This window comes from Berghia stephanieae, chromosome 8 (genome assembly GCF_034508935.2).
Source record: "Berghia stephanieae isolate SIO BIC M18660-M18661 chromosome 8, UCSD_Bste_1.3, whole genome shotgun sequence".
Taxonomy (NCBI): Eukaryota; Metazoa; Mollusca; class Gastropoda; order Nudibranchia; family Aeolidiidae; genus Berghia; species Berghia stephanieae.
Window position 1 is genome coordinate 1,349,883 of NC_088367.1, and position 72,089 is coordinate 1,421,971.

A 72,089-nucleotide genomic window follows, 5' to 3' on the forward strand; every position below is an offset into this window, starting at 1 on the left:
AGTGAACTCCCAGGTCATCAAAGGGAAATCATCTTTGTTTTTCAGGGTTTTACAGCGCTTGCAACACATTAAGGTCATATCAGCGCCATTAGAAAGGAAGGAAATGGGATAGTAAAAAGGTTCTAGAATTACAATTAAAGCACCCAAGAAAAGGTAAGACATAGGGGAACTGGTTCAAATAGAGAACAGATGTAGATTCCAAGAGCACACTATTTCAGATTACCTAAGTCTCTTCCAGACACAAGCACAGGTCCCAAACAAAAGAGGGATACACTTAAATGTTTACAAATCATACATAAACAAAACAATACAGTGCGTAACAGAGAGATAATTTACAAGACAAAAATTATCTCCCAAAACATGGAACTATACATTAGACTGTTTCCCCTCTCAGCCAGGGCCAGGACAAAGCCAATTAATCTCATTCCAAGACAAAGACAGAAAGCATGTTGGAAAACATATAGGGGGATAGAAGACACAGTACGTACCTCCCTGCCAACAATGGACAGTCAGGAGCTCAATATAGATTGATAGATATTAACCATGGCAGGGAAAATCCAGGACAAGAATTGACAGCCACACGGAGGGAAAACAGTTAAAGTTAAAGCAGACCTACCTACTTGAAAATTTAAAAATTCGTAATGTTTAGGAGATTAAAGATTGTAGCCCCTATTAGTGAACTTTGGAAATCAACAGTTTATCCTCGTAAACCAAAGATTAAACAACACTAAAAATCCTTAATATTATGTAGTCTGGCATCAACTTTCATTTTCATTAAGTTTTAGTGACGTACAGATGTTCACAAAGGTCTGAAATTGGAGCCCAAATTTAGGAATTTAAAGAATTTTTCGTAATAGTAGGCAGAGGTCTGTTTAAGTACACGAAACAAACAATCAAACAAATTGAATAAAACTAAACTTGTAAAATCAATAACTTTTATTACAAAAGAAAAACGGGAACATAATCGTACTATTTACAGAGATAGCCACAGGAGTGCAATGCCGTACGGCCAGCTAGCGTCTATTTGTACAACAATCAGGGTGACGTGGTGGTGGAAACTATACATGATGGCATACGCGCTTCGTTTCGGACGAGGTAAAACTGTAAGATTTATTTTATATTATCCATCTTTTTAACAAATCAACCCTAACTAATTGAATAATTCACCAAATTTCATCTCCGAACACTTTTGAAAATTTTAATTCAAAAACAAATTTTTCTGAAAAAATATTTTAATAAAACTTCCTGCTGTAAATGCTAAACTATTACTTTTGAAATATTTGAAAGACAAACAATGCAAATGTTTATTTTATCTCTTTTATTTGTACCAAATAAACTTAATCAATGATATGTCTATTATAAGTCTTCATTTTATGTAAAGCGCCTTTGAGCACATTTTGATTTTGGATTGAACAGCTATATAATTTATTGTATTGTCTAGTATTAAATGGTGAGGTTTATTATGTAATCGTTTCACTCTCAGCAAGGTGATATTATCAAGATACATCCTATCCTAGAATGGTTGGTACGACTGGCTCATAGACACACAAAACTCCAGATGTTTTGTTGCCCATTTTTCAACATTAATGCTTAGTAGTTTTGATGGCAAGAATCAATCACAAAAATCTGGCATTTCAAATTGGAATGGTGAATCTTTTAGGTATAAATGCCTCTTTAACGCTAAAGACTTCCGGACCCAAGTTATTTGAACCAATACATTTTCTATCTGATAAAAATGCCTCCCTGATTGCTGCATGGTGCCAATAGACAAATGGTGCAATGCTGACCACAGCATGTGGCAGGCAGTTGAAAACTACGGTCATACTTTGTAGCAAACTGTAGGTACATACCGCAACATTCTGAAATAAAGAACAGAGACAAAAATTCTATTAAATATTAGCATTAACACTTTGAAATAGGATAGTGAACATTTCCCATAATGATTAGTTTCATTGGACTCAACTGTAAATTTGCAAACCAAAAAAAGATGGTTTAACAGATAATAATCCAAAAATCTAAATATTGTTATTGTTCCTGGGTTCCATGCACAAGAAAACGGGTGAATGAAAAAAAAAACAAATAATTTAACAAGTAAAACAAAAAGTAAAAAGGTGTCCCAAAATTGATGAATTAATTATATATCTGTTGTCCTGTGCATTAACTTGATAATCCACATATTCTACATCTTTACTCACAAGCTGACATGAAAGTTATTACCACCAGGGACACGTTAGTTCCTAACACTTCAAAATTCACCTTTGTATCACACGTCTCTCAAAAAATAATCTTAGAACTGTTCACAACTTCAACTAGATATTTCAAAATTCTCTTAAACAAAAAAAAGTTTCTGTAATGTACAAACTAACCATAGCATCCATACTTTATTTCTTGGCAAATGTAATCTTCATGGCATTGGTTGGGGTAATCTTGAAGCTCTGGAGGGCATCCTTAGCAGCACCAGCCTGGACATCTGTCTCAAACTCTACAAAGGCGATGTCGTGACGACCTGGTACCAATCGGACTTCCTTGAAACCGGGGAATCTGAAACAAATCAATTTCAATATTAATAAACAATGCTGATGGTGACAAAAAGTGGAAAAATGAGGAACGCTTTGAAAGATTACTCCGCTTTTAGAGCAATTGAGATAAATTATCATTGATACTCTAGATAAGTTCTGAAGAGTGGAAAAAAGCACAGGTATGTTCCACTACACATCAACTCTCTCTCACCACCAATACATTGATTGGGGAGGGGTTGAAGGGTGGATTTTTGTAAAAAGAAGGAAATTCCTGCTTTGACTCTAACATTGTGGATTTCCACGGATCCTAGAAAAACCACCACACACACATATAAACAAGAAAAAAAAAGAAAAAAAAAAAAAAAAAAGCTAATCTATCTTCTATAAATGACATTTGTATCTCAAAAATCACCATATCATCTCCCAACCCACTTGGCAAAAGTACCTAAGCACAGTGAAGGTACAGGGAGATAAATGAGATGACACAAATGGAAGTCTCCCTCACAGATTTAGAGGTCTCCCAACACAGACATACATATTCTAAACATCACAACGGTTATTTCCATAATGTACAAACTCAACACCTCAAAGGTTATTTTCTTTTTAACTCATAGAGAGACGTAAAATGGATACGGGTCCATTTATGTAAGAAGCGTTTTATTGGGACCCCCTGTTGTTGAGAAATATATAACCATTTTTTTATGGCCAACATTTAACAGTCAGCCAAAAATTTTAATTAAGTTGTAGTCAAACTGTCCAACTTGACAACAGCCTCAGCCCTATCATTTATCTCCACAGTAAAATCAGAGGATTGGCTCTGTATTATCATCATTGGCTGTTGTCAGTATTAACTCATTAGGATGTGAAACAAGATTTAACTCACTCAATCCTAGAGATTTTTGCTAATTTTCAAAATTGAGAAAAATGTATTTTATTCAACTATCATTAACACGCAAAAAACTAAAAACATTAGCTTTGATACTACGCCTATAATTTGTCTCAGAAAAATGTAATAAATAGGGTTGGTGTAAAAGTAAGTAACCCGGGTAAACTACGGATATAGTCTGTGTAAGGGTTGAGTGAGTTAAAAAAGGATATCCAATCCAATTACAAAACACATCTGTCTATGTCAAACCCAATCCAATTCCAATGTATACTATGTCAAAACCAGTCACAAATTAGGGGAAAATCCAAAACCATTTCACCAAACAGTATATATTATTTCTATTTTCATTTTTCTGAACTCCTTTTCCTCTGGATAATGATTATAATAAACGCTTTCACCGGTGCCAAATCTGCATCCAATGATGCATTGCACTTAAAAACAAAGTATAAGCTTTGGATGACAATACTGATTTTTGAGATTGACTATACACTGAAAGCAAACTTGTAAACTACTCAAAGATGTTTCTACACAAAAACAATATGAGGCACGGCAACTACATGGGTGCCAGCAGTTCAACCATTTAAAAAAATTTGCAGATTTCTGAGTAAACCTACACCTTATGTCAAAGCTATTTCATTGCCAAAAAAAACAACTATGTTTCAGATTACTAATCAGTCACTTCTCCCTATCAACTTGGAAAAAAAATATAATTCAAAAAGTAAAAAAAAAAACAATCCATTACTTCCATGTCAACAATTTTGTAACCCTGGAAAGAGCAATTTTCTATAATTACAATGGAAATCATAAAAGTAGGCAGGTTTCATGAATGGTAGCCACCTTTACGATCAAAATTATCACTACACAAAATGAGAACGCCAGTCAGTGCAGAAACCATGTCAAATATCACAACAGCCTCAGCCCTATCATTTATCTCCACAGTAAAATCAGAGGATTGGCTCTGTATTATCATCACTGGCTGTTGTCAGTATTAACTACCTATTGACATCATTATCTTCAGTGAAGAAAAGCTACTTTACGATGTCATCTCTAGTTTAGAAAAGCCAATAACAATTGAATATAAACCACCATGCCACCCATTAATCATTAAACTAAATTATTTTTTGTTTAAATCCCTGTCAAATATCAAAACAGCCTCAGCCCTATCATTTATCTCCATAGGAATATCAGAGGATTGGCTCTGTATTATCATCACTGACTGTTGTAACCACTGTATGACATTGTCTTCAGTTTAAAATAACTTAATGACCAATTGAATATAAATCACTTTCAGTCATCAATCATTAAAGTAAATTGAATGCTGAGGTCAAAACATGTAACAGCCTCAGCCTGATCAGTTATCTCCATAAGAAAATCAGAGGATTGGCTCTGTATTATCATCACTGGCTGTTGTCAATATCAAATACATTATGACATCTTCAACTTAGAATAACCAATAATAATTGAATATAAGTCATTAAACGGCCATTAATCTCTGAAAGCTATGGTCAAAACCCTGTCAAATGTCACAACAGCCTCAGCCCTATCATTTATCTCCATAGTAAAATCAGAGGATTGGCTCTGTATTATCATCACTGGCTGATTTATGACAAACAACCAACTTGCTATTAATAATACCGAATAATAGAATGTGAGACATAAAAAAGACCCCCCCCCCCCCCCCCCCCACCACACACAACAAAAAAAAAATCCAAACAAAATCAGATCTTAACATCAAAGCCTCAGTTTCAATATTAATCATAAGACAATCATAGGGAATGGTTCAGTATTATCATCACTGGCTATTTTTCTTACAAATCACAATAAATTAAAATCAAGAAAGACTAAAAAATGGAACGAAGCAGACTGAAAACAAAACCTCCAATAATATTTAATCCCATACATCCTAAGCCCTATCATTTATCTACAAAAGCCAAGTCAGGGGATTGGTTCTATTATATCATCCCTAATGATATTCATGACAAGAAATGCCCTCCAGTAAAAATAAAGAAACAACCAGAGATTTATAGAATGTGACACAAAAATGGTGCGGGGGAAAAAATAAAATCACAAATCTTACATAGCCTCAGTTCTATTATTAATCATAACGTAATCAGAGGGAATGGTTCAATATTATCATCACTGGCTATTTTCATTGCACATAACCTACGTACGCCATGCAAGAAATACTAAAAGGAAAAAGGGAGACCGAAAAAATAAATAAATAAATAAAAATGAATTAAAATAAAAATAAAATATAGATCTCGTATAGCCTCAGCCCTATCATTAATCTTCATAGGAAAATCAGAGGATTGGCTCTGTATTATCATCATGGGCTATTTTCATAAAACATAATCTTCTCCATGCAGAAAAGAGTTAAGAGAATGAGGAATAATAAGTAATTATATTTAAAAGACCCTCCATAAATCCATACATAGCCTCAGCCCTATCATTAATCTTCAAAGGAAAATCAGAGGATTGGCTCTGTATTATCATCATGGGCTATTTCCATAAAACATAATCTTCTCCATGCAGAAAAGAGTTAAGAGAATGAGGAATAATAAGTAATTATATTTAAAAGACCCTCCATAAATCCATACATAGCCTCAGCCCTATCATTAATCTTCAAAGGAAAATCAGAGGATTGGCTCTGAAATATCATCACAGGCTATTTCCAATATCATTCATCAAGGCAAATGCAGGGATGGAACTATCTTTTTAAAACAAAAACGGCTTACATTTTTCACTGATTTTAAAATGCGCCTAGTTTCCCAAATTAGCATTGAATGCTCAAAGTCATATGGCCATGATTTTTCAAGCAATTTTGTAATCCTTATATTGTCAGCATTGATGGGTGGATATGCAAAGAAGTTTAGAAATCGGGTTGAAGTGACCGAAAACATTTCCAAAAGAAAAAAAAAGAAAAAACCCTCAGATTTTAAAATAATGCCAAAATAAATTGAAATAATCATCTTAAATTTCAAAACTAAGTTCAATTTTTGCCCCATGTATCTGGTAAAAATCAAGAATCACAATGTAACACCATAAGGTACTGTTAATAATACAAATAATAACCAATGATAATACACTGTTAATGGGCACAGCTTATCCGCTCTGAAACATATGCTGTTAACTGCTGTTAAAAAGTTTGGGTGGAGGGAGAAATAGTCCCAATATAAATAGTTGGTAACATAAATACATAAATAAAGCAGTAGCCTCAGTCCTATCATTCATCCTCATGTTTTATTCAGAGGATTGGCTCTAGACATGTCATCACAGGCAACTAGCTTTAACCGGGAGGAGGGGTGCGAAAGAAACAAAGGACAGGGAATACTGTGTAATATATACACTTAATGTGCTCAAAGCGCTTTACAAGAGGACCTAAGCCAACAAGGGGGAAAATGACAACACTCCTAGTGGCCATGTCCTCATTTTACACCTAAGTATGGTTAGAGAAAATAGTAAAGACCCTTTTCCAAAGGCTCAACTTTGCAACCGCATAGAGAGCACCTACTGAACCTACTGATCCAAAGGAGTGAGTAAGATCACAAGACCATTCAACAAAGAAGAAAACAAGTTCAACCTGCCATTCCTGTCTAGGAAATACTACTTTTATCATTTGAAACACCTTAAAGCTTATATCTAGACATAGGTGCAAGTAGGTCAGGCCAAAAAAGCCTGAAATCCATTTTGAACGAATTCAAAAAGCCTGAAACTTATGGTATCATGTTGGTGATCTAAATGCAGAAAATAAATTCATTTCAAAAAGTTTTTGTTTGTTGGTTTGTTGCTTTAGGTCTCTTCCAACACAATTGAGGTTATATGAAAGACCGCTGAAACAAAAAAAACAAGCAATCTAACAAAAATAGTACAAATGTAAATCAAAATCATAACCTAAAGATATCATAAGCTAAATTATAAATAACCAAGAACAAACAGGCAGAAGATTTACAGAAAAAAATAAATATTCCCTGTCAAAAAAACAATCACAAAACAAAGAAGCAGGATAGGCTAGTAAAGAGAAGAAGAAACGACATCACTATTGGATCGTACACCCATGCAAACATCATAGGTATATGATTCAAGGGTGATGCTCCCATCCAACCACCCGCCATTTCAAAAAGCCGGAAACCCATGTCTAGGAGTGAGGAGAATTTGCTTGGCTTTACAGCTTTTGTATCACAAGAATAAAGACAAAGACACCCAAAACACCATTGTCAAGTAAACTAAAAAAAACAAAAAACTTACTGGTTGAATAACATAGACAACATCATCTCTGTGGTCTCCTCTGGAAGGTTGGTGATAAAAAGAATCTGGTTGGGTGGTTGTTCTGGCATAGCTGTGACGGCAGGAGCCGCCGGTGCTGGAGCTACAGGAGCTGATACTGCTGGGACATTGATTTGAGGAGGGGCTGTTGGAGGAAATAGAAGAAAAAAAGAAGAAGAAAAAACGTGAATGGAATTGAAAATTGGGATGTTAAGAAATTCATAACTGTCTGTCAGCCTGGTACATCACTTGAGAGGGAGTTTTGGGATAAAGATTAGGGAGATCGGCTAAAATGTAGGCGATTGCAAATGTTTTTCTTTGATGCAATATAATGGTTTTAAAATAGTAATAGAAGTTGTAGTAAGTTGAACCTCTAAACATTGGAGAATTTCTACCTTCATACTTTGACAAGATAAACACACCAAAAAAATGGAATATACTTATTTCTCTTGAACTAAACCGTTTTAAAAGCCTGCATGAAAATGTAAAAAAAATTTTTTTTTAAGAGATTGAAATTAATAAATTAACAAAGGGAAATAATCATTTTAATGTTTAATTTTTATAACCATTTCATTTTCTGATTACAATCATAGATTTTGATTTAATATTTTTAATTAATATAATATTTGTAACAAATAGTGAACGTATAATATGAGATAAACTAAAAGCATATTTGATACTAATCAATATGCATATTTTTATGCAAACCTCCAATACATTATGAATGGTTTTAGTGAAAAACATGCTGTTTGTTGAGAATCATTTATGATAGAGACATAGGAATGAAGAAAATGCTGGAGTGATTCAACTCCTCCCAATCAAGTTTCACAAATACAAATTTTTTTTGAAATAAGTCGACCAAGGAAAATTCGACCTCGCTGGACAACCCGAATAATAATAACAAAAACAAGAACAATAATAATGATAACAATAATAATAATAATAATTCATTAGGCTTACATGCCATGATTACTGCAAAAACAAAAATTACAAAATACGGATTTTAAACCAAGCCAAATAAGGACCAAATCCGTATTTTACGGAACAGGGGCAGCTATGTATTCCCATTGAATGGAATGTAACCTGAAAAACACACTAACACACGACACATAAACATAGATTCCATTACTTACGTCTATTTATCTGTGGAGGGGGTATGTGTGTTTCACGCTGTGGTGGGTGGGAATCTACAGCATTCTGGGCCCTGTTCAAAATAAAAATGAGGATGTGAAACAAGTAGAATGATGTTCAACAACAAAAATGAAAATACACAGAATTGTTTTCCCCCTTAGGATATCATAGCCTAAGTCTTATCATTGATCACCAATTGAACTATAATCAGAGGGTTGGCTCTACATTATCAGGTATCAACTTTGAACCCTGACTGATAAACATTTGTATTTCAGCAGCTTATAATTATATATTATTGTATCTAATGATGCAGGAGTCTTCAGATGCATTTCAAAAATTTCTTCAGATGAAGAATGTCGTAATTCTTTAGGAATCTGTTTCAGAAGGTTGGGACGTTTCTAGAAAAAGACCATCCTCCACATGACACATTATTTCAATGTAAGACGGAATGAGTCTGGGTTGAGATTTAACCCCCGATCGACCGTTGTAAAACGTAACACACCATTCCGACCTCAATACCGCGGCAGTGGTTTTAATGTAACACACCTTTTCCGAGTCACACGCGTGTCAGTTGTAAAAACGTAACACAGACCCGACCTTTATTCAGTAAAAATTCCATTGTGTTCTTTATGAAATAAAAGCTGAATTTGATTGGTTGATATTATTAGTTTCATCCAATCAGCAAACAGTTTATTTAAGCTTTTTGGGTTGAGTATGACGCTAGTTATTGACGTATAAAATGACACGATCAAACCCGAGTGACGCTATATCTTAGCTACGTCATTCAAACTTGCTAGGCAAGTACTGGGAACCAGTTGTTATTTCCGGTTGACCCCAATGCGGTAGAAGGATTAATGGGAATTTCCAATCTATTGTTATTAGACATTTGTATAATGATTTCATAAACTTACTTGGCTTTCTTCTTCTTCTTGCCACCCTCGTCATCATGATGCTTATCCCTACTACGTTTGGGATGTTCTACATAAGTTCCCTTCATCTTGGCGATGACATCAGAATCTTTTTTAGAAAATTGTATTCTCTGAAAGAAAGAAAAATTAATAATCCATTCAAGTTACAATTTAATACAAATATTTGCATAAAGCATTTCCAAGGATTCAATGCCTGGTATACTCCACAATACATTGTCTTTCTTCCCCCCACTGGGTACCAGAATCTACTAAATTTCCACTTTGAACTTAGATAGAATTAGTCACTGCCAACAACTTGGTACTTATAGTCAACGACAACACCTTAAGGTCATTTCAGTGCTAGTAAAGGGGTAAGGAAAGTCAAAATTTAAATCTTAAATTCATGTCTTTAAGTTTAATAAAGATAATGCACAGACACAGAATCTCTGCCAAGTACTCCCAATAGCTAAACTGGAAGATTAATTCTCCCTCGAAAGGACCGAGATCAATTCAGGTGAAGTTGAGATTTATTTTCTGAACCCCCCCCCCCTCATCAAAGATTGGGTAGTTGGGTTTGTTAGATCTAGCCTATCCTATCCAAAAGGTAGCACGCAATTGTTATCGACCATTTAACACTATAAAAACTTTGATAATCTCGGATTCTCGTAACTTTAAACCAACATAAGTTATGATAAATGGAAAAAAAATCTATGACAAGGAAAAAATATCTGCATTCTAAATAATAATTGATTATTGTTTTTGTTTTTAAGGGTTTTACGGCGCTTGCAACACATTTAGGTTATATCAGCGCCAGTAAAAAGGAAGAAAATGGGACAGTAAAGAGTTATAGAATTACAATTAAAGCACCCAAGAAAAAGTAAGACATAGGGAAACTGAGAACAAATAGGGATCAGATGTAGATTCCAAGAGCATACCACCAATGTACTTAGTTTGAGATCACCTAAAAGTCTCATCCAGACACAAGCACAGGTCCCAACTAAGAGGAATACACTCAAATGTTTACCAATTATATAATATAATATGTAAACTAAACATAATACAATGTATAACAGAGAGATGATTTACAAGGAAAAAAATATCATCTCCCAAAACTATAACTATACATTCGACTGTTTCCCTCCCAGCCAAGGAGCTCCGGCAAGGATCAAGACAAAACTAAGTAATCTCATTCCAAGACAATGACAGGAAACAATTGGGAAACGGGTATGGAGGGATAGAAGACAGCGTGTACCTCCCTGCCCACTATGGGAGGTCAGGATCCCCACCCAGTAATAATAATTGATTACTTTCTGCACCTAAAGCAAGGGCCAGGGCAAAACAAAAAAGTATCAGTCAATGACAGGGGTAGAATAAAAGTGAAATGGTGAAACAGAATATAGAAAGATGGCAAACTCGACTTCAAGGGCTTCCATACCTCATCCGTTAAGACAGTACATGAAAATCTAAATGAAAAAACAAAACCCAAAAAAAAACAGAGTCGGATGGCAGAGGAAAAGAAAGGGAGAGAGAAGGAGGGAAAGAGAGAGAGAGAGAGAAAGAGAGAGAGAGAGAGAGAGAGAGAGAGAGAGAGAGAAAGAGAGAGAGAGAGAGAGAGAGAGAGAGAGAGAGAGAGAGATGTATTCATTCAGAGAGACAGAGAGAGATGCATTCATTCAGAGGGAGAGACATAGTATATATAATCTTGAGTACAGTAGTAAGGAAGTCAAAAACGTTACCATGGGTTTATCATAAAAGGGGAATCCCTGCATGGATCGCAGGGCATTGGCAGAACTGTTGACCTCTTTGAAGATGACAAAGGCCTGTCCTCTCATTTTCAGAGTTTTCAGAGCAACAATGTCCAAAATCTGGCCAAACTGTGAGAAGATGGCATACAAAGACTTTTTCAGCTCTGAAAAATTAAAAACAAGAAGTATGTATAAGACATTTTACTTTAAAGATAAAAATTTGGAATGTCAAGTTAATCAGACATATGGAGTTCACAAGTCCCTCTAGAAAAAATGAAGCAAAATACAATTTTATTCCTTTTAGTTGCAATAGAATAAAAACAGAAAATAGTCTGCAATTCTAAATGAATCTTTCCGATGATAAATATGAGATGAAAGGCATGATTTAATTTTAACGATCAATATTTTAAATAAATACAATTAATCTTTTTCTTTAAAGATAAATAAAATAAAGACCTGCGGCACTCACCATCTTTCTTGATCTTTTCATTGAGATTGTTGATGTAGATTGTGTGATTTGGAGCTGTAGACATGTTGTAATGTCTTGTCCTGCACAGAGCAAAAATTTGTTTTTTTTTTAAATACATTATTTATTGTCAAAGTCAAAGCATCCACTTCTTCAATTTAGAGTACAATATTTTTTTAAATTATGATCATATTATATTTAGACCTGTAAATGAGCTCTATAAAAATTGACTGAAACTCTTCGACAAACTGAAGATTCAATTATTTTTTTTTTTTAAATAAGGGCATCATTGGAGAGGAGAGTGATAAATACAATATATCAAAATAGTGGGTGTTATTTCTTACTGGAAGTATGACTGCCATAATTTGATGTAGAAGGAATGCTAAATAAGCATGTCATTCATATAGGTAAAGATGACTTCATCAAAGTCATATTCCTGCCTCTGGAATTTTTTTAACATAGAAAAATAATCACCATTATCATCTTTAACTTCTAGCCATGACCAATTGAATTTATTCCTCACGGGACTCACATCTTTATCGATGCTCGACAAGTCTGAATTGCGATCCACGAACAGCTCAGCCATTGTGAGAACATTAGAATAATGTAGCAATGAGCAAACTTGATTTTCAATCAGTAAATGACAGAGAAAAAAAACTTAAATAAATATGACTTCAGGCCAATACACTGAATTATTAAGTAGAAGTGAATTATCAAGAAGAAACTTCGGCAGGCGTAGCGGAAAAATTCAAAGAATCGAAATGAAGGTAAATCGCCACAAAACAGCAAGCTCGCTTGGGCTTGAGCAAAACAATGCCAGAAAACGTCCTGATTGGCACGGGAATTAATTAGGCTACTTACCATTGTTCCTTATGATCAGGTACTCAATCAGTGAAGAAACGGTCAACCAGTTTGTTTACAACGTGAGGCAATCGAAATGTGCTTGTAGCAATCTATCCTACCTTTTGATTTGAAGATGTCTACATAACGGACTTGCGGCATTCGCAATTTACTTTATCATAGTTTTGAGACTCGAAGGGTAAATGTGGTCAATTTTGGCTAGATGAAACAGTGAAATTTATCGCTCGGTGGCTCAGTTAAAATTGGCTACAGTTGGGATCACGACGGATTGGAAAGTGAAAAAATAATTTAACGAAGGATGTGTGAAAATACCCAGGGAAGTGTTCAGACACGCCTTTTATAAAAAGCGTCGCTTTGTCTTGGCAATATATACATCGTTAATATAAACGGTCCCCATGAGCTATGCGTAGCGCTGTGGAACACTCCTAATTATTTTACGGTCATTCGACAACGATTTGTGAATTCTTTCTTTTTTTATTTATTTCTTTCTTTCTTTCCTTTTTTAAATATTTGAATTTGACAAATTGACTGATTTCAGTTAATTGACTGAGAATTTACAGGTCTATATATTAGATTCAAGAACCCCATTCCTAGCCATATCGCTACATTATTACCTATATATGAAAATAAACTTATATTCAAACTTTTAAAATGATATCCAACACTTGCCATCAATTTTTTTAATTGACACTGACACAAACTCATTGAAAACAAAAATAAAAGTGGTCCAATTCTACTGCAAAACCCAAACTTGCCTCTAAGACTAAGAGAGGTTAGTAGGAGGCAGTATAGCAGACCAGCCTACTGGATATTGTAAAACTTTGTAGTTTTCAGAAAACGCTGTCTGTATCCGTAACTACAAATCTTGGGAGGCCTTCCGAAAGCTCCTACATCCCCAGTATTAATGTTCTAAGGGGGTTTGGGAGGGGAGAAACTTTTTTAATGTTTTAGTTGGGGGTTTGGGAAGGGGGAGACTTTAAAATAATTTAGAAAGATTCCCCCTTCCCAAACCCCCTACTAGAACTTAGAACATTAATACTGGGGATGTAGGCGCTTTCGAAAGGCCTCCCCAAATCTTTAATCAAATCGACAAATCATGCCCTTGGCCTTAGCTCTGGTGTGGAGAGTGATGACGTGGTAGTGGTGGTTGTATTTGTAAACATTGTCGTCACCCTGATCGTACCCCATCACAAACAAGTTAGATGTGTAGAACGAGATGCAAAATCACTGCTATATAGATTTAGTATGCGTGGTATTTGTGTCACTGTCACTGATGTAAAACTTAGTCTAGGTCTAAGAAGTTGAGAAAAAGAAAAATGAACCAATGCATTCATTATTTATATTTTGACTATGCAAACTCACTTTTTAAATGTTCCTGTTTTCTACTCTGAGAGTGAGAGTTGAGAGAGAGAGAGAGAGAGAGAGAGAGAGAGAGAGAGAGAGAGTGTAAGAGAGTAAGCCTATGCAAAAGGTTATCTAAGACATTTGGTGCAAACTGTCAGTTATATATCAGCAAATGGGTTTAGTGAGTACATAATGCAGGCATATCAGTTAAACTTGGTCCATGCATGATAGGTTTGGGCAGTTTTTATGTCAAAGTTACTGGACAGGTTATCATGTTGAGTACTATTTAATCAATCATTCTTAAATTGGTTTAGGGGTGTTGAAACAGGTGAAAGGGGCATTTATCAAAATAATGTTATATCATAAAAGGCGGGGTTTAACATCAATATGTAGGAACTGACGTTTCAGGTTTGATTATGATTTGGTCTTACTCTTAGGGGTTGGATTGTAGACTGACAGGGAACTGTCAAAACTGCAAGGGGGCGTGGAAACAATGGAACTGTGGGTAAAATTTTGATAGGGATAAAAGAGGATGTTTCGAGGAAAACGGGATTATTATTATGATTCGGATTCAACTTGACCATGAGCTGCACACTTTAAACCTTTTGTGCTCACCATCATTTATTTGCTTTTACGGACTTAGAAATATTCCACGTATATTGAAAATGGTTACTTAGGCAAAATTGACTTTACATGTGGACTGATTTTACGGATTTGGAATTTATGAAACTGATTGAATTATGACCATGCTATTTGATTTGGATTTGGAATTTATCATGATTTGGATTTCGGAATTATCACAACAAATAAATAAAGCTGTAAGAAATGAAACTTGGAATCTAGATTTTATTTGAATGTCCTGATGTTGTACATTCAGTTATCATCATCGGCCCTTGAACTCTTTCGTCATTATTAACATCTACAACACAACGCAAAGGATAATACTACCATCTATGAAAAACACCACTATGCGATCATAAGCTATTACATATGTGTGCAACTACCCCACATTATGTATCTTATTTGGTGTCGTGACTCAGGATTCTTATATATCTTTATTTGGAGCCCTGATACCATGATGTAAAGATGTTATCATTCCGAACCATGGAAACACAAGAAATGTATATTGTTGCGGTGTTACATCTATTAAAGTTTTTGTGAGACTCGAATTTTGAAGTGAAAATTGTGAACAGATAGGAAAATAGTTTTATTTGGGAAGAAAATGAATATCAATTTTGAAGGTGAAGCAGTGGAATTATTTTGTATTGAAATATGAAAAAAAATATTGAAATTATAGATGATTCCTAAAATTCTGACAAAAGACGATATTTAAAAAAATAAATAAATATACTAAATAATATTTAAATTAAGAGTCACAGATAGAAAAGGAAATTTAAAAAAATATAGATATAGAGGGCAATATATTATATTCAAAAAGTGAAAACAATATATTATAGAACGGCAAAATAATAATAATAATAATAATAATAATAATAATAATAATAATAAATAATAATAATAATAATAATAATAATAATAATAATAATGCATTGATGCTATACGTATTTTATTTAATTAAAAAGAAGAGAGGGAGAGATGAAAATAAAAATTGCAGAATTTAAATGAATATTTTAGTGCGTTTTATTTTTCAAAATAAATGAAAATGCGTTTATTTACAATCAAGCGTTTCGGAATAAATCTTCGAATATTAATTTGTACCGTTAATGGCAATGTTTTGTTAATATCAGTAACAAAGATGTGTCGATTTTTATTTCAATTTTGTATGTTACTGTTGGAATTACATAGACAGTTGGTCCATTATTTAATGTTGTTACGTTTTTATTTTCTGTCAAAATGACTCAAGAAGATGATGGCAATAAAAACACGTACATTATAAGTTTTGATAATTGAAAAATGTCTTATGGTATTTGTTGTTATATTACAACATCATTGGTTATATTTTTCTCCCGTCAATAGGGATGAATTGGTAGGTTGATATTGACTCTTTGAGATTCATGGGTTCATGGCAAAGAGCAAAGTTTTATATCTGTTTGTATTCTTGGTAATAAATGTGTGGTTAACGCAGCCAAGTAATCGACAACAGAGCTTATTTACTTGTGTAATGAGACATGGCGTTATAATAGATTACATAAGACATTTGGATTTTATCACTGGAAATTAAGTTGAAATGATTTATGCGGAATATGAGTCAATCGTTGTTTTGTTTAGTTTTGTTTTGAAACGCGTTTAATCGTGATTTTTAAAGGAGACATATTCTCATAATAACGGAATAACGGACTTTTGGTTTAAAGTCGGAGAACAAATAAAATGACGGAGTATTAATTATTATGAAAGACTATTGTCTTGTAATGGGAGTTAAAATGTTATTACGGAAGAATAACAAAATATTGAAAATGCATTATCATGTCATGTGAGCTGATAATATTTGTGACACAAGTGGTTAACTTGTTAAGAATCAGCGAATTATAAGTAACCCATACGGTAAAATGCTGTAAATGACGGGTAAATAAGCGCAGTGATGTAAGACGCGGTAATTAAAGTGCACACGGTTTAAATTACGAGACGCAGGAATGAGGCGTTCGGAATATTTTATTTTGCGTTTGATTAAAGCGCATGGTTGAACATTATGAAATGATGCAGAAGGCGGAGAATTTTTATAAATACGATGCGCGTGGTTAAAGCGCACACATTTATCAATGCTATATTAAGAGGCGCGAGATAACGTCGCAATGAGTTATATGAATATTTTTATAAGCCGAGGGCAAAGGCGCGAAACATTGAATTTTTATTGACCAGAGTGTATATCGTTTCTGTGAATATTTTGATTATCATATTTTTCTCCTATAGATTTGCTGTTGTAATTGTAATCAATATTTACTGCGTGGTTTGAATTTAACATTTATATCATAAAATTTGTAACTGAGTTGAAGAAGTTATGTTCATTTGTCAAATCTTAAGTGTGTAATCATTCGGCAATCAGTTGAAATGGTAGGAAGTGCTACGATAACATAAACAAAATCATATTTCATTAAATTAGGGATTTTCTAAGGGGAATAATTCGAGTTAATCAAAGGCAGAAGTAGTGTTTGCACTAAAACATGATACAGTCATAACGAAAGAGGACACTTGCAACCATCAGTCATAACGGGAACGCTGATGACAACGACAGAGGCAACTCAAACACAGCCACAACAGAGGTCTGGAAATGTCTTAATCCCTTTGGTCTATCCACGGATACCTTGAAATGGAGTAACAATCTCGACAACCACTACGTCATTGATACGTCCAGAATCAACACAATCTACAGACTACAAACTACACAGCAACCTCAATTACAACGTACCTTTCAACTTATACAAACTTGACAGAATTTATAAAATAATATCTGTATCAACACAGATTTCTTCCATGAACCATTTTATATTTACATTCTTTATTGAACAATTGGATTACTTGTATTTACTTCTACGACAACAATACCCAACGATGTACGATGTCAATAATTACATAAACGTTCAAGATACGATTGTTTTTACAAAAATGATGTCCAATTGTGAACAATACTACATCCTTCGTATGCAGTGGTGAGCGTATTCAAATTTAAACTTATGTCAATATACAAGTGTGCAGCACCCATATCTACAACTTATAAACATTGAATATTATAATAAAGCCTGTCTTAGTATCATTGTAAAAGATAAAGGCTATATATGTATATAAGACAATGCAGGAAAAAGTATCGCAAAACGCCACATGAGCGATTTCCTTGGATTCATTATCGTATGATATTCAACAACCTGCGTTCAAATAACGAAAATATTGTTGACCTTATTCGACCCTACTACATAGTCTACTAGACTACGTTATTGTTACATCCTTTACCTGGTGTGTGGACTCACATCACCCACCGGAACTCTGCAAGATTACATCATCTACCTGGTGTTTGGACTCACGTCACCCACCGGTACTCTACAGATTACATCATCTACCTGGTGTGTACTCACATGCCACCTCATCAAAACTCGATCAACAAACACAGACAATTACAACACACGACCTCTGTCGACTACTACACACGAACTCTGTGTCAACACATGGCTGAGTTCACAACTTTCTTTTGACTTGCTGGATAAGTCAAACTTCATTTAAATTCAAGATCTCGCACACAGTTAATCTTGAATTTTTACAATTTCATTTACAATGAGATTCAACATATACACAAGACAACCACAAATATCAACGAGGAGAATCGACCCAGATGCCGAAGATGAATGGATTACAGCGACGTCACAAGACCAAGAAACAACCCAACAGGATGACCATTCTCAAAACGAACGAATTACTGAGAAATGTGACCTCTGATGGATGACCACAAAGAACAATTTGACTTCAATGTAGTTGTAAACTACACCCTGATGACTTAAAAAGCTTTAAAAATTGAACCATCAACAATGAACAATGAATGATAATAACTTCAACTTGAATTTTAAAATGATGATAATGCTATTATTATGATTTATTTTTAAATATTTTTTTTATTACTAATTGAAATGTAATCCTTCGTATATGGATCTAGATGTCTATAATACATTATTTGTACCACATATTATAAGTAGGAATTAATGTAATAATGTTGTTTAAATGGAATCATACAATATAAGGGAATATACAAGGTACTGGTTTTGATATGTCAGTAAATGAGTAGACATACATGGAAGCTGAGATTATCACCCATGTCGTATAGAGTTGAATTTGAGATTGAATAATTCAACGTGAGTATATCACAAATGGAAACTGAACCATCCTTTTTCACGCAATACTATTTATGTGTGATGGGAGATGACGAGAATTAAACACTTTTATTGCTATGAAGATGGAATTTAAGGTGAAAAGATAATTTTTCTTTGAACTTTTAATTAATTGATATCTTACTGTCGATGTTGTAATACCTTAAAAGTATAATTGATAAATATATAAATGTTTTAATCAATTTTGGTGTTGGTAAATTTAAATTTTAATCACTTTTAAATGATAGATACCTTACTGTTGATGTTGTAATTTGAGAGAAAAAAAAAAAAGAATCTATAATCGATATATATCTATTTAGATGTTGTAATCAAATTTGATGTTTGTGAATTTAATACTTTAAAACCTATAATCGATATATGAATGTTGTAATCAACTTTGGTGTTTTAGAATTTAAAGTTTAAAGTTTTTAAATATTTAACTGGTATAAGTATTTATCTTTTTTTTTTTTAAATAGACTATTTCTTACATTTGTTTATTACATTTTAATTCGACATTACATATATATTTAATCTCTTACTGTTTTTTTTTAAATTGAAATTGTTTTAAGTCAATTTAAATTCTAAGAAAGGGGCGTATGTAAGAGAGTAAGCCTATGCAAAAGGTTATCTAAGACATTTGGTGCAAACTGTCAGTTATATATCAGCAAATGGGTTTAGTGAGTACATAATGCAGGCATATCAGTTAAACTTGGTCCATGCATGATAGGTTTGGGCAGTTTTTATGTCAAAGTTACTGGACAGGTTATCATGTTGAGTACTATTTAATCAATCATTCTTAAATTGGTTTAGGGGTGTTGAAACAGGTGAAAGGGGCATTTATCAAAATAATGTTATATCATAAAAGGCGGGGTTTAACATCAATATGTAGGAACTGACGTTTCAGGTTTGATTATGATTTGGTCTTACTCTTAGGGGTTGGATTGTAGACTGACAGGGAACTGTCAAAACTGCAAGGGGGCGTGGAAACAATGGAACTGTGGGTAAAATTTTGATAGGGATAAAAGAGGATGTTTCGAGGAAAACGGGATTATTATTATGATTCGGATTCAACTTGACCATGAGCTGCACACTTTAAACCTTTTGTGCTCACCATCATTTATTTGCTTTTACGGACTTAGAAATATTCCACGTATATTGAAAATGGTTACTTAGGCAAAATTGACTTTACATGTGGACTGATTTTACGGATTTGGAATTTATGAAACTGATTGAATTATGACCATGCTATTTGATTTGGATTTGGAATTTATCATGATTTGGATTTCGGAATTATCACAACAAATAAATAAAGCTGTAAGAAATGAAACTTGGAATCTAGATTTTTATTTGAATGTCCTGATGTTGTACATTCAGTTATCATCATCGGCCCTTGAACTCTTTCGTCATTATTAACATCTACAACACAACGCAAAGGATAATACTACCATCTATGAAAAACACCACTATGCGATCATAAGCTATTACATATGTGTGCAACTACGCAACAAGAGAGAGAGAGAGAGAGAGAGAGAGAGAGAGAGAGAGAGAGAGAGATTAACTCCTGTGCTTGTACACAGATTTCCAACATGATTCCCATATCTCAAGCCATCCAGTCGAAATTTTAGTTAATTTAAATGCATGGCATGTATGTTCACCCTCCTTACGTCCAGTACCACTGAGATGATCATTTATTGGGAATATTGAGAAGTGGGGGGGTAAGTACAGGGGTGAGAATAGCGAGAAGGGGCGGCGGCTAGGCTAGGCTACCCTTCCTGTTGGAAGATACAGGGGTGAGAATAGCGAGAAGGTGCCACTACCTCTATTATTCTCACCCAGGATGAGAGTGAGAGGGGAATGTTTTTCTATTCTCACCCAGGATGAGAATAGAGGCAGCCCGACTACATATAGTGTAGAACTTCGGGAATTTAATCAATCAGATCATATTCCAGAAATCAGGGCTGCGGCAGGGACCGCATCTGAAAGAGAGTGGCAATAAATCAAGGGAGGAAGAAACCCCGGGCACTAAGAACTCAGTGCAAGGCAAGACATCGAAACTATCTCATTTTAAAATATATTCATGGAAGAAAAAGAAAATGCTTTACAAAATTTGATTGTCTTAAATATGCATTTTACCTGAGCACTAGAACGCCTTAATCAGACGGATTCGTTTAGATTTTGTTTTGGTGGGATTTTACCGGTTTATAGCCTACGATTGAAGTTGGAGAAACTCAATTGTAAAGGGCGTTTGTCGGTATCAGTACTAAATACTTTTATTACCAAGGATCTGTGTAAGTCAGTAAAGTACTTCACGCTACTGCGATTCACAGGTAGGTTAAACGCAGTTAAAGATCTGATCAAGTGTGTATGAAAGTTGTCAGACAAAGCAATAAAGAAAAATACAAGGTATAAAAAAACACACACACACACAAAAATCAGTCTACTTCGACTGGGGATCGAATCTCTGAAGTGGTTTTCTCGATCATATCAAAAACGTTTAACTTGATGCATAGTTTTCTGTGCTGATTCTACTGATCAAGCGGTAAAACAGTGGGTATTTTACTTAACGCATACCATCGATAGTAAAACCTGTGTAGTTTGCTGTACCTACCCATCATTGCCATTGTTTACATGATGACGATTGTCCGAGAGGCGTGGTTATCTACAGGTTAATTATGGGCTTGGTGTAACTTTGTTGTAATGGACAATATTTTGCTTCCGTTTGAGAGTATTTCCATAACAACAATGACCAGATGATAAAAGAACGTGACTCAAAGGAAAATAGTTTTAAATCTGAGGTAAATTAGGTAATAATAATAATAATAATAATAATAATAATAATAATAATAATAATAATAATAATAATAATAATATAATAATAATAATAATAATAATGAATAATAATAATAATAATAATAATAATAATAATAATAATAATAATAATAATAATAATAATAATAATAATAATAATAATAATAATAATAATAATAATAATAATAATAATGCTGAAAACGTATATAGCGATATAACTCCGAGACACCAGACTATAAGCGCTTAAGTTACAAATTACTTTGGCTGAAACATACTCATTCACACCCACACACAAGCACACACACACACACACGCGCGCACACACACACAGACACACAACACAAACAAGACCTATCTTGCTTCTCATATTATCTATTAAAATCGAAAACAGATATGTTTTAAGCGAACGTTTAAAAATAGACAAAGATTCTTTTTCTCGAATGCTCTGTGGTAAGGCGTTCCAAACAGAGGGTCCGAAACTAGAAAGGATCTCATTCCAGCATTTTTCCGTATTCGAGGGACAACTAGTTTGGTGGAATCACTGGCCGAATGTAAGGCGCGTGGTTTTGAATATCTTTCAATTAGTTCAGAAAGGTAGGAAGGGGCAGTACTTTCAAGACAACGATGTACTAAACCACAGGCTTTGAATTTAATCATTTTCTCAACAGGAAGTCAATGCAAGTCATGAAGCAGAGGTCTGGCAGAATCGCCTCACTAAATACTTTTCTGGCAGCGCTGTTTTGGACAATCTGAAGGCGTCTCAGATTATATTGCGAAATTCCAAATAACAGCGCATTACAATAATCCAATTTCGATTGTACGAGGGACACAACCAGGTGTTTGGTCACATCCTCAGATATGACCCGTCTAATGGAACGCTAATAAGAGTAAAATCAGGTACTGATTATCGACTAGTACTTGATTGCTTTTGTTGGTGTTCAGTCGATACCACCAGTATAAATTAGTGCCCATCTCTCCTTTTCCAACCGTTTTACTTCCGTTCGATCCGCCACCCAAGTATCAAGTTAACGATTTTCAATCGTCGGGTGACACGAACGAGAATTTTTGATCACGTGATCAAATTCTCTTTCCCGTTCTCTCGTCACAATGGGATTCAGTAGTCTGATGTCACGCCGCCCGGCAACGGCGGCCATCTTGTTTCTAAACAAAGAAAATCATTACTTTTTATTCTTCATGCTGGCTAGAACTTTTCATATGCCTTGTGATCAGATGTGTAAAAGTCAAAACATAATCAAATTTATGGGTTTTTTTTCCCTCTGGATACGCTTTTATGCTCGCCGGAGAAATATTTCATACGGGCGTCCGCCATTGTTCCGATAGTTTAGAGCCAGTGTTACTAAGTTACCATGCGTCATTAGGAAGGAAGTGACGTTACGACTGTTGAAGAGTATTGGATTCAATAGTCTGATGTCACGTCGCCCAGCAACGGCGAGCAGCTTGGTTATGAACAAAGAACATCGGTACTTTTTATTCTTAATGCTGGCTAGAACTTTTCATATGTTAGGTGATCAGAATGTATAGATAGTTCGAAGTTGACGTCACTCGGGTTATTGTATTCTGCCATCCGCGTTTATGAGTAATTCTCACTAAACTGTATTAACCTGACTATAAACGATCATGGTTCACAAAGTTTTGTGTTTTGGTCCGTTATACTTCCGGATGGCAATGTTGTGATCTCCTTAGCCAAGCGCATACCATCTATAAAAGTCAAACATGATCATATTTATAATGTTTTTCTCCTCTGGATATACTTTTATGCTCATCGGAGAAATATTTCATAAGGGCGTTCGCCATTGTTCCGATAGTTTAGAGCCAGTTACTATGTGTCATTACGAGGGACGTCATGACTGTTGAAGGCAATTCAGAACGAAGATGGAGCCTGCCTTTCACGTTAGAAGATAAAAACGGTTAGGAATAATTGTGCTTTGATTTTTACCAATTTGCGACAAAAATAAAATATGTACAAATTGCGATTTGATCCTTTTTTTATTCGCGGGTGTAAATCGTTGACAGTGAACTTTCTTGGTAAAAATCGGACAAAAATTACGTCTTTGGTGATGAAGAATGACTGATGACAATTATTGTAAATTTTAAAATTATTATGAATAATGTATAACCCCCTTATTTGTAATTCGCGGTATCAATATCAAATTTATTGTAATAGAGAGATAGGAACTTCAGAATTATTTTTTCTGATGCGAAATTATTACTTTGTATTATTTAGCATCAAGAAAAATGTTTGGTAAATAAAATGTTACCCTCTCTGATCTACCGCCACCATCTATTCATGTAGAATTGTGAGTCAAGCATCCCAAAGTCTTCGACCAATCACAGACTCTCTACTAGGTCGACCGTCAATGCATTACGCTTCTGTTTTTGAGTAGGCCTAATAGCTAAAGTCTAAAAGTAAAAAAATAATATGTGAGGAATTTGAAAGTCACATTACTGAAATAAGCTTGAAAAATAGAAGAACATTGGTCTTTATTTCAGAAAAATCGATTGAAAATCAACTATTTTACTAATAGATTTGATTTTAAAAATTGCATTTGTTTATTAAAGCTTTCTTTCGCAACTTATTTTTTTTTTATTTATCGGCCGATTTTCTTGATTTTTATATCTTTTTTCATATTTCAATGAGATGATAAAAAGAGTTTAAAACACAAATTTCGTGTCTTTTTAAAATTGTAAGTCCATCATTACTAATTAATTCAATAGCGTTGAGACATTGACGCAACCATTGCATACAATACCTCGTGGTCCACGCCACAGGGCTTTTGGTGTTACACAACCACTCATCACTTTCAGTCACCCGTGTTCTTTGAGGTTACACAACATACACCGCCTTTTTGGGTATGCCTGTACATAACGCACCCGGAACGTGAAGACTCTCAAACGATATGCAGCATCGGTACTACCGAGATCTCGTTCATGACGACGAGATGTGACTTTTTTTTCTCGTAACTCGTCTGTCGGAATTATTTTGTTAAGACTCCAATAAAAACAAAAACAAAACACACACTGCAACAAAGAAACAACCCACCCAAATAAAATCAAACACAAAACAAAACAAAACCGTTGAAGGCAATTCAGAACGAAGATGGAGCCTGCCTTTCACGTTAGAAGATAAAAACGGTTAGGAATAATTGTGCTTTGATTTTTACCAATTTGCGACAAAAATAAAATATGTACAAATTGCGATTTGATCCTTTTTTTTATTCGCGGGTGTAAATCGTTGACATTGAACTTTCTTGGTAAAAATCGGACAAAAATTACGTCTTTGGTGATGAAAAATGACTGATGATAATTATTGTAAATTTTAAAATTATTATGAATAATGTATAACTCCCTTATTTGTAATTCGCGGTATCAGTATCAAATTTATTGTAATAGAGAGATAGGAACTTCAGAGTTATTTTTTCTGATGCGAAATTATTACTTTGTATTATTTAGCATCAAGAAAAATGTTTGGTAAATAAAATGTTACCCTCTCTGATCTACCGCCACCATCTATTCATGTAGAATTGTGAGTCAAGCATCCCAAAGTCTACGACCAATCACAGACTCTCTACTAGGTCGACCGTCAATGCATTACGCTTCTGTTTTTGAGTAGGCCTAATAGCTAAAATCTAAAAGTAAAAAATATAATTGTGAGGAATTTGAAAGTCACATTAATGAAATAAGCTTGAAAAATAGAAGAACATTGGTCTTTATTTCAGAAAAATCAATTGAAAATCAACTATTTTACTAATAAATTTGATTTTAAAAATTGCATTTGTTTATTAAAGCTTTCTTTCGCAACTTATTTTTTTTTATTTATCGGCCGATTTTCTTGATTTTTATATCTTTTTTCAATTCAATGAGATGATTAGAAAAAGAGTTTAAAACACAAATTTCGTGTCTTTTTCAAATTGTAAGTCAATCATTACTAATTAATTCAATAGCGTTGAGACATTGACGCAACCATTGCATACAATACCTCGTGGTCCACGCCACAGGGCTTTTGGTGTTACACAACCACTCATCACTTTCAGTCACCCGTGTTCTTTGAGGTTACACAACATACACCGCCTTTTTGGGTATGCCTGTACATAACGTACCCGGAACGTGAAGACTCTCAAACGATATGCAGCATCGGTACTACTGAGATCTCGTTCATGACGACGAGATGTGACTTTTTTTTTTCTCGTAACTCGTCTGTCGGAATTATTTTGTTAAGACTCCAATAAAAACAAAAACAAAACACACACTGCAACAAAGAAACAACCCACCCAAATAAAACCAAACACAAAACAAAACAAAACAAAAACAAATAAACAAACGAACGAACAAAATATCTAACTAATATTATGACAATAGCGATTAGGCATACATATTTATTAACCTCCTGTAAATATCAACAATGACGATGCTAAAAAAAAAAAACCCCAACAAACAAACAACAAAACAAAAAACACATTAAAAAATAAAAACAAAAAACAAACAAACAAACACACACACGCGCGCGCGCGCACACACACATACACACACACAAACGCGCGCACACACACACACACACACACACACACACACAAACGCACGCACACACACGACCACAATAAACAAAAAAAAAATTAATCTCAACGTACTTTATGCACTCCAAAGATAATACACACTATAATTTGAACTGGAGTGTGTGCCCAGTGGATAGTTGATGGCCTGGGATAGGTTCTTATTTATAGTATCATGGGGCCCTGCTTAGGAAATGATGTGTTTACTATTCTTAATGTTAATCAATATCTATTTAAGCAAAACGGATGTTATCCCAAGTAAGACCCCAGGGTGCCCAAGGCCAGATTTGTCAGCCTGACCTAACCATTCTAGTAGTGAAAGTACTAGTTGTTAGTGGGGAAGGTGGATAACGCTAATTTTTTTTTTTTTAATGAGATAACATTATAATGAAATTGAAATGACAAGGCGGCAGATCCTACTTTTGCTCATTATAACTCCCGTACTCCATCTCCACAGCGCTGTCGCCTCGCATAGGCAATGGGAAACAGACTCGTGCCTACTCTATCAAATAGAAAGGGGGAAGGGGGGGGGGGGGCAATTTGACCAATCCATCGAAGGGTTGGGGGGGGGGGGTGTAGGACATGATGTGTAGATGTGATGTAACAAATTGTTTTTTTTTCAGTAATACACCGCGTGTTAAATAACAGCGACACCATATTGAGTATCTTTTATCAAAATGATTTAATAATAAAAATGATAATAATTATTGCGATTATATAGCGCATATTCCCGTTGAAAGTTTATATGCGCTTTACAATAAAATCTCGAGAAGAAAAAGATACATAAAAACATGCCATACAAATATTAGCAACATGTCTATACATAATTATATATACAATGAAAAATGTGTCAAACAGGGACATAATTACAAATTAAACTGATATAATAGTTGTTGTCTTCTGACACTTCCCGACTCACTTCATTTCTTGTTATTATCAACATAAGTGCCTGCTCCACTCACTTTTCTGGATTAAAAATCCACCCCAAATACCGGAGCATACTCAATGTCTCAATCGTTTCTATGTTATATGTTTGTGTTGAGAATATTGGCTATATGTTTGCCAACTAACTTCGCGGCGTTTGTGTGCGTTGAACCCCTGACCTGAAGAAGTCGGGATGAGAGGCTCTTGTGAGACGAAGGTTTGAAGCGACATTTTTTGGGGGTCGTGGATAGCTCATACGGTAGAGTCACGATCTCCCCGGCCAGGCGGAGTTGTCGGATCAGTAAGGTAGCGGGTTCGAGCCCCCATCGCCACTGCGAAGTTTTTATTCTCTGTTGTCTTCTGGCAGCAGCCTCTTATGGTTTTCACACTACTATGTTATGACGATCGACCCAATCAGCAAAGTCTGGTCCGCACTCGTGCACCGTCGCAAACCCGCCGGGTAGCATCGTCACAACACACCGTTCGACTAGATGCTCTGCTGTCTCAGGTTCTTGCCCACAGCGGGTACATGTTGGACAGGTAGAAAGACCCCACCGATGAAGCGCACTTGCCGTCAGGCAGCTCCTCGACCGAAGCCGATTCGCAGCCACCCAATTCTCCTCTTACTGGTATCAAAGCCTGGCAACTTCTCACCAAGCTTAGAGGAGTGTACATCCCCGCCCCCACGAGGGATTGAAACTTCTGGCACTTTCCTATTCACTCGGAGGTAGAGTATTGGGGCTAGTAAGGAGCCACGTACGATCGTTGACGAAAGGCAATTTGCAGCAAATTTATAATTAAAAGCAGTATATGTTAAAATTGAAATTTTATTAAAAAGTTTGAGATTGTGATTTATTGTTTAAAGTATATTTTATGCGGAAAATATACGGCAGGACTGAGCCAACTACGCTCGGTAGACCAACCGTCAGTTCTCAGCGTCTAAAATTCTAAGAAATCCCCCCCCCCCCCCCCTATTTTTTCCCGTTTCGGTTTTATTTTAACAACCGTACTCGACCACAGACCCAATTTACATATTTAATCTCATTATTTCTCTACTCCCCACCAATCCTTACATCAATCTCTTTACTTCCATTACACACACACACACATGCACGCACGCACACACACACACACTCACACACACACACACTCACACACACACACACACACACACAAACACACTCCTTTATTCTTTTTTTTTCAGTCTGGCCCCTCTCCCGTCACACCTTTCCCTTTTTTCATTCATAAATTGATTTCATCATTTTATTCTTTTAACCTTTATGTTCTATAGCCATCATCTATGTGTTTTGTCAATCGCCTGATGAAGGCCCAAGGCCGAAACGTCGTTTTTTGTGTCGTGTTTCACTTTAAAACTCATATTTCCTCCATAGACTTTCACTTTCCTAAGTAAAAGTGTTATTTCCTCCAAGCTTTCATTTCACATTTTGCTTTGTTATTGTTAGTTGAGAAATTGAATGAATAACAAATGAACGTCATCATCGACAATCAGATATCATTCCCCCTCTGTCCTATCGTACAGTATTTTAGAAGAAAATTATAGCTTGGTATTGTAAATTAAATAAAGTTGAGCCATTTAAGTGCAAATAAAACCCTTGCTTTTGCAATAAATTCTTTAGAAAGTAAATAACCCGAAGAAAATCGTAATTATCACCAAGCCGGAAGTGAAGAAGCTATCGTCTCTCACGAGACAATAGACATCCGTCCGACTCTACATCCGATTAGATCGACGATTGAGTAAAAAATAAGGGGAGGACCCAGCAAAATGGTAGCGTATTATACATTTTGAGCCCAATATAACCATTCATGATACTATCTTTTGTGCTGAAATCGTTACTTATATTGATATAAATTGTTAATGTTTACAAATTGGCTACAGAATATGTCGTATCAAGCATTGTTTTCATGTTCAAGTAAAAGTGGGTGTGTTTTCCTGCCACAGCAGTCACAATCAACAAAAGATAAGAAAACATAAAATGAAGGGTTGTATATCTAAATATAATATACTATACATTGGATATTTATCAGCCTGTCGTCATGTGGTAATGTCATTATGAGGACATGTAAAACGTGTCGAAGCTGTAATATCTTAACTAAATTATTTCTCATGAACTTGAACACTTTTTTTCATTGTGATTGTGGAGTGTTGTCTGGTCCCAAAGCCAAATAAAAGTGAATGAAATTGAGATTTGACATTATAGAGATCAACTTGATCAACAAAACGATTGTTTAATTTTGATCTGGTTCGATGGCTTAAAAATTGTTGTTTACACGGTCACCCAATTAACCCAATCCAGCTCACGTCAGTTATAGTTATTAAATTCAATATTTGGGACCAATTTTTAAAGTTAGATTTTAGGTTTATTAATTTAAGTCACGTTAGTTAAGGTGAAAATATGACATACGACATTAATGTGATGTTGCATAAATGATTACTTGCTTGACTTGGTTAACGATAAAACGTGTACACATTGACAGTAATAGTAATAATAGTCTGTTTGTCAGTTGCTTTATTATTTGAAGAGGAAGAGATATACTCATGAAACAATTATGTTGGCTACCTGGTGACGTTTGACTCATACTCATGTAGGTACTAATTGACTACATTTTTAAATGCCCACTGGCATGTCGGGCAGCAATATGGGATCTCCACTTGGCTGTAGGTAGTGCTTGGGCTTCAATAACAACTTTAACAAGGGATTGACTGATCATAGTAAAAGAAAGATCAATAATAGCAAATGAAGGCAAATATATTTTATAATAAAGTAGACATTCTGGGTATTTAAATTAAAGTTTTTGATATTCCTTCATCAAATGTCATCGTTGACTTGACTCATTTTCCCCCAAAAAAGTTCTGCTATGGAACAACATTGGCTGGTACTGGTATCAAGCCTCTGAGCTTTATTGAGGCTGTTGAAGATTCATGACAGGAAAGTGTAATGCTTTTTTTTTTTTTAAACTTAAAAAATGTTTTGTTTTATTTTTCATCTTTTTTTTTTTTCTTTTGGACATGCGTATGGACTGTAATGCTGAGTGTGAATAATGTCAGTCAGTTTATATGAAGAAGAAAGGGAAGTAGAAAACAAATAAAACTTAAACAGTGAGAAGGTATAAACCAAGCTACTAAAATCTTACATTATAAATGAGAATTGTTGATCTGTTGTAAAATTTCTCAATATATTTGTCATTTAATGTGTTTTGTGCATTTCTATTCAGAGTTTCTTTGGCTTTGGTCAAAGTGCTGAAATCGACATTGTACTTGATGGGCAGGAGAGTCGGAGAACAGCAGAAATCAAAACAGAAGATGGAAAGAGGGAAAAACACTATCTATACTTTGACGGAGAAACAGTCTCTGGAAAGGTAAGTTGTTTCACCTTGTGATAGTGAAGCAAGGGTTGGTAATTTGAATTTATATTGATTAAATAAAACAAAAGGCGACATGCTTGGGTAAAAATATCATCCGAGACTGAAATGTGTTTTCAATTCCAGTGTTAAGGGATGCTGTGAAGAACTAAATATGTCACAGGCAACGAGGAGAGAACACCTTTAAGTTAAAGCCCAAATTATTTTCACTTGTTGTGCATCACCTTTTCAGGCACTATTAAGCTTGGTACAATTATCATTGTTGTTAATGTTGCTGTTCTGTGTGTTTTTGTTATTGTTTGTGTTATTATTTTATTAAATTCAAACATCAACAAATTAACAAAAAAAAACCAGGGGAAATGGCAGGTTTGAAAATTGTCACAAGTTCCATTGTGATGGAAGTTTGATAAAATTGAACGATGCTCACTTAAAATAAAAATAAAAATAAAATTTGAAACGAACAACAATGTTTTATATTTTTATTTTATTACAATTGATAACAATACATTATTAAACCAATTCTCATTTCAGGTAAATGTCAATTTGAAAAAAAGTGGGAGTAAATTAGAACACCAAGGAGTAAAGATTGAATTTATTGGACAGATTGGTGAGTAGAATTCAGTAATATTTTTGATCATAGACTGATATTGACACATTTGTCTTTGCTTGCACTGTCAACTTTGGGTTAGCAGTAATATTAGTGGTATTAGCAGTAATATTAGTAGTGGTAGTAAAAATCCTTAAGAGCCATGGGGCCCATTGAGCTGGAGTTTATCCCAGTTTCTATAGCGTGAAACGGACTAGTCTATCGCAAAGTAATTTCTGCCAAATCTAACAGTACAGACTCAGCTACCCATTCACTGCTGGGTGGACAGGGGGGTCAGAAAAAATCTTGACTGCACCCGGGATCGATCTCAGTCCCTTTGCGTGCGAAGCGAGTGCTCTACCAATTGAGCTATTGGGGCTCCTAGTTGTAATACTAGATAGATCTATATAATGTGATGTTTGATAAGTAGAAAACGGTAGGGGCTGCCTGAAGCCTGTGTTCGTGAAAATACTAACGAAAGAGTGAAAATGGAGAGGCTTCGGGTACTCGAAACGTCCATTGTATGTATTGTTCCCATGGTTCGAAGCCTCTCCATTTTCACTCTTTCTTTGATATCTGATAGAATTATAATGATAATAGGCAATGAAAATCCTTTCTTTTTATTGATGAGACATTTTGATTTACAAGGTTTTAGGTTATTTCTGTTGACTCTTCATTATTGGAAGGTTTTTCAAAAGACTTTATTTACACAATTTGCAGACAATGATTTATTATATTAACCCAGCAAAACAGAATGAAATAACACGCGTCAAAAAATAGCAGGAGATATGTCGTTAATTCTCTTTCAAAACTTGAACATTCATTTAAGAATTTGAGGAAAAATAAGTCTGCATTGTGTGAACAAGAATACGTTTGTATCGAAAGATCGGTACAAACATCTGTCGAGTCATCCAGCATATTATTTTGTTTTTGTAGGGAAGAGATGTGACAGGTGAAAATTTTGTTTCTTGCTGAATTCTAAATGACTGAACCTAAGTTTCTAACAGAATTGAAAGAAAATTTAGGCACTCAAGGAACACTTCAGATAATGGCCCTCTGCTTTCCAGATAATGTGCTCTGTATTTTTGTCAATCATTTTCTTCTTAGAATGAAAGTCTTATTAGTGTTAACCGTTTTGTTCTTTATCAAATCTGTTTTATTTTTTGTTTTGAATGATTCTGTAATAAAAAAACCCCCAAAAACCTTGAGCTTTTATACAGCGCAATATCTACTAAACATACTCAAAGCGCTTTTCAAGGGGTTCCTGACCAACAGCAACATGTAGAACTAGACACGATGCTTTTTAGGCGATATTGCATTTTCTCCGACAGAGACAACACTGCTAACGGCCAGGTACTAATTTTACACCTGAGTACGGCGAGAGAATTTGAGTAAAGAGCCTTTTCCAAGGACTCAACTGTGCAACGAGCTAAGCTCGAACCTGGGATCTTCCAATCCCAAAGCGAGTGTCATACCACTGGACCACATACAGGGTGTCCAGCAAGGTCGTAAAGTCGTAAAAAAGTCGTAAATTTAGCATCATGGTCGTAAAGGTCGTAAATGGTCGTAAATTTGCACCCAAGGTGGTAAAAATTTGGCCAAAGGTAGTAAAATCAAATTGTCTGGAAGTTAGTGCTAAGAAAAGGAAACATGAGGAAGTGAAAGAGGTGACCTCAAAGAAAAGAAAACTAGAAATAGACATAGACATGCTTACAAGGAAGGCAGATGACCTAGCTGATGAGGCTGAGCAGAAGGGAGGGACCAAGCAAAGCCATGAGCTCTTAGTGCAAAGCAATGCTTTAATAAAAGATGCCAAGGCCAAAAAACAAGATCTAGCTACAATGGAGGCCTCATTGAAGACCCTGCAGCATGAGCTAGACTCTCTGTAGCAGCAAGATTGGATTAAATAACATTGTACATATTGTATATATAGACTAGTTTATCATTTTGGATTTTAAAACAATTATTACATTATTACTACTCCTAAACACTTCCCCTATTGTGATTGTGAAGCAGAAACATTTATTACTCTATTACTCCTAAATACTTCCCTATTGTGATTGTGAAGCAGGAAACATGATGTTTAAAACAGGATATATATGTACATTGAGGTAAGATAATCATAAGTTTGAATTGTTGGATGATTTAATATTGATTACTTATTAGCCTACATATATTGATTTTTGGATGTGACTTTATATATATATTGGTTAAAGCCTGGTAATTGGTAGTTGGCGCGCAGGCATTTTTCTTTCAAATTCCTAGGTAGTAAATTTTTTTTCCAGGTAGTATATTTGAGGGGGAATATTTGCTGGAGACCCTGACATTGTATGTGGCTTTCATTCCACTTCATGATGTGTTTGATGTTTTAAAATTTGCTGTCTTGATACGATACAAAAGAGAATCTTGCAGACTTTATGTGTCACTTGTATTAACATGAGATTGAACAATCCCTTTTTGTCCCTTCCAGAATTGTATTATGACAGAGGGAACCACCATGAATTCACGTCCTTGGTCAAGGAACTGGCCAGACCAGGGGACCTCACCCAGAGCACCAGCTACAACTTTGAGTTTGCCCAAGTTGAAAAACCTTACGAATCTTACACAGGGGCCAATGTCCGATTACGGTGAGTGTTAGATTCTTCTATACGTTTGTGATTTGAAGGTAGATAAATTGACTATTCCATTCAGAATGAAAATTAGACTTTGATTAAACTTTTGTAGTTCGAATAATTATGTTAAAGTAACTGTCCTCTGTGCATTTCTGACAACCAGTAGATTTGGACGTCCATTTTCTTAATGATCATGATTATTTATAGTTATTCCACACTGTTATTTTTGAAAACATCATTTTTTAAACAACAAAATTATGGATGTTGAATTCAAATTTTTTGTTTTTGTTTTAAGAGGTGACAGTAGGTTGTGAATTACTTTATGTGAATGAAATATTCATCCCCAAGGGAAATTTGTCTTTAGGGTCTATTCCAAGGGAAGATTGGAATAGCCCAGAAAGGGCCTCTAAGAGAGCTATGGCAAGGTGACTTGCTCAAAGCCTGACAGCGAGGTGGGGGAAAACCGACACTAGAATGTCCCATTCCCGTCTGCATGTTTTTATAAGTTGTGTCAAATCTTGATATGGAATGTTCTTTATGACCCTTAGGTAAAGTGGTGGAGAGGAAGGCAGTCTGACACAAGAAGAAAAAAATTCCTGTGTGTTTATAAATAGGTACAGACCTATATTTAAAAAAAAACTTTCCATCATTTTCCATTTTTACTGGCACTAAGATGGCCCTAAAGTGTCACTAATTCTTAAAAACCGCCTAAATATGCCAAATACAAACTACATGTTCTGTATGGGGACGGTAGGGGTGAGTAGGTAGGGTGTCCCGATAAGTCAGTTGGTAGAGTACTTGCTTCACAAGCGAAGGGACCAAGATCGATCCCGGGTGCAGTCAAGATTTTTCTCTGACCCCCCCTGTCCATGTAGCAGTGAATGGGTAGCTGAGTCTGTTAGATTTGGCGGAAAGTACTTTGTGATAGACTAGCGTCCTACGCTGGACGAATTGGTTCTTTAATTTTAACGGTTCTATCGGTTCCTTCACTCTCCTAAAGTCAATCACTAGCTCCTTTGTCTTGCTTATGTTAAGCTCTAGGTGGTGGGCATCACACCAAGACACAAATCTATCAATTTCTTGCCTATAAGCCACTTCGTTGCCATTTGTTATGAGGCCTTGAAGAGCGGTGTCATCTGCAAACTTTATTAAAGGTACACTCATGTTTTGACTTCTTCAGTCATTCGTGTATATTGTGAATAATACAGGGGACAATACACAACCTTGAGGAGCACCAGTATTTGTAGTTATACAGGAAGATTTGTTTTGTCCTAATTGAACATATTGTGCTCTCTCCGTAAGAAATTCGAGCACCCAAGCAATTATCTTCTTCTTCTAGGTTCCATGCCTGGTCCAGGCTTCGGATACTGCATGAATTATCTCTCTCCATTCCTCCCTGTCTCTTGCTTTTTCAAACAGCTCTTGGATTGTTAGGTTGGTGAAGCCTTTCAGTTGGTCTATGAGTGTTTTTCTTTGTCTCCCCCGGGCGCGTTTACCAGGTATTTTTCCACAACTTGCCAGGTATTCATTCTTATCTTTCCTTACTATGTGTCCGAAAAAGGATAGTTGTCGATCCACTATTAAGGGCATTAGTTTCCTTTGTTGGTATGTTTGTTTTAGCACTTCTTCGTTCGTTTTGTGTGCAGTATACGATATTCTCTGCATCCTTCTCAAGCACCACATTTCAAAAGCTTCAATGTTCTTTTGTGTTTCTGCATTTGTAGTCCAGCTTTCGCATCCGTATAACAAGATTGGCCACACGTAGCACTTCAAGACTCGGAATCTAATCCCGAACGACATCTGTTTGTTTTTCAAAATGTTTCCCAGGTCCATGAAGGCCTGTTTGGCTTGAGTTATTCTTGCTCGTATGTCTCGGTTACATCTTCCATCTGTTGTCACTATTGAACCTAGGTATTTAAAACTTTCTACGTTGGTAAGTTGCTCGCCGTGAATCGTTATATTGCAGGTGTTGTTGTTTTCGGGGTTTTTCTGTATTACCATGCATTCCGTTTTGGTGATATTCACTTCCATTCCCTTGGCTTCACTATCTACTACCACTTTGTCAACAATCTTTTGAAGTTGGATTTCTGATGTTGCAATGAGTACCGTATCGTCTGCGTATCTTATATTATTTATGTTGTGACCTCCTACTTTTATTCCCTCCATATTATTTATGCCCCTCATGATTGTTTCTTGGTATAGATTAAACAGATCTGGTGAGGCAACACACCCTTGACGGACTCCTTTCTTAATAGGAATGGAATTTCCTGTAGAGTTTCCGATTTTGATAGATGCCTGCTGGGTGTAGTATAATGTTTGCATGAGTCTGAGGTCTTTCTCATCAGCGCCAATGGAGTGCAGTTGTTTTAGTATTTCTTCGTGGCGTACTCTATCAAAAGCTTTTTTGTAGTCGACAAAACAGAGGTATAGTGGGGTCTGAACCTGTATAGCTCTTTCACTTAAAACACGGAGGAGGTATATTGCGTTCCTTGTCCCTCTGTCAGGTTGGAATCCATATTGTTCTTCTGCGATTTCGGGGTTAATCTTATTCCTTAGCCTGTTGATAATTATACGCAACAGTATTTTGTTGATGTGGCTTATTAAACTTATAGTTCTAAAATTTTCGCATCTGACTGCACCTGCTTTCTTTGGTATTGCTATGAAAATAGAGTTACAGAGATCTTCTGGAATTTTCCCAGTATTGTATATATTGTTGAATAATATGTGAAGTTCATCAATTGCTAGATCTCCTAGGCTTTTTAATACCTCTACAGATATTTCATCAGGGCCTGTTGCTTTACCATCCCTCATTCGTTCCATGGCATGTTCAATTTCACTTTTGGTGATGTTTGGTCCGCTTAATGGTTCTTTGAATTTCAGTGGTGGTTCATTTCTATTTGGATCATTGTACAGTTCGCCTATGTATTCTACCCATCGGCTTTCTATATGTTGTTCTTCAAATAGCAGTTCCCCTTGTTTGTTTTGGATACAACTTCCTGCTGCTTTGCTTTTCCTTTTCCCTGATAGTTCTTTTATTCTTTGGTGAGCTTGTTGGGGGTTGGGTTTGTATTCTCTTTCGATTTCGCAGCATTTCCAGTCTAGATAGTTCTCGTGTGCCTCGATGCATTTGGATTTAATGTGGTTGTTCAATGTTTGGTATTCTGCAGACCCTCTGTTGCATTTTCGTCTTTCTTCAAATAGGTTTAGAATTTCATTTGTCATCCATTCCTTTTTGCTGTTTATTTGAGCTATTGGTAAATGCTTTTCTGCAGTTGCTTTGACACACTTTTGGAATATATCAAATTGTTTTTCACATTTTTCGTTATCAGGTTCACTTTGGCTTTGTATCATGAGTGCATTTTCAAATTCTTCTCTCATTTTTGTTTGTATGCCATTGTCTTTGCATAACCTGTAATCCCTCTTTATTCTACCAGCTGTTCTCTGAATAGCTTTAAACTTTATCCTTACTGTACAAACAACTGGGACATGGTCACTGTCTACATCGGCGATTATATACTTGTTTAAATTCAGACTAGTCAATTTTTGAACAACCAACTGAGGTTGCATTGTATTGAACGCTGAAGAAAAATCCGCAAAAAGCAATCTGCAATAGCTCCTAGCGTGATCTAGATGCCTGTAGATGTTGTTTGTAAACAGCAAAATGGCATCCTCTACGCCACGTCCTGGTTTGTAAGCAAATTGATGACTATCACTCAATGGCATAAACTGATTCCTAATTTTAACAAGAACAAGTTTTTCTAAAGATTTCATGACTATTGAAGTCAGTGCAACAGGTCTGAGATCGTTCATAGTTTCAAGTTTTTCTTTTTTTGGAACAGGAATAATTTTTGAAGTTTTCCAAATTTCAGGGATCGAAACGCATTGGAGGGACCAGTTAAAAATATGTGTATAAATGGGGGAAAGCTGATGGGCACATTCTTTTAATAATTTTCCTTTCAATCCATCCGGCCCAGCAGCCTTCCTCTCGTTTAGTTTCGAAAATACGAATCTCGTTTCTTCTTCACTGACCTCAATAGTCATTTCATCTTCCAAAGCCCTGTCTAATTTATGTTTTTCATTTTCAATATCAAATTTGTTTGCTGTGTCGAAACGTGAATAAAATTTATTTAAAGTTTCAATGTCGATATCTTCTGATATAATCGTGGGCTTTGGATTATAGTTGACAGCAGTTTTAAGCCCCCGCCACATGTCCCGTATATCCCCAGAAGAAAAGCACTTTTCAATTTTATTTTTGTACTTGTCTCTACAACTAGATATTACTCTCTTTATCTCTTTTTGTTTTGTTTTCAGATCTTTTTTGTTTCCACTAGTAAAGAGAGTTTTCTTTTGGTTCAATAAAAGTTTTAGATCTTTTGTTATCCAAGGCTTGTTGTTAGGATAATATTTTATTTCTTTTTTACAAGACACTAGCTGTTCACAGAATTTTAAATACTCACTCACACAGTCATTCAGCTCATCCACACTATCACATGATTCGATAAAAACATTCCAGTCAGTGCATTCAAAACAACCACGCAAATCTTCACACACACTTCCGTTCCAGATCTGTACACTTTTCTTTACTGGTTTTACACGTTTAAAAACAGGGCGGTAGGTGGGGAGTAGCAAGAGCATGCAGTGGTCAGATAAACCTAATGGGGCACGGGGTAAACATTTATAACTATTTTTAATATTACACAGGAATAAATCTAATGTTTTTTTGTCCCTTGTCTCGCAGTCCACGTATTGATGAAGTCCCGGGAGAGTAAAATCGTTACATTGGTTAAAATCGCCAGTGACCATCAATACGGCATCGGGTGACTTAATTTGAATGTCCTGTATTTCTTTCCTCAAAATATTTTTCGCTGTGGTGTTGTCTGATGATGGTGGAATGTAGACGTTGATGATGATGACATGTGTATATTCCCGGGGTAGATAATATGGTCGTGACGAAACAGTAATAAATTCAATATAGTCGTCACAATACATTTTCCTTATATGACAGTTATTGGGGTGGCACCATTTGTTGTTAATATATGTGCACACCCCACCCCCAGTTCGTTTATTTACATTAGTCCGATCTCCTCGAAATAGTGAATATTGTTCAATATCAAAACATGATGATGGTATTTGAGGAGTTCCTCACTACAAATACCTTGGTGTAACGATTGATGACAGGCTCAAGTGGGATGAACACTTGAAAATAATTAAGCATAAGACAGGGATGGTAATCTTTCAGAATTATTAGGATTTCCTATTTTTCACACATTTTCTAGCTTCCCCAAACTATTTAAATATTTCTCAATACCTCACTACCAACAACTCTTGTGATAAGAGATACTGCTGTACGTATATAGAGAATTTGTAGTGTGTATCCATTTCCAATGCACTGAAACACTTATTAACACTACTGTTGTGTCAGTTATGATTATACGTCGTGTATTTAACCATTCAACTTATTTCCACGACAGCTTCCGAATTTTAATTCGGAAGTACTAAGGATTGATAGCGTTCGAATTTCCGAATTTTCCTAATTTTAATTCGGAACTAGATTCACGTCTGTTGTGTAAACAAGGAGGGTTATTTTTAGTTTACCGGAAGCAAAACATGGGATCAGAATCGAAAGTAGAAGATGGTGGGTGCACATCGAGTATTGATGACTGAGCTCTGAAGTTGTTGTTACAGTTTCTTCCTAAGGCTCAGCTGGAATTTATTTCTGTTTCTGTAAGTTATTACTGTGTGGTGCAATCCATTTCAGTCATAATAAGTCTGAAGATACATTTCCCTTAGCCTTGGTCTTTGTGAGAAATGTCTATGGGGCTGAGACTACGATGAACTTTTGACTGTGGTGGGGAAAAAAAATCAAATTTGTTTGTTCTCATTGAAAGCTACACCAATAAAGTAAAAGGCTTTTAAACACGATTCTAAACCTAATAATATAGTTTTGGAATTGTAATGTACTCTAATTGCCTTTGTTATTAGCAGAAGGGTTTGGGACCTGAGAAAATGATAAACATCGGAAAGTGACCATCTTTCCAATTTCAAAATTGGCCTTAGTATGGCTGTTGAAATTTGAGTAAGAGTTTTTATTATTGTCAGATTCATTTAGTCATTGGGGGAATATTTTGACCTGAATTTAATTTTAATGTAAAAAATTAGATGTTGGATTATGTGCAGTGAAAATAAGTTAAGAATTGCAAAATTCTGATTTTTTTCATTATCCCAAACTAATTTAACCCTGTTTAATCCATAAAGATAAGGATAAGATTTACTAAATGGGCACTGATTTAAGCATGAACAACACCAAATAATGGTATTTCCTCCTGACAAAAAGGAGACATAAATCATTAAAATCCATCCAAAAACAAAATAATCTGGATTTTATTCTGAGAGTTATCACTCAAAAGTCCTAAAAATCTTGTCATAATCACAAGGCCATTTATCACCTCATTCCTGGAGTGTCACTGGAGTTTGCCGAAGTAGGTACCTACTGAGATGGTCGATGTAGACTATTGAAATGAGTTCGCAGAATTTCAGAATTTTTTTCAAGTTTGCATTTACATCCCTGATAAGATGTGCAGACGTACATATTTTTTATCAAAACTCTCTCAGTTTAGAATAGATAAAACCCTCTGCACATTATTTTATAGAGCAGTAATTGAAAGTGTTTTGTCATTTTGTATAACAGCTTGGGGAGGCAATTGCTTAGCAGTGGAAAGGAACAAAATAAATTCAAATATTTAAAAATCCATTAAACGCTATATAAATGATGTTGACGATGTAGATCTTTTAAACGAGAAATTTTGTATAAATAAAATAACTAAAATATTAAATGACCAGTATCATCCACTAAGACCATCAATTATTATGTCAGAAAGAAGTGGTCGCCCTTTCTCTATTTCAACGAAAACAGAGAGACACCGAAAATCTTTTCTGCCGTCCAGTATTAGGCTTTATAACAACAAGCAATAATCATTTTATATAATAATTTCTCATTTTTACTTTAAAAAAATAATATTAATTTATTAATTATTTTTTGCAACTTTCAATTTTCAATTTATAGTGACAGTTTTAGCTATTATACAGTTTTGAAATTATTCATATATAAAGTGCAGCTCGTTATAGACTGCTCATTTTAAAAATATATATACATCCTATTTCATATGTATTTATTATCTTTATGTGTAAAATTATACACGTCGTACACAAAAATTTTTCTTTTGGGATGCATAAAGTCTTAAATATTTTTTTTATAATAGTATTATTTATTATTATTATTATTATTATTATTATTATTTATTATTATTTTATTATTTAATTATTATTAATTATTATTTTTTATTATTAAGGATAGCAAGCAATTGCTATCGTCCGTTTCACGCGATAGAAACCGGGATGAACTCTCATCTCCCAGCACCTTTCATTCATTCTCTCTTCTGCTTTTCTTCTCCTAGGTACTTTTTACGAGTGACGATAGTGCGTCGTATATCCGACACAGTGAAGGAACAGGACATCATCGTGCATACCTTGTGTACTTATCCAGAGATGAACTCTAGTATTAAGATGGAAGTTGGAATTGAAGATTGCCTTCACATCGAGTTTGAGTACAACAAATCGAAGTAAGTCTGGAGATGAGCTTTTCACCTTCTTGTTATTTATTCTCTATCGAGATGATTGTCATCATTTGTAGGCAATCTGTGGGAGAAAAAAGAAAAAGACAAATAAATTTGGGTTTTGGTGTAGTGCAATATTCTCTTAATGTCTTAAAGTGCTTTACTAAGGGTGCCAATCCATCAGCAACATGTAACGTGTAGGATGGGACACGATGCCTGTGAGGCGATATCACAATATTTTTGGATGCTCGTCTTACTCCTGAGTGCAATGAGAGAAAGTGTGTAAAGAGCGTTTTTCAAGAACTCCACTAGCTGGACTCAGAGTGAGATTCGAATCAGAGACCTATCGATCTGAAGGTGAGTGTCATAGCATAAGACCAAAAGGGTAGGATGAGAGAGGTACAGGAACTTGGAAGGAGAGAGTGAAGATGGTTAGGTTAGTTGTCTCGCTTATCCGTAAGGCTTATCTTATATCCCCTTTTGTAGTGAAAGGCTATGTGGTCTAGTGGTATGACACTCGCTTTCGGATCGGAAGGTCCTGGGTTCGAGCCTCACCTCACCTCGCTCGGCGCATATTTGAGTCCTTGGAGAAGGCTCTTCATTCACATTCTCTTACCTTACTCAGGTGTAAAATGAGTACATGACCGTTAACAGCATTGTCTCTGTCCGAAAAAATTGTAATATCGCCTAACAGGCGTCATGTCCCGTTCTTAATGTTAAATGTTGCTGTTGGCCAGGGACCCCTTGTAAAGTGCTTAGAGCATGTTTAGTGGGCATTGCTCTATATAAAAGCTCAGCTCAAAAAAGGTTAATGTATATTAAAAGAATGAAATTGACGTCACTCAGCTTTTTTGTTATTGTTTTTTAACTTTGTCATAATGGCAACCGTCGACAACAAAGTTTAGTTTACTTATAAATGTTTGTATGTTATGTTTTTTATCTGACATTTTACCATAATTTGTTACTGATAAATTTTGTGCTGGTTACTGATTTTGACATTTTCTAGTAGGCAGGTATTCTTTATATCAGACCTGCCTAGTACGATGAAAAATTTGTAGAAATATTAAAATTTTGGCTCCAATTTATAACATCATGAGCATCTCTTAAAATAATTAAAACTGAATGAAAATGAAAGTTGATGCCAAACTACATGAGTTAAAGGATTTTGAAGTGTTTTTTAAAATATCCTTGTGATCGGAAATTGTTGATTTTTTAATTTAATTATAGCAACTACAATGTTTATCTCCTGAAAATTACGAAGTAAAAATTATTTTTAGTTGGCAGGGTCTGATATATAATAAGTATTGACTCTGTCGTGGTCATTATTAGGGAGTTTGTAAACCTGGAAAGTATGTCGCCTATGTTGTGTGGGATAAATGAAATGACTACATTTATTATGTTCGTTTTTTTTTTGCTCTGGATTCTATATCAACACCTTAACGGTGTTTTTGTCTATTCTAGTGGGAAGTTGATTAAAAAATTTTGTTCTAGTTTTTTTCTTTTTTTTTTTTTTTTTTTTCGATTATAAGTTTTAATGGAATTTTAACAATAAGATATCCCTCCTACACATCCTAGGGGGTTAATGAAGAATTTTTGTTTGTTTTAAACACTTACTTATCCGAACCAGCGACCACCTGATCTCTAGCCCTTCGGTCTTGTGCCATGACGTAGAAGTTAGACGTCTTTGTAGTTGTTCCAGGTTTGTTTTAAACACGGAATGGGTCATTAAAGATGACAAAACCTGGCATAATTTGTGTCCTTGTTTAAGGCATTTTACTCACTTGAATTTTTACCCTGGCTATACTTATTGCTTCTGTTTTGGTGTAAATGAGTACCAGGCCAAGTAGGCAATGACAGATGTGCGGCTGTACAAATACGCCAAAAAAAAAAAACAAGAAAAAAAAAAGAAGAGAAAAATAGGATTCAACAGGCAATTTAATTATTGTATGAAATAGAAATTTGGCTCCATCAGGTCTGTTCGAGGGAGTAAATAATAAGTGTCGAGGAATATTTTCATTGCATTTTTATCTATCTCTTAAAATTTTTTTTTCTTTCCTTCTTACAATCCCTGCTTGCTTTGCGACCAACTCAATAACATTGAAATGTAAAAAAAAAAATCAAAACAAAAGATATCACTTGAAAGATGTTATAGTGGGCAAGATCTATTTTCTGTTGGTTCGAATCAAAATCCGCTATATGGAACTGGCTATTGTGAGAAGAGAAACTACAGGGGCAGGTAACTCCAGTGTACTTGATAGCCATCTGAATATTTGTGTAACCATATACCTGTATAATGTTTTTATGTCTTCATTTCTTTATCAATATATTCACTTTTTATCAATGGATTACTTTCATGCTTCTTGTCACAAATTTTCTTTTTCTTTGATATCATATAACATGTGATTTGATTTCTGTGCTTAAATGTCGTATTTTGGATTTTAGTTCTTTTGACATCAACATTATCCGTATTCTTTGGTTTTCAGTTCATTTTTCATACCCGTCTAGCATGCTGCATTATTTTGGCATCCATTTTTAAAGTTATTTTTGTTGTCAACTTTTAAATGTCTTTTTCTCAAATCTCTCTCGTGTTTCAGTTTCTGGCCAAAATAGAACGTGTAAAAACAAACAAACATCTTGCACATGTGTTGCAAATTTGTTAAGCTATGTTAATGTGTCCCCTTTGATGAAAGAGTAGTGTCCAAAATAAATGTAACAGATTAAAAAAAAACCCAAACAGTTTCTAGAATTCTTAAGCATGGAACATTTCAGGCTCAAAACTCTTCTTGGGGAAATAACAAAAACAAAACAAATGTCCTTTTTTACTACTATGGTTTGTTAGACCAATGAAATACTCCAGATGACAAAGGATACATATCTAATAAAGGATACACAACTCTCTTCTTGTAAACAGATTTGAACCAATAACTCTTATGGCCCTTTTAGACGTACAGACTTTTCGTATGCGGTCCAATGGATTTCTATAAATTGTGGATAATTGACCAAAACTCATGAAAACTGAGCGTGTAAACGAGGAATTTCAATCTTGTCCAATGGCTGTCCGCCCAACCTCCTGATATCAGGAGCTGCCTGATATTTTCCTGTCATCGTGTCGGCGGATCATTGCGGTTGATTAGTTTTCACTGAAGTCCCTCTTACTTCAAACCACGGAAAGGGGTCTCTCTCTATTCAGTGAGTGAAGTTCACTCATTTATTTGTGCTGTGCAGTTGTGTGTGGCGGTGGTGTGTATGTGTATGTGTGTTGTCCCAGATCCGACGCAGAGCAATTTTCTGTACGTCTATGTACGTCTAAATGGAACTTCTCTCATCGACATCTGTCGATTCGCGGTGACCCACATCCACCACGTCAAATCCATGTTCGTCAGACCGGGTACGAAAAGTCTGTACGTCTAAATGGGCCATTAGGCCTGTTTGTTCAAAGTATACTTTGGGTTACTTTTTATTTTATTCCTTACAAAATATTTTCTCTCAATTGTATGGAAACTTACATTGCCTCATTTTTTTCTTTTTATGGTATAATAGTTTCTGTTTGTTTTAATTTTTATGGAAACTTAGATTTTGACTCAGTTTTTTCTTTTTATGGTGCTATAGTTTGATCTCAATTTTATGGAAACTTAGATTGTGACATTTTCTTTTCTTTTTTTTGCTGCTTTTCATGGCACAACATTTTCTGCAAATATTATTGTGTTTATTTTTGGACAAATCTACAAATCCTTTCTCCCCCCCCCCCTCCACACACACACCTTTCTGTTCTGTCTCTTTAGCACCAGACAGATTGATAGTAATTTGACCTTTCACTTCTCCGTTTCTCATTTTTTTTCATCATTGTATTTTCTTGTTCGCCAATATTTTGAGTTTTTGGTGTGATTTTTTTTCCCTTTATTTTCTTGTTTTGGTTGTTGATGTGACTTTTAATTTTCCAGATACCATTTAAAAGACGTGATTGTGGGTAAAATTTACTTCTTGTTGGTGAGGATCAAAATCAAGCACATGGAATTGCAAGTGATAAAACGCGAATCCACAGGAACAGGTATCTGTTGTAAAATGAAACCAGTTAACTGCCGTACTCTGAAAAGATATGTGTTCAAACATTTGGCCAGAAAACTCGTCCTTCAAATATCGATTGATTAAAATGACCCTCATCTTGGGAAAAATTCTGAAACGTGGGACTTTATAAGATCTTGCAATGTTACAGGTTTTGAGAGTTTTTGCCAAGACGAGGGTCATTTAATCAATGAATATTTTTGAAGGATGAGTTTTCTGGCCAAATTTTTAAATACATGTATTTCGAGAGTACAACAGTTAATTGGTAAATATAGAATTTAATCAATCACCAGATCTGATATTCATTACCACCGCTGCAATGAACAAATTCGGACTCTAATTTTTATCCCTATTAATCCAGTCATCTCTCCTGCCCCCCCCAACCACCCCCCCCAAAGAAAAAAAGATGTAAAAAGAGTCTTAAATGATTAAGTACCAATACGTTTGATAATGTTGTTGTTCAGCTCATAACTGCTGGAAAGTTACTGTTTTTCCACAAACTTTTACAATATTTTAGCTGCAGTTGATAAATTTTTTTGGGACTTGTTTTTAAAAAAATGTAGGTCCAAATATTGGAAAGTTGACATTGTCAGATTTTGATCTTGACCTCATCACTAAATATCATAAGATGATACATAGAGTGAAATGCTCTTCGTGTCAAATTAATCTCCCTAAACAGTGAACGATCACTGACGATATATTTAGACCATAGAAATTAAAATCCTATCATTAAAAACTTAAAGATGTGTCTGCTGTCTCGAATAAAGCTTTCCTGACTTGATAATCCTGAATGAATTAAAAAAATTACGTTTCAAATTATTTTGTCACTTTCACGTTGTAGAGGAGTATCAAGGAGTGACAATCTATCCAAACGTCAGTCAATTTCAGAATAACATCTAATATTATTGCATAATTTTAAGGATTTTATGTTTTAAGTTTTGCCATTTTATTTATAAAGTATTTTAATTTTTAGTTGGATTTTTTATCAAATATTAAATGTTGGTTTTGATAGTTTGTTGTGGACACTTTTCTTTTTTTTTTTTAGTGTATAAATATTGTATGTAGAAATTGTTGTTTTATAACAATAAAAATTAAAATGGATTTATGAATAGGACTTTATTTTTTACAAGGCCGAAAAGGTATTCAGATTAAATGACATTAGCTTTTGTTTTTATTCTATTGTGGTCATGACCTATGTGATATCTCTTTCATTTGTTTAACTTTGCATTGATGTATTAGATGATATTGGATTAATTCTTGTACAACGAAATTAAGAAAATATATAGATTGTAGCAATCAGCAGTACATTTTTACATGTCATAATATTATTTTAAAAAAAAAGAGTGATTGTTTGAAAGATAAAAGAAAGTTAGAATAACGGGAATAGAGTGTTATTTTCTAGATCTGTATTTGCTTGGTTTGAAATTGTATGATTGTTGTTGTAAAGTTAATTTTGTTTGGGTTTAGATATTTTATATTTATATTGAATGTCCAGCTTTGTTTATCTCATTGTTGTCCAAACTGTAGCTATGCCTGTAATAAACCCTTTTATTTTATTATATCTTTGTGTAAATTGATAATTATTTAATTGATAAAAGTAAAATTGAAAGACTTGATGGATCTAACACTGATGTATATATTTAGATAAGATTCCTATATTATAATAACAACAAATACATACCTGACATTTATACAGATTTTAGCGATATTTACAGAGGAATTTTGTGGGGGAATCAAATACGGATTGATTTGGATTTATTCCTTCAGAGCTGAATTTTTAAACTGAAATTTTTGAGAGGAGAAAATAACGTATTTTTGCTCAAAATTGGAAATGTGTCATATTGAACTAAGCTTCATCACTCTTATAGCATTTTAAAGTAATAATTAATACAAATAGAAAATAGAAGCTTGCATTATGGTTTAATACAAATTTTTTTGTTTTTGAAATTGGATTAAAATTTGTTAAAAGTTTTCATTTTCGTTAGCTGTGGCAGGATATTTCAGTCTGCTAAGTTACTTCATTGATGAGAGGAAATGGTTTTGACTATGATTTTGAAAAGAAAAGATATGAATATGACATTTTCTCTTGCAAATCCTCTCTCCATTCTACGTAGGACAATTGGAAAGTTCTGATAGTTGACCTGAATAAGTGTGAGCGTGTATGAATAGGAAACAGTGCCACACAAAGCGGGAAAGAAAAATGCAATTAAAAAAAAAAGAAAAACATCCCAATATACCAGCCTGCTTCAAGGCACAAGCTGATTCTTTTGTAAGGGTATTTTTAAATGCATTTTTCTTTTCTGTCATCTGGCACACACTTTTTTCCAGATCTTTAGGTTTTCTAGAATATGGACTCTTACAAGGGCTATGTATGTCAGGTTTTCTAGTATTAGACTTATTCAATCGTGACACAGATGGTTCGAACATTACAGTGTACAACTTTGGAACAACGAAGGAAGTAATACAAACTGACAATGCTCTATTGCGTTTTCCACAACATTGTAGCAATAACACCAAACAACCTTAGTCCAGCAACGACGAGATCAAGAATAAGGGGACATGATCTAAAATTCACAGTGTCGCGCTCCCGAATACAAAGTCGTGAACAGTCGTTCTTCCCCTCTTCTATTCACTTGTGGAATAACCTACCACCTGTCGTAAATATAATCACCACAGAACAGTTTAAAGAAAGGCTAATTCACTACTATAGCATCCTGAAGTGTAAAACATCAAGACGCTTACCTACATTTTACAAATTATGAGAAGAAAGAAAGAAATGGCTGAGGAATCGTGTATTTTTGACAGTCGATCAAGGCCTTGAGTTGTTAAATAATATTATTCATGCCCTTCTTATCTTTTTCCATTGATTCATTTTTTTGGACATGACATTTATTGGTAACTTGTATTTCTTGTAATGAAAATGTGAATTTATGTTTGAAAATATGAAAAAAGTAGGCTTTTATTATTTTATTATTAATGTTAAAAAAGTTAAAAGTAAAATTTCATGATACTTATTAGTTGGCGAATATAACTTTATATAGTAATCTTAGATCAAGGGACCGCAAAACAAATCATCCTTATAGGATATTTAATTTACAGGACAAGGAAAAATTTAGGCTAGTCATGAAACAGCCCTAGATAATTTAAAAGGTGTGCTGGGGCATATTTTCCACTGCTGAGACTGCATTTTAGGTTTTGTAATATTTTAGTTGATAAATATTTTTTTTTCTAAAATTAAACAAAAAAGTGTGATCCTAATTTTACTAAGTAAAAAAGTCAAACCAGATCACAAATGAAACACACTTTGCATGGATGCAACATACCCGACAGTTTGTGCAGATTGTTACTCGCGTATTATTAAATTAATAGGTTCACAACTACTTTGTACCCAGCATTGAAATAGGGACATCATTTGTTTACCTAAAAACAAACAAATAAGCAAATTAAAATCAAAGCCTAGTCTTTCATGAGTCTGGTGTGTAGTTTTACTGTGGAATCCAAACTCTAAAACGTCACTGTCTGCTCTCTATTTCCTCCAGGACCAAACACATTCAATGAGAATGACACAATAGCCAAGTATGAGATTATGGATGGTGCTCCAGTCAGAGGTGAGTTTTTTAAATAAAAATGTAAACTTGAACGTAAGCTTCAATTTTAATATACGAAAACAGATAAAATGGACGTTTCGGGTTTCCCTCTTTATCAACAAAACAGGATGAATGACACACTACAGACGAATGAGATAATGTGGTAGTGACGTTGTTAAGATGAATCTTTTTTACTGTCCCATATTCTTTCTTTTTACTGGAGCTAATATAACCTAAATGTGTTGCAAGCGCCATAAAACCCTTAATAATAAACACATGAGGTCCCAATTGCTCAGAGGTAAAGCAATTGTGACCCATCGTCTCAAAACAGTATTATGTAGGAACGAACCATATGCCTAAAAGTAGCAATGACTATGAAAAATGTTTTTTTCTTTTTTTTTGAGGAAAATTTTTGTCTAAAATCAAAGCCCCATCTTCACTGAGTAAAAATGTTTTTGAATTTTGAAAATCCATTCATAAATAAACAAGTTATGCAGTTTCAAAGGTGTCATTTATTTGGATGACCCGCAAAGAGGAAAAAAACGCGAAAATATGGGACGCTTTTTCAGCATTTTTTTTCGACCTTTGGTTGTATCTTGCGTAATAAGTGGATTAAAAGATTGAAACTTTAAGAGCAAATTAGGATGGTGTTTTGTAAAATACAGGAAAAGTACTCGTCATATTCATATGAAATTTTACAACCAAAAAGAAGAAATGTTCATGTTTTACCTTGTCAGCAACAAAACCTCCACGCCCGGTAGTTTTAGAAATATTTTACTCCAAAGAGTAAAAATCTATTTTTAACGGTCTTCTGGTAATCGCACGAGTTTTGACATAATCTAAAATGACCTTTTTTCTAACTGTGTGCCAACTTTCAGTCATATTCATCGATAAACAGCGTCGTAATTCATTTTTTAAAATAGCATATACGAAACGGCTTCGTCCCATATTTTGTCGCGAATTCGGGCACTTCGTGAGCGAAAAAGAGGCCCAAAGATTTGTGCGGGATAGTCACTGCTACTAAAAGCCAGATTAAATGTTAAACTGGTCAAAAATATAAATTGTTGGCATTAGCACCCTAAAACATGGTATCTATTCTCCTCAATAAAACATACAAACTCAACACAAGTCTGATATTTCTGGCTATAAATTCAATTTTCAACATCTTAACCAACCCGACTTAATACATTTTGAGGCGAAGGGTCACAGTTGTCTCAAAAGCAGATGGATCAGTATCCGTCTCACGGTGCAGTTGAGATATTTATTTTTCTCTCACATTTCTTCCCCCCTACAGTGGATCAGATGGCTGGGTCTATTAGATACAGTGAAAATTACTTTTCAGTAATTTAGCATATTTTCTGAAGGGAAGCAATCGACATGTACTACTTATTTACAGGTCTGACAACCCAAATTGTCATGGGCTCATTGTTGTAATGAAATACCTCTCAAACCAACACAAAGTATTGCCCATGACAACAATGTTAACTCACTCAATCCTAGAGATTTTTGCTACTTTTAAAAAGTGGAAAAAAAAAACGTATTAAAAATGAGCATGTACATAGATAGTTTTATTCAACTACCATTAACATGCAAAAACTAAAAACATTAACTTTGATTCTACGCCTATAATTTGTCCCATAAAAATGTAATTAATAGGCATGGGGTAAAAACGGATATAGTCGGTGTTAGGGTTGAGTGAGTTAAATCAAGCCCATAATTGCATTCGGTATCCAGACCTGAAAATTTGTAAACGTTCGGTAGCAATGAATAACCACTGACTGATAAATGCTTCAGAAATGGGTATAAAATTCCAGCTCCATGGGCCTTACGATTCTGAAGGACTCCATATTTATGACTTTTTAGTTCTGTCAAAGTTGATGATGATCGCTCTCTCATTCGATTATTCCCCCTCTCCCCATCCCCCCCCGTGTTATGATGTATTATTTTGGTGAAGAGATGATTGGTTGTGAGATTGGATATTTTAGATATTAACTCAAAGAAGATTTAAAAACAATGACGCCATTTTTATTGACCGGTAAGTTAAGGGAGGAACAGGAAGTACAGAATCCCTTGTTTATTATTATTACAAACGTAGATCGTACATTCTGTACTTCATTAATACATAAAATTATCATTATCATTATTAATACATGTAAGAACAAGGTACAGATGAGTTTATAATCAATACCCCGCCCACTTTTTCTTTTATTTTTCCAGGTGAGAGTATACCTATTCGTCTTTTCCTGAGTGGCTACGAGCTGACACCAAGTATGAGAGATATCAACAAAAAGTTTTCCGTTCGATACTACCTTAACCTGGTGCTTGTCGACGAAGAGGAGAGAAGATATTTTAAACAGCAGGTTAGTTCATTTCTCAGTGATTGATAGGGTTTTATAATATAGTCAACAAATATGAATATATAATGTGGTCTAGTGATATGACACTCGCTTTCGGATGGGACGGTCCTGGGTTCGAGCCTCGCTCGGCGCATAGTTGAGAACTTGGAAAAGGCTCTTTCCTCACATTCTCTAACCGTACTCATGTGTAAAATAAGTACCTGGCCAATAACAGCGATGTCTATGTCTGAAAAAATTGTAATATCGCCTAGCAGGCGTCATGTCTCGTTCTACATTTTACGTGTTGCTGTTGGTCAGGGACCCATTGTAAAGTGCTTTGAGCACGTTGAGTGGATATTGCGCTATATAAAAGCTCAAGCTGTCGTTACTGTTATTTATTACTATTACTGCTATTATCATTATTATTATTATTATTATTATTATTATTATTATTATTATTATTATTATTATTATTATTATTATTATTATTATTATTATTATTATTCTCATTATCACCATAACTTAGAATATTTTCTTATTTTCCCTTTGGCCCTATAGGAGATAACCATATTCAGACGAGTGGACAAAGCACGCAAGAATTACCAGGCCGCCCTGTCCCATCACAATCCATCGCTGCTCTCCGACGGCGGCGGCGTCAAAAACAAACAGGCAAGCAAAGACGAGGACGGGGAAGTGGAGGGGAATAGCAAGGACGATAAAGATGCGGAAGATTAACCACCTGTTCATTTCTAAAGATAACGAAAAATACACACGTCAATACAATAGATAGAAATCTTTTACTTGCAGTTTTATTGTTTTCACTATATTTTATATATATATAAATGATATATATTATTTTATTCATTTACTTATTATTATTATTATTATTGTTTTTTTTTTTCCTATTTTCGATGAGTGAACAAAAATTTATTTATTTATTTATTTATTTTTTTTTTTCTTAAAATGAATTGATAAAAAATATTGCTTTTCCATCTCGTTTAAGGTGGAAAAGTCATAATGTATGAACTTTTTGGCAAGAAATAATAAAAATTGTGAAATTGAAATAAATCAGAATGTTTGAAAATAAAATCTAAACTTAAAGAAAAATGTAAATTTAAAAAAAAACAAAAAAAAAAAGAAAAAAAAACCAGAACAGAACTAAAAAAAATACCCCACCCACAACCCTCGAAACTTTTGTCTGTGCTTAATGTAATGAAATTTTGCTTGTGATTGATTTTCTTGATGAATGAGTGACATAAGTGACCTGACGTCTCAAAACAGTATTACGTCGTGATGAACATGCTGCTTAAAATTCTATTTCAAGCTTAACTTAGAAAGTTTCGATTTGAAAAGATTGAGTTTTGTTTCTCTAACTTAAAAAGTCATAACTTTTAAAAATTCTAATCCATTTTGGGTTTAGAATCAGTTTTCTTCTTCGAGACTATTCTGACATAATACCATTTGGAGACAGTGGGTCACTTATTTGAAGACGAGTGTTTGTGTTTATGTGTGTGTGTGTGTGTAAGTTTGTGCAAATGCATGTGTGTTTGTGTGTGTGTGTGTGTGTGTGTGTGTGTGTGTGTGTGTGAACATGTGTAAATTGAACAGCTAAAGAATTCATTGTCATTTAGTTATTATTGCTTTATGTCGTGTGTGTGTGTGTGTGTGTGTGTGTGTGTGTGTGTGTGTGTGTGTCTGTCTGTAATGGAAAGTGTGGTGCACGTTAAGTTAAACAGAAAATAAGAAAAGAATGTGATAAATTGGCCTCCATTGTTAATAAATTCATGAAAATATAGAATGTCCTTTGAATCCAGCATGAGTGAGTGCATTTTCATTGTTGTGATTGTGAGTTTCTTTTTCATTGAAATAATTTTGACACTTTCTATTTATCGGTACATATCTGTATTGAATCGGAGTTGCATATGAAAAAGTGTTGAAAGCATTGGACAAAAACAAAATGGATAAAAACAGCTTAAAAAAAAGAATAAATAAATAAATGCTTAACACATGATATTTCAGGATCAAAACCCTTCTTCAACTAATAACAAGATCAGAATCATTCTTTAGCCGATAACAAGAACAGTGGAAAACAGTGATAAATTACTAAGTTGCTGATTTTCGGTATATTTACGGAATTCAGTAAGCTACTAAACCTTCCTATATTTTCCAGCCACTGAGCGAATGAAAGCCGAAAGCTCAACTTTACCGAAGATGAACGAATTAGAAGAGGAACCTCCATCTAGTAAGCACAAGGATACGAGTATTACGTTAAAATCACTCGCTATCTTTTACCATAATGTCATTTATTTAAGAGTAAGTACGTAATGTGTTTTTTACATTAATTTAAAGAAAAGGGCTTTGAGCATGTTTAGTTGATATTGTGCTAAATAAAGGCTCAATTAAATTTTTTATTTTTAACATGAGGGCAGTGTTCAGATAGCGGTCGGTCCGTGGCCTTCATTAATTTTTAGCCTGACACAAGGACTTGTCTATTGACTCGTCATTTATTGACTAGTGCACTGCATAGGGAGTTATCGTTTACAGTGGTCATGGAAATAAATGATATATCCTATTGGTTGAACTATTGAATACAACTCGTGATTTGTTTTGTTTTGTGGTGGTCTCAGACGTAATTTTGTCATTTTTTGGATCTTTAAATTTTTTTTGTTATCCTTGGATCGGCAACCCTGGTTACCATTTTAGCTGATTTTGTAATTTGTCTGGAAAATGGGTTTTGCGCCTTAACCCTCTCCTTACCAACCATAGAAAAATCGTCACATTCGTTACGATGCAACCGACAGTTTTCTCATTCCGATTTCTCTTGTACATCACAAAATTTAAAGAAACGCTTTGATTACAGCTATAGATACTAAACACTGTGTTTTTGTAGACATCATTTTGCCGAACAACAATCTGTATAGAATGCACTTGTTACTGTTTTGTTTAAGTAGGTATGGCAAACCCTCTTATCGAGTCATGGCTTTATTGGCAAACCGAGAATTTTAACTCAAATCGTCTCTCTCTTTTTCTCATTTTCAGTCCGTCAAATAAAACGTTTTTGGTATCAAATTAAATCTCAAATCTTCATCTTTAAAAAAACGTTCATGCTTTTTTCATATGATTTGCCGTTATTTCATGGCTTTGAGTTGAAGAAGAGGAGTAAACTTCGATTTTGGAACCGGCGCTCCGCTACTCGATCACCGTAACTGACGGTTGTCTTTTCTCTCAGCTCGGCTGGTCGCGTCAGCGCTATTAATAGTAACGTCAATGGCTGCATCCGAAAGAAAATTGAACAAGCTTTCATTCGATACCAGATTCGCATTTTTATGATTTTTTTCAAAGGTTGAAGTTTCAAGTTAAAAACTTTAAATTGATAAAAAAATTGAGAAAAATTTGAAAATTTGGACGATTCTGGTATCAAAAGAAAGTTTAAAATCTCAGCTTTAAAATGATGTATACGAAAGCAAGATTAATAGCTTTGCGTTCACCAGCCAACTGAAAACGAAACTACAACTACAACATTTGCCGTATTCACTTCACTCATATGCCGGCTCAGGCAAGGGGCACAATCGCTGATATTTCGTAACTTTGCGTTGAAATTGACAATTTTGGCTTTGTCAGCTACTTTAGGGGCACATTATTTCTATTTTACTTAGAGTTGAGCTCAGAAAAAAAATACACATATTGTTTATAAAAAGATGTGTATTGTTAGAAAGTTACAGAGGTCTGGTTTGAATATTTATGAAAATACGGCATTTTGAAAACGGACAAAAGGTTGCTTTCAAAGAAGGACAAATTTTGGCGATTTTCTACAAATTTCGAAATAACATATCTTTTTTAATTTTTAACCAATTTTAATAATTTTTATACCATTTTAATCAGGAAAAAAAGTTCTACCTGTTGAATGCAACTTAAAGACAACAATTATATAATCTAAATTTGGGTTTTCCGTACCTAGTTTAAGTAAGAAAAGTCTTATGTTTGTGTCGGGTGGGTGTGAATTTTAGGGGAAATTCTAAAAATGGCTGGTAAGGAGAGAGTTAACATGATGTGTTTAAGTATTCTTTGAAGGTGTTACATTTATTTATTTTGTTCACTACTTTTTACAGTCCACAGCTTCTAGCACTAGCAGCGAAGTATTCACATACAAAAAAAAGTGACATGTTTATAATATGTTCATTTGTAACTAATTTCCCTGGGTGTCAGTATCATGGAACTGGTGGACAGGGCAAGTACTTCATCCATCACTGATAGGGTGCTTCTTATACTATACCGGTCTCTATCTGTCATTCTATTCCATTTGGCTTTTTGTCTTTTTCTAAGAATAAAATCACTTGATTTTCCCTAAGTACCAGCTAAGATTCTTTACATTGAGTGAAGCAGTCCAATAAGAACTGGGTTTCTTTTATTTTTTACTATTATAATATCTTTTTTTGTTTTGTTTAGAAATAGAATAGATTTTATTTTCTTTATTAAAAACCATCTCGTAAGTGCTAGTAAACTTTTTTTTCGAGTCTCTTGGAAGCCTCAGGTTAGGTATAGGGATCAACTGGTGTTTTTTTGTTTTTTTTTTTGGGGTAAGTTTGTCCTTTTTGTCTTCATCTGTCATAGGTAGCCTGTTGGTCAAGAATGTTTAGGACTGATGAACCCTTTGTTCTATTTTTGCTGTTTGTTGTGTGCCATCTTTGTTTTTTTACCAGGCCATGGTATGACCTAAAAGTGTTGCTAGTGCTTTAAGAACAAAAGATAAGAATAGAAATACAACCATTATTAACAACTACACATAATTTTCTAATGCTGAAGAAATGATTTCGTAGCTCAATACTCTATTCTGATATGAACTCTGAAAGAAGAAATATGTTTGGCCAAAAAGCTGATCCTTCAAATAAATATCGATTGATTAAGATGACCCTTATCTTGTCAAACCTGGAAGTCCCAGGTTTGAAAGTTTTTGACAAGATGAGGGACATTTGAATTGATTGATATTTGAAGGACGAGTTTTTGATGAAAATTAAACATTTTTAAATCAGAGTACGGAGTAGGTACATGATCCCCCAGTCATTTGTGCATATCTTTCTATATTTCTTTGTCTGATGTGCATTTTTGAAACCGTATTCGAGACATTCCGTGAAGAGTCTTTTCAAAGCAACTGGTGATAAAGTTAGATTTTGTTAGACACGAGTCAGTAGTAGTAGTCGTACCCAACACAAACTCGACTTTTTACCGTTTCGAAAAGTCAGATGGTGGACTTTATGAATTTGGACTGTGAGCTAAATGAAAATTTTTTTGTTTTTTTTTTCCCCTTGACCAATATTAATTATTCATAATAACATTGCTAAGAACTCATTTTGTTCAATAAGACTTAAGAATTAGGGCTGCCAAAATATTTGAATCCTCATCTTTGTAAGATGTTATACTTTTTATCCTTGATTGTATGTTAAAAAAAATAATGAGAATCAAATCTTAACATTTTTAATGCAAAAAGCTGTTTTTATTCAGTTTCTCATAAGGTCTCTTCGCATTCTCCATGCTTCCTGCAATAGAATATTTTAATAATTGTTGTTTGATAGGTTTAAGTTTAAGTGGTTTATTTTCATCACCTACTTCATAATTTTTTTGGCCAAGTTTTCCATAAGCTTAAGGAAATTTTTCACTCATACAAACTTGTTATAAGAATTAGATAGTTCCGAATTTTCTCAACGGCAGGGAGTGAAGTGAGATGACTAGATGGTTGGATAAGGTAAAGGACGATATGAAAGAACTGGGCTTGGAGGAAGATGTTGCTCTGAACCGAGATGCATGGAAATGTGGCATTTATTTATTATGACAACCCTGGAAAATGTGGGATAAATTGAAAGAAGTGTAGTGAGATGACTGCAGGGTAACGTTTTCAAATCAGACACTTTTTCTACAACCCTTACTCATTTTGTCAAGCTATCGTACACTTTTTCTTCTATTGATATTTGCCAGCCTTGAAGACTATCTGTCATATCAGCTTAGTTTGTATATCCGAGGACCACTGTACTGTCGTTGTGTCGATTCTTTCTCAATAATTTTTAAAATACGTTCACTTATTTTTCAGCATTAGCAGCCCCTAGTTAGTAGAATGTTATCCAAAATTTTTTGACAAGTTTTCACTCAAAATATATATCGAAGACAAAAGCTGCACACTGTGTAAACCCTGAAAAACGAATAAAAACTTACACAGTATGCACCATCTAAAACTTAATCCTGATGAAATACAAGTGTTGCTCATGTGACTATTTAACTCACTCAATCCTAGACAATTTTGCTACATTTCAAAATTGGAAAAAAAAATGTGTTAAAAATGATCATGTGCATAGAAAGTTTTATTCAACTTTCATTAACATGCAAAAACTAAAAACATTAGCTTTGATACTAGGCCGATAAATTGTCTCATAAAAATGTAATTAATAGGCATGGGGTAAGAGTAACCCTGGGTAAACTACCGATATAGGCAGTGTTAGGGTTGAGTGAGTTAAAATGTTTCTACTAGTTGTTGTGTCATGATATTGAATGAGATGCAGGGTGCTCTGCGACACTTTTGATGTAAATAAAATAAAAGAATAAAAATAAAAAATGATGTTACTATTATTTTTTTGACTTTTTTATTATTTTTAATTTTTTAAAAATCAGTATAAAAGAACTTGTAAAGTGTGAATGATTTATTGTGATTTTTAAAGGTAGGATTCAGAAAATCTATTCATTTGTTGTTTTTCTTTTTTTTTTTTTTTTGGTTTCATTCTATTGATCAGAAGTGTTTGGATTCAAAGGGTTCTGACTGATTCTGTACAGCTTGTTTTGAATATTTACATTTTATTATTATACCTCTCACCATCAAGTCACGTCACACCCCAAGAATTTTCTTTGACGCTTCTCTATACTCTTCATCATTAATAAATTATTTGTAGATGAGCTATTTGTAGCCTACAGTACTACAGTTCTGGGTGGGGTTCCCGATCTCCCATAGTGGGCAGGGAGGTACTTGTTCTGTTTTCTACTTCTATCCCCCTGGATCTGTTTTCCAATTGCTTTCAGTTTTTGTCTTGGAATGAGATTACTTAGTTTTGTCCTGACCCTGGCCGGAGTCCTTGGCTGGGAGGGAATCAGTCGAATGTATAGTTATTGTTTTGGGAGATGATATTTTTTTCCTTGTAAATCATCTCTCTGTTATGTACTTTCCTTTTAAAATTTTTAAACATGATTTGTAAACATTTGAGTGTATTCCTCTTAGTGGGATCTTGTGCTGGTGTCTGGTGAGAATTTTGGGTAACCTCAAACTAAGTACACTGACAGTGTGCTCTTGGAATTTACGTCTGTTCCCTATTTGAACCATTTCCCCTATGTCTTACTTTTTCCTCAAGTCCTTTTTTTTCTTGTACATCTATTAATGTTTTGTCTTTCCAATTTTCTTCCTTTTTACTGGTGATAATTTGACCTCAACGTATTGCAAGCTTCGTAAAACCATTAAAATAAGCCTCCAGTTAAAGTGAAGACAATTTTTTATTTTCACAGGAAAAATCATGTTCGTCTCGTTTATGGAAAATTTTACAATATTCTATATTGCTATGTCTACATTTAATTTTGATTTTCCTGAATTTTAATATGTATTTAATTTTGTTTGTTTATTAAAAGAAAAAAATTGATTTAATTTATTATTATTATTATTATTATTATTATTATTATTATTATTATTATTATTATTATTATTATTATTATTATTATTATTATTATTATTATTATTATTATTATCTATTTTAAATTTTGTTTGTTTGTTCGTTAACTTTTCACTCAAAATCTCGTACAAATCGAAATAGAATTTTACTTCCATTTTGATTATTTCATATGTGACCATTTGACCAAAACAGTGGTAAATCTAAGATTGACCTACGTTGGTAAAACACAGGAAGAAATTAAAAAATAACAATTGGAGAGATGAGACATTTCTGGGACACGGTGAAAATGTGAAAATGTTAAAATTTGATTTGATGAGCTCAAAGTTGATTCCATACCTGTTTGCTTTGATGGGTCATATATTGGAAGGGTTGATTTTCAAGGTGAGACAAATGCCAAGAGTTGATTTTCATTGTGAGACAAACGTTCAAAGTTGATTCCACACCTGTCTGCTGTGATGGGTCACATATTGGAAGGGTTGATTTTTTATGTGAGACAAATACCAAGGGTTGATTTTCAATGTGAGACAAATAACAAGGTTTGATTTTAAATGTGAGACAATTGCCATGGGTTGGTTTTCAATGTGAGACAAATACCAAGGGTTGGTTTTCAATGTGAGATAAATACCAAGGGTTGATTTTCAATGTGAGACAAATACCAAGGGTTGATTTTCAATGTGAGACAAATACCAAGGGTTGATTTTCAATGTGAGACAAATGCCAAGGGTTGATTTTCAATGTGAGACAAATACCAAGGGTTGATTTTCAATGTGAGACAAATGCCATGGGTTGATTTTCAATGTGAGACAAATACCAAGGGTTGATTTTCAATGTGAGACAAATGCCATGGGTTGATTTTCAATGTGAGACAAATGCCATGGGTTGATTTTCAATGTGAGACAAATGCCATGGGTTGATTTTCAATGTGAGACAAATGCCATGGGTTGATTTTCAATGTGAGACAAATACCAAGGGTTGATTTTCAATGTGAGACAAATGCCATGGGTTGATTTTCAATGTGAGACAAATGCCATGGGTTGATTTTCAATGTGAGACAAATACCAAGGGTTGATTTTCAATGTGAGACAAATGCCAAGGGTTGATTTTCAATGTGAGACAAATACCAAGGGTTGATTTTCAATGTGAGACAAATGCCAAGGGTTGATTTTCAATGTGAGATAAATACCAAGGGTTGATTTTCAATGTGAGACAAATGCCAAGGGTTGATTTTCAATGTGAGACAAATGCCAAGTCTTGGATATGGAGAAAGATATTCAAAAGGGCAGATTGTTGCTCTTTGATCAAATACAAATACAAATGAAGAAAATGAAAAGGTATTTCCTGTAATTTGCCTAAATTAATTTGTTGAAAAGGAATCAATCACTTGTACAAATTGCTCCATAATGAGGTTGATGTGGCTGCCTCCATTTGTTTTTGGTTTTTTTCATTTTCATTTTCGAGCAAAAAGGATAAATTATCATCAATATAAATTATTTCTATTGACAGATACAAAACAAGCATAAAGGAAATTTGTTTAAATTTATTAAGAGAGGTGTAAAACTTTTGGGACAGAGGCAGGTACGAAACAAAAAATGCACCTTCTGTGGACAGATTAAAAATAATGCTTGATAAAGAATTAATCAATTCCTGATATGGTTTTGACAAGATTGAAATACACAGGGCGTTCAGAGGTCCTAGGTGAGGTTTTCTGACCTTCCATGGTGGGCAAAGAGGTCAGTGCTTTTGTCTTCTATTATCCTCCATTTCTGTTTTTCCTTTCCATATTGCTCCCTGTCTATTGTTTTGGATTGAGATTGCTCTTTTTTCACCCCTGGTCCTGGCTGGGATCCTTAACTGGGAAGGAAACAGTTAAATGTTTAGAATCTTTAAAAAAAATTTTTTGTTTGAGAGAGATCATAATTTAAAAAATTGTAAATCATTTTTCTATTCTGTACTATTATGATTATTAGTAAAACACTTAAAGACAAACAAACATCTTCCGTTTTCTTTGATGCTTTAATTGTAATTCTAGAACTTTTTACTATCCTGTTATCTTCCTTTTGACTGGTGCTGATATGACCTAAATGTGTTGCAAACAAAAACAAAAACAAAACAAGTGACCTACTAGAATGGAAAACCTTTAAAAACTAAAACAAACATTCAGCTGACCCAAATACACATCACTGACATGGTAGGAATATGATAAATATGATAAATAAAACCAATTTTGGCTCATGTTTGACATTGGAAATAATTTTGTTTATCGATTGTTTTGACGATTGTACATAATCATGGTGACTAATGTGATTGTTATTTGTTTTTTTTTTGTTTTTTGTTTTTTTTCCCAAGTCTGGTGGTTCATAGTTACCAGCCAGATTCTAAAATCTAATTAATATTCATATGGAAATGTCGAGTGCGATGTCGGTATGTGGAAAATGTGCAATTTGAAACAAATCTAAATCAATGACATTGTTATTATTATTATTATTATTATTATTATTATTATTATTATTATATTATTATTATTATTATTATTATTATTATTATTATTATTATTATATTATTATTATTATTATTATTATTATTATTATTATTATTATTATTATTATTATTATTATTATTATTATATTATTATTTTTTTATTATTTTTCTTTTTCTTCTTCTTCTTCTTCTTTTTCTTCTTCTTCCTTCTCTTCTCTCTTCTTCTTCTTCTTCTTCTTCTTCTTCTTCTTCTTTCTTTCTTCTCTTCTTCTTCTTCTTTATTATTATTATTATTATTATTATTATTATTATTATTATTATTATTATTTTTTATTATTATTATTATTATTATTATTATTATTTATTATTAATACTATTATCATTATCCTCTGATAAATATTCATTCCTTGAGCCTATTTGCATTTCGTGTGCAATGAACTCACAATACAATAGTTTTGAAATGGATATATATATATATATATATATTATATATATATATATATATATATATTATATATATATATATATATATATATATATATATATATATATATATATATATATATGAGATTGGCCATGCCGAGGCCCCTGGTTATCTCCAAATGTTTGAAACGGGAGAATGATGACAATGTGATGATGTCTATAGAGGATGAAACAAAACTGTTGAATCGGTAATCAGGGAATAATAGTTCCAGGTTCATCTCGTCTTGTCTATGAGATTTTTTTTTAGGCTACACTACTATGAATTTGTTTCAGACATATTCAGCATATATTAATATTATACTATTTGTATGAGATCAGAGCGTGTTTGCGAATGTGTATCGGACATACTTTCACTTATTGTGTATATACGAGTGTGTGTATGAGATTTTGCTGTCACTGGTTATTTACCTTGCCTCACCCTATTATTCCTTATCCTCTATTCTAGTATCATTCATCAATGCAGTCGATTTACATAGTGCTATTATTATTATATTATAGTTTGGACCAGTAGTCGTGGGTGAGCTGATGGTGGTTGTAAGTGTAAGGGATCCAGTCACCTGTTGGATGTAATCGGGTTTTGAGTCCATTGGTTTTATATCTCCTCATGATTGCAGATTTTTTTTGGATGTCATTGCATAGGTCTTGTTATTTGTTCATGCAGTCAGTCCTCTAGAAAACGTCTACAACGTTTTATGATAATAAATGGGATAAAATTTGTAGCAAGGATGTTAAATTCTAAAATTGTATGACGTTTGGTGACGATAAAATGCCATGTAGATGAATTTTATACCTTGCAGATGTAGGTATTGGTGGATGGTAAATTATACGTTATACCTTGCAGATGTAGGTATTGGTGGATGGTAACATATACGTTATACCTTGCAGATGTAGGTATTGGTGGATGGTAAATTATACGTTATACCTTTGCAAATGTAGGTATTGGTGGATGGTAACAGATACGTTACTGGTAGTTAGATATTGGTATGTGAAACGTGAATGAAATGTGTTAGCGTCACTGTTGTGTTGATGAATCAGTTTGATGGTTTGCGGGTGGTTGGATGGGAGCATCACCCTTGAATCATATACCTATGATGTACGCATGGGTGTACGATCCGATAGTGATGTCGTTTCTTCTTCTCTTTACTAGCCTATCCTGCTTCTTTGGTTTGTGATTGTATTTTTGACAGGGGATATTTTTTTTTTCTGTAAATCTTCTGCCTGTTTGTTCTTGGTTATTTATAATTTAGCTTATGATATCTTTAGGTTATGATTTTGATTTACATTTGTACTATTTTTGTTAGATTGCTTGTTTTTTTTTTGTTTCAGCGGTCTCTGATATAACCTCAATGTGTTGGAAGAGACCTAAAGCAACAAACAAACAAACAAACAAAAAAAGTTTGATGGTTTGATGAACTCTCTATGAAATACTTGTACTTTTTGTAAAATTGGTCAAGTTAATGAAATGATGATAATAAAAATTTGAAAAAAAACAAACAAACCCCGAACAAACCAGATACCACGATAAGATATTCACAGAATTATTGTTAGGTTGGGTTCTTGGCTTCCCATAGTGGGCAGGGAGGTACATGCTGTGTCTTCTATCTCCCTATATCTGGGTGGGGTTCCTGACCTCCCATAGTGGGCAGGGTAGCACTTACTGTGTCTTCTATCCCCTTATATCTGTTTTCCAACTTGCTTTCTGTTTTTGTCTCTGAATGTGATTACTTGGTTTTGCCCTGGCCATGGCCGGATACCCTGGCTGAGAGGGAAACAGTCAAATGTATTGTTTTGGGAGATGGTATTTTTTGTCTTGTAAATTTTCTTTCTGTTATGTATTGTTATATTTGTTATTTTGAATGTATAATGTAAAAATTTGAGTGTATTCCTCTTAGTGGGATCATGGGTGGGGTTCCTGACCTCCCATTGTGGGCGGGGAGGTATATACTGTGTCTTCTATCCCCCTATATCTGTTTTCCAACATGCTTTCTATCTTTGTCTTGGAATGAGATTACGTGGTTTTGTCCTGGCCCTGGCCGGATACCCTCGCTGGGAGGGAAACAGTCAAATGTATAGTTAGTTTTGGGAGATGATATTTTTTCCTTTGTATAGCATCTCTCTATTATGTACTGTATTATTTTTCTTTTTACATATTTAAGATTTGTAAACAATTGAGTGTGTTCCTATTGTCGGGGGCCTGTGCTTATGTCTGGATGAGACATTTAGTGTGATCTTGGAATCTACATCTGTTCCCTATTTGAATCATTTCCCCTTTGCCTTATTTTTGGATGCTTTAATTGTAACTCTAGACTATCCCATTTTCTTCTTTTTCACTGGCGATGATATGACCTAAATGTGTTGCAAGTGCCGTAAAACCCTTAAAAACAAACAAACAAAACATAAGGTGATCTCAAACTTAGTACACTGATAGTGTGCTCTTGGAATCTACATCTGTTCCCTATTTGAACTCTTTCCTTACATTACATTGTAATTCTAGAATCATTTCTTGAAATCACATTTTCTAACTTTTTACTGGCGCTGATATGACCTATATAAATGTGTCGCACTGGGTGGGGATCCTGACCTCTCATAGCGGGCAGGGAGGTACATACTGTGTCTTCTATCCCCTTATATCTGTTATCCAACATGCTTTCTGTCTATGTCTCGGAATGAGATTACTTGGTTTTGTCCTGGCACTGGCCGGAATCCTAGCTGGGAGGGAAACAGTCAAATGCATAGTTATTGTTTTGGGAGATGATATTTTTTTCCTTGTAAATCATCTCTCTGTTATGTATTATTATTTTTGTTTTGAATGTATAATGTAAGCATTTGAGTGTGTTCCTCTTTGTTGGATTTTGTGCTTTTGTCCGGATGAGACTTGTAGGTGATTTCAAACTAAGTACATTGGTAGTATGCTCTTGGAATCTACATCTGATCCCTATTTGTTCTCAGTTCCCCTTTGTCTTACTTTTTCTTGGTAGCCTTAATTGTAATTCTATAACTTTTTACTATCCCATTTTCTTCCTATTTACTGCGCTGATATAACCTAAATGTGCTGCAAGCGCCGTAAAACCCTTCAAAACAAACAATGTATAATGTAAGCATTTGAGTGTATTCCTCTGTTGGATTTTGTGCTTGTGTCCGGATGGGACTTTTATGTGATCTCAAACTTAAGTACATTGGTTGAATGCTCTAGGAATCTACATCTGATCCCTATTTGTTCCCAGTTCCCCTTTGTCTTACTTTCTCTTGGGTGCTTTAACTGTAATTCTAGAACTTTTAACTATCCCATTTTCTTCCTTTTTACTGGCGCTGATATGACATAAGTGTGTTGCAAGCGCCGCAAAACCCTTAAAAACAAACAAAACAACTTTTAATTGTACATAATTTGACTTTCCCATTTTCTTCCTTTTTCTGGCGCTGATATGACCTAAATGTGTCACAAGCGCCGTAAAACCCATAGAAACAAACCAAACATTTCCCTCTATCATCTTCCTTTTTTTTTTACTAGGGCTGCAATGACCTGATAGTGTCGCAAGCGCGGTAAAAAAACCCCATAAAAACAAGCAAAACCAAGCACATTGTATACCTTGCTGAAATGCCATGCATGTCATTGGTCAGACAACCGTTTTAAAATAAATAAAAATAAAATAAAATTCCCTTTATTCATCCCATAGGGGAAATTTGTCTCTAGGGTTTATTCTAAGGGAAGATTGGAATAACCCAGGCATCAGCCGCAGTGCAGCGCCGCAAATTGAGCTAGGGCGAGGTAACTTGCTCAAGGCCACACAACAAAGCGGCGGTTGATCGAACTCAGTATCTTTCCGGTACGAAGCAAAGACGGTACCGCTGAGCCATGCTGCCCCCTAAAATTAGATGAATTAGATGTTATAAGAATTTGCTTTCATTTCATTATGCCAATCATCAATTATAAACATTGTAAATAAAGTTTTAACATTTGATTCGTTATTTCTCAATCTATTGGTTGGTTACTAATTCTCATAGTGGACAGGGAGGTACTTGCTGTATCTTGTATAAACCTGTGTCTTGTTTTCCATTTGCATTCTGTCTTTGTCTTGAAATGAGATTACTGTTTTGTCCTGACCCTGGCCTTGGTCCTTGGGGAAAACAGTTGAATGTCTAGTTCTGGGTGGGGATCCTGACCTCCCATAGTGGGCAGGGAGGTACATACTGTGTCTTCTATCCCCTTATATCTGTTTTCCAACATGCTTTCTGTCTTTGTCTTGGAATGAGATTACTTGGTTTTGTCCTGGCCCTGGCCCTAGTCCTGGCTGGGAGGGAAACAGTCAAATGTATAGTTATTGTTTTGAGAGATGATATTTTTTTCCTTGTAAATCATCTCTCTTTAATCTTTAATGTATGATGTAAGCATCTGAGTGTATTCCTACTTGTTGGATTTTGTGCTTGTGTCTGGATGAGACTTATAGGTGATCTCAAGCTAAGTACATTGATGGTATGCTCTTGGAATCTACATCTGATCCCTATTTGTTCCCAATTCCCCTTTGTCTTACTCTCTCTTGGGTGCTTTAATTGTAATTCGAGAACTTTCGACTATCCCATTTTCTTCCTTTTTACTGGCGCTGATATAACCTAAATGTGTTGCAAGCGCCGTAAAACCCTTAAAAACAAAACAAAAACATAGTTATTGTTTTTGTGGATTATATATTTTTCCTTGTAAACCATCTCGCTGTTATGTACTATTGATGTTTTTATTTTGTGATTTGTATGTAAACATTTGAGTGGGATCTTGTGCTAGTCTCTGGGTGAAACATTTAGGTAATCTTAAACTTAGCACATTGGTGGGAGTCCTGGCTGGGAGGGAAACAGTCAAATGCATAGTTATTGTTTTGGGAGATGATGTTTTTTCCTTGTAAATCATCTCTCCGTTATGTTTTCTTATATGTGACCCATCGTCTCGAAACGGTATTATGTCGGAACGAACCATATGCTTAAAAGCCGAATTAAATGTTAAACTGGTCAAAAATATAAGTTGTTGGCATTAGCACCCCAAAATATGGTATCCATTCTCCTAAATAAAACGTACAAACTCAACACAAGTCTGATATTTCTGGCTATAAATTCAACTTTCAACATCTTAACCAACCCGACTTAATATCGTTTTGAGGCGAAGAGTCACATATTTGTTATTTTGAATGTATAATGTAAGCATTTGAGTGTATTCCTCTTTGTTGGATCTTGTGTCTATGTCCGGATGAGACTTATAGGTGATCTCAAACGAAGTACACTGGTGGTATGCTCTTTGAATCTACATCGGATCCCTATTTATTCCTAGTTCCCCTATGTCTTACTTTTTCTTGGGTGCTTTAATTGTAATTCTAGAACTTTTTGCTACCCCATTTTCTTCCTTTTTACTGGTGCTGATATGACATAAATGTGTTGCAAGCGCCGTAAAACCCTTAAACACAAAACAAAACAAAAACGGGATCTGTCCTTAGACGTCGCCACACGAAGTTAACTTATAATAGGATTCAATAGTCTGATGTCACGTGGCCCAGCAACGAGCAGCGTGGTTCTAAACAAAGAAAATCGGTACTTTTTAATCTTCATGCTGGCTAGAACTTTACAAATATATGACCCTTCGCCTCAAAACGGTATTAAGTCGGGTTGGTTAAGATGTTGAAAATTGGCTTTATAGCCAGAAATATCAGACGTATTGAATTTGTACGTTTTATTGAGAAGAATGGATACCATATTTTAGGGTGCGAATGCCAACAAATTATATTCGTGACCAGTTTAACATTAAATTCGGCTTCTAGGCATATGGTTCGTTCCGACATAATATCGTTTTGAGACGACGGGTCACAATGTCATGTGATCAGAATGTATAAAAGTCAAAACATTATCAAATTTATGTTTTTCTCCTCTGGATACACTTTTATGCTCGTCGGACAAGTATTTCATAAGGGTTTCCGCCATTGTTCCGATAAAAACCCGAATGTATCTGGACGTGCCGTAATAAAGTGCATATCTTTTAGCCAACTCTGTTTGGCCGTACCGTATTTCAGCATATTTTTTTCGTTTTTTTCCTCTATAAATCTACTTATTGTTAAGGTCTGGATGCACTGCAGCACGGACTCCCTGCAATTTATTACGTTACGGCTGGACTACGAGTGGTCAGCAAATTGCGATTTATTACGGTCTGGCCACCATGGTTATATCACGCCAACAAAGTCGTTTCCTTTTCAACGTTTGACGAAGTAATATATTCATGGTGATGGTGATAGCCGTTGATGGGTGGAGTGTGTATTCTTTTTTTCTGATTAGCTTAACTCCCTCCTTACCAGCCATTTTCAGGATTTTCTTCAAAACTTCAAACCCAACTAACACAAAAATATAATTTTTTATATCAAACAAGCATAATAGTAGCGGTAAAGTTTCTTTAGCAATACATGCTCTACAACACACTGTTCATTATCTTTAAATTTTATGATGTACAAGAGAAATTTAAATAAGAAAAATGTTGGTTGTATCGTAACGAATGTGACGATTTTCCTATAATTGGTAGGGAGAGGGTTAACTTTGCTACAGACCAGTAATCTATCCGGTGTGTTCATTTGTAAAAATTCATTGACACACCAAATTATAGTCGACACGATGTCCTGTGGAAGACTTACAATCTTTAACCACTGAATTCGTTAAGATTTCTTATTGAACAGTGGGCTGGTCATATAAAATTGTTTACATAATAATGTGAAACTTGAGTGTGCATGGCGTAGACTGGGAAAAAACACGTTTTTTGTTTTGCTCAGTTCAAATACAGACATACCAAATCAACCAACGCCCAAACATTTTAAACCTTAATCTTGCTTAAGAGACATTAAGAAGTATTAAACAGTAGGCTGGGCTGATAAAATTGTTTACATAATAGTGTGACACTTGGGCGTGCCTTGCGTACATTGGCAGTTTTCCTTGTTCGATCCAAATACAGATAAATCAAAACAACCAACGCCCAGAGTGAGGAGTGATAGTTATTTTAGATAAGTACAGAATTCGTAGGTAATGACGTCGAGTGCTGAGTGTGTAATCCACAATGCGATATGCTGGCTTTTCTATCAAGCACACGCAGTGGGAATTGTCATTCCATTTCTGGAATTGAATAAGACAGTTTTTCACTGACCCTTGTGCGCGCAGTTTTCTCGCTATGTGGGATTTTGAGTTTGCTATAGAGTAGTGAGCTCTAAGTAGATGAAATGGAAAGAGACCGTTATCTCCCATAACTCTGACTTATAAGGATCTTCGACGGGAGTTGGAGAATCTCGAAGAGCCGATAATATTTCAGGATTTTGGTAGGCCTGCTATCATTATTAGTGGTTGTCCGTAGTCCTATCGGATCTGGGTGTAGTAACTGTAGCGTCCGTGAATGTCTAGTTAGGTTTCCGCTAAGAGTGACATATCCCACATGTGACATATACGTGCGAAGTGAAAGTCTAAATGCAGATGAGAAACCAGATGGCCCTTATTTATTGTCTCAGGGCTAGAACGATTAACACATTTGCTAATCATTGTGCATTGTGTTGTATGTATTGATGTATTTACAATGTGTTGTATGTATTGATGTATTTACACTCGTGGGAAGTTGAGGCGATTGAATTATGTAATTACAGGTAAAAGGTGATGTGCTTACAAAATTTTCTGGACGTCCCCGAGCATGACTCCTGTATTCTAAACTTAAGTCCGAAAAAGAAGTGGCAAACCAAAAGAAACAATATAATATGAATGTGCATGGTATCAGATTCATGTCCACAAGCTAAGCTTGGTTTGTTCCACGAAGTGTGAAATCCCATGTCAATCATATGATTCCAACACATAGAGAATTTGGCGATATCAGCATAGCCGTCCACGCCATTCTCTAGCAGTTAGTTATGACAAAGCCCGACTACGGAAATCACCTTTAAAAAATCATAGAATCAGCCCAAAAAAAGATTGAAACCAGTTTACTTTTGTTCTTTTTTATTATTTCTCTCTCTCTCTCTCTCTCTCTCTCTCTCTCTCTCTCTCTCTCTCTCTCTCTCTCTCTCTCTCTCTGTGTTTGTATGACATGATACGTGTTTGTTTATTTCTCACTACCCAGGCATCACACTTCGTGCGAAATCCCCAGTGTGACCTTTCTTCGGTATGGGGTCATTCGTGGTATCATAAATTAACGGGACGGGAAAAGGTCCGATACGCTTTTTTAACGAACGGGGCCGAAAGATGCCAGTGTAATAAGAGCTGAAATCATTTCGGCCGTCGTACAATTACAATACATTTTGTAGGTAAATATCTATAAAATGAATGGCTACCTTGTAATGCCATTTACCCAAAAGTTTCAGCAATTATTTTCCTGTGTACTGTCCAATATTATAGACGGTTCGTTCAAGTATGACAAAGCCACAAATATTTTTCAAACCCGACCTCCGATGGCGAATGCATGTTTTAATGAAAATTAATGCGAAAAGCACTTTTCAACAAAGTGTAAAATATTTGAAAAGTATCTTTTCTATAACAATAACAGTTTCCGTTCCCAAACTGTCTAAAGTGCTCTGAAGTTATAGATGGTATCATTTTTTTGACAGGAGAATCTCATTTAAATGTTAGACTGAGACAATCGTTATAGCTAATCGCCGGCCTTAGGTGCTTTTTTACGGTGCGGCCAAATCAAGGAGGAATGTTTCCAATGCCTCGGCCGGGCAAAGGATATGATCAACTGTGGAAATTGATGTTTCGTATCGAATACACACATAGAATTGTCATTTATGAATATTAAATCAGCTCATCTGATTGTAGACTTAATTAAAACTTCTTTGTTAGATGAAATACGTGGATAAAACAGGTCATGGTATTTTCTAGAAAGCTGACCGGTTTCAGTACGATCACATTAATGTGTTCAATACGATAAAAACAACACATTATGGTGTGTCATTTCCGATGACGTCCCATCAACACAAAAACCTTAAAGTAAACTATAGCACGTGCATAACTCGGTGTCTTACGCAAGGAGTAAAAGAGTGGAAAATTTTGTTGAAATGATGGCTGCAAACGGTATTTACGTAAATAGAGGTCTAGATTACACATAATCGGTCACACGGTGAACATTTTTGTTTTTGCGGAGTTTTTAGTGTCTCCTGAGCATTTTAATCTTTATTTGAAGCAAATCGGGTGATGTTTTCATGAAGTTATAGTCATATGAATGGGCTAGGGTGTGAAACCCTAATTTTGAGAAAATCGCTTCCAAGAGTTGAAATTAAGTATACTAATTACCTTCATAAAAAAATTAAAACAAAATATTTAGGAGTATCTAGAATTCAATTAAAATATTTCATCAATATGTAGAAAGAGATTTGATTTAACGATTTTTGATGATAACTCATTTTCCATAAAAATTGATCTCTTGACTAAAATTGTCAATATCTCCGTTCGAAGCTTTTCACCATGGGACTTATTATCTCAAGGACGCCCACAATATCATCGTTGTGCCACGTAGTAAGGATAATGGCGACCATCGCCGATGACGACGACGAATACACTGCTCTCCGCTTAACTCACTCAATCCGAGAGAATTTTTCCCACTTTTCAAAATTGAAAAAAAAAAATGTGTAAAAAATGAGCATGTACATAAATATTTTCACTCAACTACCATTAACATGTAAAAACTAAAAACATTAGTTTTGATAATAGTCTATACTTTGTCTCAGAAAAATGTAATGAATTGGATTCAGTAGTCTGATGTCACGCCCCCCGGCAACGGCGGCCATCTTGGTTCTAAACAAAGAAAATCATTACTTTTTATTCTTCAAACTGGCCAGAACTTTTCATAGATCTATGTCTTGTGATCAGAATGTGTGAAAGTCAAAACATGATCAAATTTATGTTTTTCCCCCCTCTGGATACCCTTTTATGCTCGCCGGAGAAATATTTCATACGGGCGTCCGCCATTGCTCCGATAGTTTAGAGCCAGTGTTACTAAGTTACTATGGGTCATTAGGAAGGAAGTGACGTTACGAC

The 72,089-nt window shown here is 34.7% G+C and overlaps 2 protein-coding genes and 1 long non-coding RNA gene across 4 annotated transcripts; 2 read left to right on the plus strand and 1 right to left on the minus strand.

Moving 5' to 3' along the window:
* Positions 1–921: 921 nt before the first annotated feature.
* LOC144977999 (U1 small nuclear ribonucleoprotein A-like) lies at positions 922–21,211 on the minus strand. Its single transcript, XM_078923411.1, has 8 exons — positions 21,065–21,211; positions 11,922–12,001; positions 11,444–11,616; positions 9,711–9,838; positions 8,802–8,872; positions 7,651–7,813; positions 2,367–2,541; positions 922–1,859 (listed from the first exon to the last, which is right to left on the minus strand). Exons 2-7 carry the CDS (start codon positions 11,983–11,985, stop codon positions 2,382–2,384), a joined length of 759 nt encoding a protein of 252 aa, XP_078779537.1. The 5' UTR covers positions 11,986–12,001; positions 21,065–21,211; the 3' UTR covers positions 922–1,859; positions 2,367–2,381.
* A 7,681-nt stretch (positions 21,212–28,892) lies between these two features.
* Positions 28,893–52,293, plus strand: LOC144978000 (vacuolar protein sorting-associated protein 26B-like). 2 transcript variants are annotated; one of them, XM_078923413.1, is made up of 9 exons: positions 28,893–29,017; positions 30,466–30,609; positions 31,144–31,219; positions 33,669–33,825; positions 41,265–41,429; positions 43,553–43,659; positions 49,025–49,093; positions 51,290–51,432; positions 51,967–52,293. In XM_078923413.1, the coding sequence occupies exons 1-9, from the start codon at positions 29,015–29,017 to the stop codon at positions 52,141–52,143; spliced, it is 1,041 nt and encodes a 346-aa protein (XP_078779539.1). In that variant the 5' UTR covers positions 28,893–29,014; the 3' UTR covers positions 52,144–52,293. The 2 variants fall into 2 exon arrangements, with proteins under 2 accessions (XP_078779539.1, XP_078779538.1); XM_078923412.1 differs by lacking the exon at positions 43,553–43,659 and adding an exon at positions 45,365–45,471.
* A 5-nt stretch (positions 52,294–52,298) lies between these two features.
* Positions 52,299–58,344, plus strand: LOC144978002 (uncharacterized). The gene is made up of 2 exons (XR_013646449.1): positions 52,299–54,349; positions 55,367–58,344. It is a non-coding gene; the product is annotated as an uncharacterized LOC144978002 (long non-coding RNA).
* The last annotated feature ends 13,745 nt before the right edge of the window (positions 58,345–72,089 follow it).

Coding starts and splice junctions, on each gene's coding strand:
- LOC144977999 (XM_078923411.1), bottom strand. CDS start 11,985: ATGTCTACAGCTCCAAATCACACAATCTACATCAACAATCTCAATGAA. Junction 7,814..8,801: donor CCCTCCACAGATAAATAGAC/GTAAGTAATGGA, acceptor TTCCTCCAACAG/CCCCTCCTCAAATCAATGTC. Junction 2,542..7,650: donor TTGTCTATGTTATTCAACCA/GTAAGTTTTTTG, acceptor GATTTGTTTCAG/ATTCCCCGGTTTCAAGGAAG.
- LOC144978000 (XM_078923413.1), top strand. Junction 31,220..33,668: donor TGAATTTATTGGACAGATTG/GTGAGTAGAATT, acceptor TGTCCCTTCCAG/AATTGTATTATGACAGAGGG. Junction 51,433..51,966: donor GAAGATATTTTAAACAGCAG/GTTAGTTCATTT, acceptor TTGGCCCTATAG/GAGATAACCATATTCAGACG.